The sequence below is a fragment of the Schistocerca gregaria genome, chromosome 1, assembly GCF_023897955.1.
Source record: "Schistocerca gregaria isolate iqSchGreg1 chromosome 1, iqSchGreg1.2, whole genome shotgun sequence".
Classification (NCBI taxonomy): domain Eukaryota; kingdom Metazoa; phylum Arthropoda; class Insecta; order Orthoptera; family Acrididae; genus Schistocerca; species Schistocerca gregaria.
In genome coordinates this window covers 269,580,373-269,652,461 of record NC_064920.1, presented here as the reverse complement: position 1 = coordinate 269,652,461, position 72,089 = coordinate 269,580,373, and positions in this window count along the sequence as shown.

Sequence of the window (72,089 nt, the reverse complement as noted above, 5' to 3'; positions counted from 1 at the left end):
TAATAATAACAATATAATATAATATGACTAAATCAAACCTGGTAAAATATGCGTAATAATGATCATAATACCATATGATTAAATAAATAATTATTATGTTTTAGGTACGGAATTTTCCCTGTGAGGTGGCTACCGAAACGTAATCCAAGAAACATGGAAGCTATGAAGAGAGAGAGAGAGAGAGAGAGAGAGAGAGAGAGAGAGAGAGAGAGAGAGAGAGAATAATACTAGACATTGAAGACATGTATACATAATTATCAGTACATGTACGAATGCCGTCTGTGGGCGGGTAGCTAGTAATACAGTCAGAATGTGGAGGGAATTATCTCAACATAGTGCCAGTTATTATCAGACAACTAGCAAATATTTTTCTTTTCCGGCAGAAGGACTGTTTTCAAAAGATGGTGAAGCGATTTCTACTCAAAGAAGATTATGAGCAGAACACGCAAAAAAGTTTTTAGGTTTGGAAATGACCATTTTTTATATTACCAATATTTAGAATGATTTCGGTTATCAAAATGTTTCCATTTTTCTGTGTGCAACAGTACAATATTTTTTAAGACTTTTTGATAATACTTCTCTATTTATACGCAAAATAATTTGTAGTTAAAAGTTGTTACTGTTGTGGTCTTCAATCCAAAGGCCGGTTAATGCAGCTCTCTATGTCTCTCTATTCTACGTAAGACTCTTCTGCTCCAAATAACTACTGCAACCTATATACTTTTAAATCTGCTTACTGTATTCATCTCTTGGTCTCCATCTAAAATTTTTACATTCCCCTCCCCATTCTCTGCAGACACACCCACACACACACAGAAACTTCTCCCTACTACTAAACTAGTGATCCCTTTATATCTTAGAATGTGTCTTATCATCGGATCTCTTCTTTCAGTCAAGTTCTGCCACCAATTTATTGTCTCTCCAGTTCTATGCATTACCTCTTCATGACTTACGTGATCCACGTATCTAAAATTCAGCATTATTCTGTAGCAGCACACTTCTCAAGCTTCTAATCTCTTGTCCATATTATTTATCGTCCAAGTTTCGCTTAATTGTATGGTTAAACTACAGACAAATCCCTTCGGAGAAGACTTCCTAACACCTAAATCAATATTATTCTTCAGGAAAGATCTTCTTCCTTTGTTAGTCTACATTTTAGCCGCTGCCTACATTACATTTCATCAGTTATGTTTCCGTTCAAATAGGAAATTCATCTACTAGTTTAAATGTCTCGTTCCGTAATTGTCTCAGCATCATTTTAATGAGGCTACATTCCATTAGCCTTGGCTTGTATTTGTTGATGTTTATCTCATCTCCTCCTTTCAAGAGACTCTCTATATCGTTCACCTGCTCTTTCAAACCATGCTGTCTCTGACAGAATTACTATGTTTCCTCCCTGAACTTTAGTTCCTACTCCTCTTTTCTTTTGTTTCCTTTGCTGCCTGCTCAATGTGCAAAGTGAATAACATTGGGGGTAGGCTACAACATTGTCTAACTCCCTCCTCAATCACTGCTTACCTTTCAAGCCCCTCGTCTCTCATTACTGCCGTTTAGTTTCTAGACAATTTGAAAATAGCCTTCCCCTCTTGTATTTTGCCCTTGCTACATTAAAAATTTGAAAGAGAGCATTTCATTTAACTTTGTCAACAGCTTTATCTACAACTACTAAAAACGTATGATTCTCTTTCGTCAACTTACCTAATAAGTCTTAGGTTCAATATTTGCTCTTATGTTCCTATGTTTTCTCCGAAATCCGAACTAATTTTCCCCAAGACTGGCTTCTAGCAGTTGTTTTGTAAGGAATTGGCATTAGTATTTTGCAACCACTCCTTATTAAACTCATAGTTCTGCAATTTTCACACCTGTCAAAACCTGCTCTCTTTGAAATGGGAATTTTTGCAGCCTTCTTCATGTCTGCGGGTATTTCGCTTGTCTCATACATCTTACACACCGTAAGGGCTCATTTTATCACGGCTGGTTCTCCCAAGGGTATTAATAGTTCTGACGGAAGATCGTCTATTCCAGGGGCCTTGTTTCGATTTCGGTCTTTCAGTGCTCTGTCAAATTCTTCTCATACTGTAATATCTGCCTTATCATTTACGTCCTCTTCCATTTCTATAACATTGCCTTCAGGTTCATCTCTCATCTATCCACCGACTATATACCCCTTCCAGCTTTCCCCTCTGTGCTTAGTACTGGTTTTGCAACTGAGCTCTTATTATCTTTTCTCGAAAAATCTCTTTAATTTTACGTTAGGCGTTATCCATATCTCCATAGTGAAATATACTTCTCAATCCTTACATTTGTCCTACAACCTTTCCTGCTTAGCCATTTTGCAATTTCTGTCACTTTTTCAGACGTTTTTGTTTTCTTTTGTCTACTTTTTTGTTGTATTTTTATATTTTCTCCTTTACTCCGTTAAATTCAATATCTCTTATAATATCAAAGAATTTCTACTAGGTCAATATCTGGGTCTTTCCACTTTTATAGGTCCCATCTACTTAATTTCTTACTTTTTTGCAATTTCTTCAGTTTTAATCTGTATCTCATACTCAAAAAGTTATGGACGGAGTCCACATCTGTTTATGGAAATGCCTATCAGTTTAAAATCTAGTTCCAAAATCACTGTCTTACCATTATGTGATGAATCTGAAATCTTCCGGTGTCTCGAGTTCTCTTCCACGTATACAACCTCCTTCCACGATTGTTAAAGCAAGTGTTAGCGATGGTTAAGGTATCGTCTGTGCAAAATTCTTAGAGATGGCTTCCTCTTTCATTCTTTTCCCCAGTCCATATTCAACTACAATTTTTCCTTCTCTTCCTCTTTCTAATATCGAGTTCCTGTCCTCCATCACAATTAAATTTTTGTCTCCCTTTACGATCTAAATAATCACTAACTGCGACATAGTCGCGAATACAAACAGTAATCCAGGTACTGTCAAATGTTTTTTATTTCAGTCTTTGATCACAACTTGAAGTCCTCCGACGATGAGCCGTTTCAGTCAGTAATGACGTTTAAATTGACTATGAGGACGATTTAACGTATTTTACACCATATTTTAGTTCTACGTGACGATGATTTACTGAGTGTATTTATATGTTTGGACGATGCCATTACGGCCTTATCACATTAAGATATGGTGTAGAACAGATATGAACATTGCCATTACTAACCGAAACCGGTCATCGCCGAAGGATTTTACATAGTGATCAAAGACTGGAACAAAAACATTTATCTAAATAATTTCTTCAATATTTTCATCTGCGGAACTAGTTGGCATATAAATTCATACTACGGTGGTAGGTTTGACTTCTTGCCTATAGTGGCTGCGATAATTCGTTCACTATGCTGTTCATAGTAGCTTACCGGATTCCTACTTTCTGATTCATTTTTAAACGCTCTCCTGCATTAATCCTACGTTGCCGCTGTATTTATAACTCTGTATCCACCTGACTAGAAGCTTTGTTCTTCCTGCCACCGAACTTCACTAAGTCGCGCTCGATCGAACTTCTCCATGTCCATTTCCATTTTAAAATTTTCGAGCCCACTATAGTTTCTTCCGATGACTACATCCTCCTGAGTAGCCCTCGCCAGGAGATAAAAACGTAAGCGGGGGTGGGGGAAAGGGGAAGGCTTTTCAAAGAGGTGACCATTATCATCCAGTCACACTGTAGCGCTGCAAACCCACCTTAAAAATTGCTACTGTAGTTTCCCCTCGCTTTTAACCATTCACAGTAACATCACAGCACAGCAAAGCTGTTTTGGTTAGTGTTACATGGCCAGCCAGGTTATTCAGTCATCCTGACTGGAGCCTCTGCGACTACTGAAAATGGAAATGCCATCTTCAGGAAATACAGGGGACAGGCAAAATAATGTGAACAGTGGAAGAAATGGGATGGCTGTGTTTGACGGTCAGCAACGCAGGTAGAATACATGTTGTTCTGGACTGTGTGTCTTCAGTACGGACTAGACATCAGTGCAAGTTGTTTACGAGTAGTGCACACTTCGTATTTGCATTCAGAGGACGAGGTCGACATACAATGAAAACCGTAACCGAGTTACAAAGATTGCAGACTGTCGGGGCCCGATTTGTTCGAGAATCGGTAACCAAGACAGCCAGCTTACTGAAAGTATCAAGATCAACTGTTTCAACAGATGACAGCCTACACAAAACGTGGAATGACATCATCGTGGGCTCAAATCAGAACCAAATGACAGAGATCGTCGTATGCTAACACGAATTGTATCAAACCAACACAAAACTACAAGGGCTAAAATGAGTGCAGAACTCAGTAGCCATCTTCGAGACCCCTATCTATCGACGCAGTCCGCCGAGAACTCCATAAAACGAATATTCATGGACGAGCTGCTATAAAGAAACCATTGATGACACCAACCAGCGCAAAGCGAAAAACATGGCGTCAGGCGCATAAATCCCAAATGGCCGATCAGTGGAAACACGTCTTATGGCCAGACCAGTCAGCGTTTTCGTTGTTCACAACATCGGGCCGTGTTACGCCTGGAGAACGCCAAAAGAAGCATACAATCCTGATTGATTTATTCCAACGGCTCTCAAAGGCTGTTTTACAGCCAACGATTATGTGAACATTTTAGGCGATCAGGTGTACCCCATGATTCATATGTTGTTCCCCAAAAATGATGCCATGCTTCAGGATGATAATGCACCAATTCAAACAGTCAGGATAGTACATTCGTGCTATGAGGAACATGCGACTGAAATGCAGGGTCTTCCCTGGCCAGCACAGTCCACGAACTTGAACATTATCGAACCCTGGGAGGCGGTATTTGAGAGCAGACTCCGCAGAGGTTCTGATCAAAGAGTGGCATGACATTCCACTGGAGACTATACAATCATTATATGCCAGTAGTCCAAGAACAATCGCAACTTTATTACAGGCAATTTGGGGTCCAAGCCCATTATTAATACACCCTACCCAAGTAAGTACAGCTGTCCACATTATTTTGCCTATGCGGTTTAGATGTTTGTCTGGCCTTTCAACAGACAGCCCCCCGTCCCATACCCCCTCCTCCTCCCATTGTGGTTGGACTTACAGTATGGATATCGGCGTTGCACAGGCACGTAATCCAGCCCAACGACGGTAAGGTTCATGGTTCATTGGGGCTGGGGGAGTGGCAGACAATATATGGTTTACTCTACAAAATACGGTTTACGTAATTTTTCATTAAATCACAAGTTCCACTCCTAGCAGTTTTAGCTAAGACGTGGAATCAGAGGCGTACTACTAGATTTCTTACAAGTAGGTTCCAGCAGTACACAGGTATTAAGCAGATGTTTTATGATTTCAAAGGGGAATCCCGGGAAGTAAGAAGGCACTATTGCGGGAAATTAGAGAACCAGCATTTCGTCTGAGTGCAGAACGATTCTTCTGCCACCCTCTCTATCGCCACGCCCTTGGCTGGAGAATGTCTCGCCACGCCCTCGGTACAGGACATTCAAGCCGCCACTGCCATCGCTGCCACGGTGCACCTATATCCACACCAGCCGGTATCATCCGGTCATGTATCATCAGTATCGTCAGCCACATTACGTTTGAAATTGTCTGAGCAATACTTCAACAAATATTAGTGAAACATTCAAGGCAAACAAGTAAAAGTATTTACTGCCCATGAAAAAATTCTTGCTTTTAAGAAAATGATAGAATTTTGGATAATTTGAATGCTCTCCAATGAGCTTGATTGCATCGAAACAATAAAAGTTTTTTGGAAATTGAAGAGGTTGAAACTGGAGCACTTATTCAGGAGCTGAAATTTTTGAACGAAGCTTTTAATTAGTTTTCTTCCGAAAGAATCGCCGATGAAATATGAAAATGAATTTTAGACTAAAAACCCATTTATTGTCAATGTGCGACCTTTCAGCATGTCAGCAGATAAATATAACATTTTAATTGAACTGACATCCTATTTATTTTTGGAAGAGACATTGATATTACAGCTTTTAACAGTATTATGGTCACTTTAAAAGCAAAATATTTTCAACTGTCTCAAAACGTCTTCTTAGTATTTCAACGTTTCGCAACTTCTCACTTGTGACAAGCAGGGTTCTCAGCTTACGTGTTAATAAAAAATAAATAGTTAACCTCTCATTAGGGTTCATGGAATTACTACTGGGAAAATTGCAAGTTCCGACGTACGTGGAGCACAAATTTTTACTCCGTGCAACAAAGTTAAAGTACTCCATTTACAGTTTTGATTCTGAGCGTCGGTGTGTCTGAAATGTTTTCTTCAGTCGCCTATAAACCACGTAATTTCAGCTCTGCGTCGCGGCACGTATCTCCATCGCAGAGGCGTGTAAAGAAGGGCTGAAATATGGCTAAGATGGGCTGTGTCGATCTTCTCATTGTGCAAAATGTCCAACGAGGTGATGGGTAGAGTTGTGGTGAAAATCAGTCCCAATACGACGTCATTAACCCACCTTACAAGTCACATTCATTCCTGAGGTGTGGCCTCTTTTTAATCATGTGTCGGCAGCATGTTGTCTGAAGCATCGAGAAGGCCGCAGGATGCCACACCTTTGCATAACTAGAGGGGAAGATTAAAGACACGTTTGAGCCAAATTTCAAACATATTTATCGCAATGGGAGGCAATTACGGGGTTTCGAAAAGTGAACCTTTAATTCTGTTGCGCAATGTAGATGCATGTGTCTAATTATAAAACGCATGACAAACAGAATCAGCTCTAGATATCTGAATGAAATGGAACCACTGTTTAAGGCTGAATGACACATCCACATAAAATAATTTCTTTTTTGGAGAACTGGGCATAACACATAGTTCAGGTGTATCCGAGAAATTGTGTTCTCTGAGCATCTCCGCCAAACTATTAGTAGTCAGACACATAGAAATAAGTGAAAATGCACGAAACATTTGACTTGAAGCTCTAGAAAACGTCGTATCGAAGGGGATATGCTTTTTCGGAAGCCCAAACGCGAGTGTTGGTAAAAAATGAGATAATGAAAGTTTTATCATTTCACACCATACATTGCCCTGAAAAGGTCACTCATTATTTTGCAATCTATCGAGAAGGTCGCTCAAAGAATACATATTACGTCATTTCAGGTCTACAAACACCTTAGTTTTGTAACTATTTAACTTCAGATGTTCTCTAACAACTGTTCTCTGGTTAGGATTGTCCAGAAACTCAGAGGTAATTTGAATCGTGTCGTTTACTGCGTTTGTCGTGGGTGACCTACTTCATTCCACTCGACGTAACGCTCTGCCAGATTTTTTAAAACTATTTCAGCAGACGATTCAACGACTGCCCTGTGTGCAGATCTTAATTACATTTTGGGCAACATCGGCGACGTTGCGAGTTCGTTAGCCATAAACGGAACGCACAATATTGCCTCCTCTTGGATGGTCGCCATTTTACTGAATTCTCGCAATGCATGACAGCTTTTAAGGATGCCTCGCTTAATAGAATCAGGAAATGTTTTTTCATTTTGAATTTGCTGTGTACACAGAATTATTATTCAGTGCATAATTCGTGGGCACTGTGTAATACGTTAACTGTTTTTATACCGGGTGCGAAATCTCTCCACGCGATTACGTATGCAACGTAACGAGTACGAAGTTATGTAGCAGTTTAATAAACAGTGTACACGCCAAACAAATTTTCTCCGTGAAAAAGGGGTAAAGGAAACACTCATTCTGTGGTTCTTTAATAAAGACTCACTAATTTCAACGGCTCAGCATAAATTGTGATGAAGCATCCATTTTGTAATGTGGTAATTTCTTGTCGTCATCGCTGGCGGCTTTCAATTCTACTGTAAGAAATAAACAACGGCATAACCGCCCAGCCATGAAATTCTAGACTGGTCGTTGAATTTTAATACTGCTATAAATGTTCTTGCAGTATATTTTTTTGTCCCCTGAAAACATTCAGCAGCCTCAAAACGATATTCCGGCAAATTGTCATTATGATTTAATCATCATTTTCGACGTTAAAACGTCAAGTTGTTAAGCCATCGGACTTGATCCCGAACTCAAGAAAATATTATAATTGATGTTATTCCACTTTTAATTAGACAAGTACTAATTAATTTTGGTACAAATGGGTAGTTCCAAATGGAGACGTTCTAGGATCAGAAATGTTAAGCAACATTAAAAAATGTACCTTGTTTGTTTTACTAAATAAGCAAAGACTGGTAATTTTAAATCATAATTACTGACGTCAACTGGACTTCAACAACAATTTTTCTTGCAAGACTATGACAGTTTAAATTTATATTTACGCTAGTTCATCCTACACAAACAAATGTAAATTAATGTACAATATTGAGCCGTGCCAAGGCTCAGCATATTTGATCTACCCACGAGATTATTTCACTGTATTCACCGCAGTGACAGGGGGCGTGATCGCTGAGAAACACATTTGGGATGACGGCTCGGTCGATATTTGGTGACAGGTCGGAAGCGACGGGGAGTCAACTTGTGCCTGCCGATTAAGGTTGGTTGGTTGGTTGGTTTGTGGAAGGAGATCAGACAGCGTGGTCATCTGTCTCATCGGATTAGGGAAGGATGGGGAAGGAATTCGGCCGTGCCCTTTCAGAGGAACCATCCCGTCATTTGCCTGGAGTGATTTAAGGAAATCACGCAAAACCTAAATCAGGATGGTCCTCCCGAGACGATTAAGGACTGCGATGAGTGTGGCTGTTTGCGAGCATGTTGGAAGGACGCAATGCTCGCTTGCTTAGTGTGGTTCTCCATGACCAGCTGTTGTTTGTTGAGCCTCGCACTCGAGTGTAACAGGAAACTGCATTGGTGTGGTTCTCGTCACCTGGATAAGGCCGAAATGTTCATATACTGTTATTATATTTCATGATCATTACCTTATTATGGGGTTGGTACTTGCAGCCAACATTTTGTGATTTCAAATACTTCATTAATATCATCATGTGCCAGGTGTCTACTGTGCATAATTCTTAATTTGATTCATAGTGTATGGCACGGTATCTACTATCATCGATCATTTTATGAAAGTTCTGTCCAAATTATTATTACATTAGACTTTGTTAAGATTGGAGCGTTTAAATTGCAAATTTCCTAATACTAATAATATATTGCTTGGGATAAACCCATCTATTTCTTGATATTGTCATATTTGTGCATTAAGTTGTGTTTCTTCTCGAGACTGACTGAATTGATTTTGGAAAAGGGGGGTGGGGTGGGGGGTTGGGGTATTTAAATGAAAATTTGCTAGATAACACAACCGTCATATAATTGAAAACTTGAAAGTTTTTACTCATTTCACAAGACGTTAATGTTATTTCTGTCTTGTAGCTTACTTAACTGATAAAAAATAATTTAAAAATATTGTGTATTTGTGACGAAAGGTGGACTGACGTCACATTACAGTGACATTTGTGTAGGATTTACGTAAGCTTAAGCGAAATCAGGAGGGAAAAAACTGCTTATCATTGCCACATTTTTTTTATTTAGCAGGTTGTAGGGAATTTGTTGCACTCTTGCCAAATTAGATTTTTTTTAGGTTTGATTTATACGTAGAACAAATCACAAGTTCAATATTTTTCTGGTGTAATTGTTAATATTTGTACATGTTGGACTATTGTACGATATAATATACCTTTTACTAACAGTACCTTTATGTGATGTTTCAGAGTGGGGCTGCATGTTCTTCTACAGAAAGTTTAAAAAATAAATGTGCCTACACCTTCCCCATCCTGGCTCTGCTACCGTGTGTACTTCTCAAATATATTACATCAACTTTAAGATTTTCACAGCTTTGTCAGTTTTAAAATATCTTTTGTTAAACTTTTCAGTAAATGCTAAGAAAACAATTTTAAACATTTGATTGCTTGTGATTCAGCAACCGAACCCTATTTAATCACAGGAAGTGTATACAGCTACTTGATTTCACAAAAATTTTCTCAATTGACCACGGTTTCGATTGCATTGGGGCAATCTTGGCCAGAATATAAACTTACTTTGAATAGCTAAAACTGTATTGACGTGGACTGAAATAACATACACTTAATAGGATTACTTCTGTAAATTTTGTACAAACAGAATGTGCTTAAACGTAATCATAGCATGGTTTAAAATGTCTGAGCAAAAGTGCTTTAGTCAAACAGAAATGTCATAGGAATAAAAATAAAATGTAAAAATATAAGATGACTGTAACCAGATAAAATACTCCATGGTTTATAATGACAACTACAAGGTCGCTTAGGACCAAGAGCGGCATAACACAGCCTCTATGATCATACTAAATGGCTATCACGTCGAGGCAGCCACGAGGTGGACACGAAAACAGATTCGCGCCATCTAGCAAGAAGTAATCGAAATACAGACAACTTGAGAGCAAATGACGCATTACAAGGACGATTTTGACCCTTATTGGTAACAAACAGGAGCTGGAGTGTTAAAGTTACAACATAGCGTAAATCTTTCGTGTAAAATAAAATACACTTCAGGTAATATACAGAGAAAACATAACATAAGACTGGAAAGAAGAACGATTTTAGGAGGCCACGTTGAGGAGAGTAACGCCAATCAGACATTTTTGATTAGATACTCTATACTTTGAAAAACGTTTTTGTTGCGTAATTGCAACTACTCGTTAAGAATGAGACAGTCCTTCAGAGATAAGTATTTAAAAATTTCTAGTTCTTATAAGTTGTTAAGCCTAAAGCCTATTTCTCTGAGTGCAAGATGTGGACGTCTTTTAAGTCTTTAGGATGATGCCCTATGGTTAATAAATGAAAGATGGAAGTTCAGTTATGTACATTGGTGCCTTTTTTCCCTAGAAGGTGTTCCTTGAATCTTATCGAAATAGCGCGACCTGTTTGTCCTATCTTATAGGCGGGACAAATGTCGTATATAATTTTATAAACACCAGAATTTCACAAAGGGGAAAGCATACGTTTCAAGATATGTATGCCGTTACTTGTTAAAGAATTATTGGTTTAAAGGCTACTCTAGTGTCATAATTATTTTGAAGCAGACGCTGCATTTTATAAGCAACTGGACCCAGAAATGGTGCAGAGAAAAATTTTTCTTTTCGTTAGGTTCATTATTAGAAATGCTTTGATTGGTGATTCTCTTGTTGGTTTTACTACTAACAACATAATCTACCATGGTAGAGCCATAGCCCTTATTGTATGCTATAATCACATTGATTTTACCAGAATGAGATTTTCACTCTGCAGCGGAGTGTGCGCTGATATGAAACTTCCTGGCAGATTAAAACTGTGTGCCCGACCGATACTCGAACTCGGGACCTTTGCCTTTCGCGGGCAAGTGCACTACCAACTTTTTTTTTTATTAATCTCATTTTGTTCGTGTTTGTTCATTGCTTCTGCTCGTGGCGGATGTCGCAAGACGCCCGTTTAAGTTCGTCGTTGATCAATTAACTCAGTTTTTTTATTACAGACGGCAGCTAACCCTCTGACCGAACACGCTGAGTTTACCTTGCCGGCAACCAACTGAGCTACCGAAGCACGACTCACGCCCGGTACTCACAGCTTTACTTCTGCCAGTACCTCGTCTCCTACCTTCCAAACTTTACAGAAGCTCTCCTGCGAACCTTGCAGAACTAGCACTCCTGAAAGAAAGGATATTGCGGAGTCATGGCTTAGCCTCAGCCTGGGGGATGCTTCTGTAAAGTTTGGAAGGTAGGAGACGAGGTACTGGCAGAAGTAAAGCTGTGAGTACCGGGCCTGAGCCGTGCTTCGTTAGCTCAGTTGGTCAACAGTTCGGCGCTAGCGGCCGTGCGGAGCGGAGGTACGATACTTCCGCCTGTGCGGCGTGTGCGAGTGTTTGTTTACTTGTGGACTAAGTCTGCGCGCGGGCTAATAACAACGATCATGGCGAACAAGTACAGGAAAACTACATTACGATTCAATTTCTGCAAAGACTACGAAAGACCAAAGGCTTTAGCAGTGGAACGATTCATACGAGAGGACGTCAAGATATTGTCGGAATTCACCTGTCCATCGTTAGTCCCACGGTGTATGTTAAGATGGTAAATGACGCGGCGTGTGAGAGAATTCTACAGGCGACAAAAGCAGGTGACGGGAATGTCGGGACGGTAACTGTAGAACATGCTGGTCTGTGTGTACGCACAATACGTGTTTTTGAGCTGCCATTTGAGCTCCCGGCTGAAGAAGTTATTCAGGCTTTTAAGCCATACGGCACGGTACATGGTCACGCAGCAGAACACTGGACACAATTCGCCACGTACCCCGTGTTGAACGGAGTGAGGCAGATCACTATTGATCTTCAGAAGCATGTACCGTCCTATCTGACAATTGGTGGTTGTAGGGCGGTGGTGATTTACGATGGTCAACCACGTACATGTTCTGGCTGTGGCCAGGAGGGACACCTCAGGTCGAACTGTATGCAACGGCGGATTACGGAACTGCCTTCAGATGTGCTGGAGCCGTCGCCAGCGATGACAGTACTACCGATTACCTATGCCAAAGCCCTCACTGCGTCCACTGATGACCGAAAGGACGCAACCCCGGTGGAAGTTCCCGATGGCACTCTCCGAAACCTTGTAGCAGACGTCGGGATGACAGAGGATGCTGCTCCATCGAGCACACACTCTACGGCGACAACATCAGATGAGGCCGAACTCCTACCAAGCACACCGATAGTACACGAAGCAGTTCCAGCCACTACGGATACTGTTCCGTCTGGAACGCACTCTGTGACGACAACATCTGTTTCGACCGAACTCCCGCCAAGTCCAACGATGGGACTCGAAACACTTCCAGTTCCTACGGATGCTTTTCTGTTGGGCAGCCGTGATTCCCTACAATCTGAGGACACGGAAGGAAGATCACGCAAACAACGTTCCCCGAAAAGGAGGAAACGGCGTCGTCGCACGACATCTCCTAGGGATGACTCCCCTTGCCCCGACGACGATGTGCCTGTAGACCAAGACGACACAACAGCCTGTACGAAACAGGATGAGGCAATGAAAACTGTTAGATCAGACCCGCAGCGGTCTGTCACATTGACGGTAGCGGGACGTGATGATGCTGAAGAGGAACCACAACCAGTTGGCTCTCCAGACGCAGATGCTGTGGCTATGGACACGAATATATCACTGCCTGCAAAGATGTGGTATGCCGATATTGAAGAGGCGCCGGACGTCATACAGAGGCAGCCGGCAGTCACGAAGACGGCCTAGTAATTGCTGAAGGTGAAAAGAGAGGGGCGAGAGAACATCTTCTAACTCAGCCCCCAGCGCCGACGCAGGGAGATATTGTTGCGCCTCGACAGAGTGGGATTCAACGCCATGCGAACCGTATTGCGACATTAAATATAAATGACGTGCGTTCACCTACCAAAGTACACCTACTGAAGGAAACGATTTGGGCATCTGATGTGGATATTGCTTTGCTGCAGGAAGTCCACATAGCTGCACTCCCACACATCGCAGGCTACCAATCCTATTCGTCACATGGAGATCACAATGGGAGTGGGGTGGCAGTTTACGTGCGAGATGGCTTCCCCGTGGAAAACGTGTGTTACCTTCTGTCGACCAGGGGAATGGTTTTCACAACGTTTGGGACACGCATCATCAATCTTTATGCACCGTCGGTAAACAATCTGCGGCGGGAAAGGGCGCAATTTTATGCAGAAGATATTGCACCACTTTTCCATGGACGTTATGAATGTGTAATAATTGGTGGAGATTTCAGCTGTGTTCTCAGCCAGAAAGACCAATGGCCGCAAGCAAACATCAGCGAGGAGTTGCGAATCATTGTCAGCGACCTTGTACTTAGTGACACGTGGGAATTACGACATGGAGATGCACCGGGATACACCTATGTGACAAGTCATTCGGCGAGCAGATTAGATCGCATTTGTATCTCACGGGCTCATGCAAATGGTGTCCAGGACGCGGAACGCTGGCCATTGGCATTTTCCGATCACAGCGCTTACATCTGTACGGTGCTTCTTCCCCGTAGAGAGGTGTGGAGCAGCAAGGCCCCGTGGAAATTAAACATTCAACATCTACATGATCCTGAATGTCGTCAACGGATCCTTGAGACATGGACGATGTGCGAGCGGAAGGTTGGAAGGTATGCGACGAAGCTTGATTGGTGGCTGACTTGTGCTAAACCGGCACTTCGCCGTACGTTCATCTCATATAGCAGGGAGATGGCAGAATGGCGCCGCCGTACGACCGACTTTTATTTTGCAGCGCTGCGCGACCTGGACGATGGTCCGCCGGGACCGGACGTCTGGATCGAACGCAAAAGGATAAAAGCTAAACTAGTGGCTTTAGCTCGAAAACATCTTCAGGGAACCATGGTGCGCGCCAGATGTCACGATACGATAATGCACGAGATTCCTCCCATGCACCACGTCGCGAATGAACGAAAGCACCAACGACGCGTTTTGGTACGGGAGTTAATTACCCGCGAAGACCGAAGAGTGACGCGTCAAGCGGACATTGTCTCTGCATTCGTCGACCATTACCAACACATCTATCGGGAGGAAGCAGCCCGTGTTGATGACCTCGAACGTATAGCCACATACGTCTCCCGTACACTAACGGTGGAAGCCGCTGGAACCTTACTGGAAGCTATTAGCTGTGAGGAAGTACATGATGCGATCGCAAAGGGTGCGTTGAATCGCTCCCCAGGCATTGATGGACTTCCTGCTGAGTTTTATCGAGAATTTCGCAACGAAATGGCACCGCGATGGACGGAAATGTACAACGAGTTGTTAAATTCCGATGCGCCTATTCCACCGTCATTTATGGAAGGCCTCTTGGTGCCAGTACATAAACCGAAGCCAGGAATTATTGTCACACATTATCGCCCCATCACCCTGCTTAATGCAGACTATAAGATCTTTGCACGGATGCTAGCGTCCCGATGTCGTATGTTAATTGGTAGCGTTCTCTCTCCAGAACAGACGACACCGGGTGGATCGGTGGATGTGCAAACAGCTACTGGCGAATGCCGTGATGTGATAGCGCTGGCGGAGGAGTGCCGGCTTAAAGCGGCGATGGTGGCGGTTGATTTTGACAGTGCTTTTGATAAGGTGCGCCACAACTATCTGTACGCTGTACTGGAACAAATGGGATTTCCAGACTGTTTTACTGGTCTCATTAGAAGGATTTATGGGAGCGCACAATCCTTGGTACACGTTAATGGGCGTATAGCAGCGCCCATTCAAATTCGACGTTCCATTCGCCGGGCTGCCCTCTTTCGATGCTGCTGTTCGCGATAGCGTTGGAACCATTAATTGGGAGGCTAACAAATTCTCTTTCTGGGGTGGAACTGCGGGGCTACACCTTCAAATGTCGTGCCTACTCGGACGACCTCCTGCTGCTCGTTCGTTCTGAGGAAGATGTGAAGACGGTCCTTGAACTGTTGTTGGACCACAGTGTGAAGGCGGGTAGTGCAGTGAACATGAAGAAATCGGCAGCAATGCCGGTTGGAAGGGGCCTTACGCCGGAAGAAATCAGTCCGTTTCCTTATGTGCAACGATTCCGCTATCTCGGCATAGACTTTACCTCATCTGTGAAACATACTGCGGCAGTTAACTACCAACGTATTTTACAGACAACACGTACCATGGTCCGCCAACATCTCCTACGGAACCTTGATCCTTTGCAGCGAGTCGAATATCTGAACACTTATGTGGTTTCTCGAATGGTGCATATTTCGCAGATCCTGCCCCTACCACTCACGCTCGGGCATCGACTTCAATCAGCACTAGGCTATTTTGTAATGATTGGGTCGCCCCTCAAGGTGCGATACGCAACGCTCACGCTCCCTACGGACAAGGGGGGACTCGGACTTACGAATGTTCGCTGCCGAGCGACGGCGCTCCTTCAAGCCACGATGTACAAGCAATGGCGTAGCGGGCGTGATTCCCTTACATCGCGCCTACTGGATCTCCTAGTTCCAGCGTCCCTCACTCCTCCGGTGGCGGTGGGAAACATTACGCCACATTTTGCGCATGTATCAACATTTATCGTGAAACTTCCGCGCACGAGACCACCATGCCTGAAGGATTTTTATGTTTGGCTGCTTCGACGGATAAGTCGTAATGTCATTGAACTGAAACACCCCACGTTGCATTGGCCGAAGATTTGGAGACATGTGCACCAAAAATTCTTTCCTACCTTCGTTCGGGCACTGTGGTTCTCTGTCACCTGTGGCAAGTTCAACACCAACCAACGACTCCATGCAATTGTACTAGTGGACACTCCACTGTGCCCGAAATGTCGCCAAGTGGATGACGACCATCACCGCTTAACTTGTATCGCGGTGGAAGACGTATGGTTCCTAGGACGACAGATGGTAGCTTGCTACCTCCCTGTGACCCCGCAACATATTACACCTGCTTCCTTCTTACATCCGGAGAGTGACTACTTTCCGGCGACTAAATAACAGTCGATCATCTGGGTCAAAGGTTGGACGATCGCGTACCTCTATGGGTATGCTGCCAAGTCGCGACTCGACTTTTGGTATTTCTTACAGCAAGCCCACTATGAGGTTCATAGATGGTCACACTATCGGAAAACCTTTGCCAACTATCTTCAGGCAGTCTTCCTCGACCCCCCACGCAGTTGGGATGTGCCGGGTGCAGTCGGTGTGCACACTTGACAGCTGATAATGAACCTCACGCTTCTCTCAACGCTCCATATGTAATGCACATACTATACCATGAAATAATCTACATGATCTACATGTTCCTTTTAACAGGGTGATTGTGGAAAATAAATAAATATAATAAATAAAAACAACATCCCTGTATCCCTGTTCCTTTACATTTGCGATTTGTTTTACAATGATTTTTGTTTTGTTTTTGTTTTTGCAGAGGATGCATTTCATATAGTGTTTGTAAACAGCCAAAAAAAAAAAAAAAATAGTTCGTAGAGCACTTGCCCGCGAAAGGCAAAGGTCCCGAGTTCGATTCTCGGTCGGGCATACAGCTTTAATCTGCCAGGAAGTTTCAGATTGCTTTTAGATTTGAGATTTTCATTAGAAACGGAGATGGAGGTGGCTCTATGGATAGCTGAATGAAAAAAGTCTTTCTTATGAGAACTGAGGTGTACTGAAGTGAAAGGTACAATTTGATCATATCTGATTTCCTCATAGAAGATATTGAAGCTAATTTTGTCGTCTACCATCGGAAGAGTGAGATCTAGAAAGTTTAGCTGCCGGAACTCATTTTCAGGTTCACAAGTGAAAGAAAAAAAAATTGTTCAAATGGCTCTGAGCACTATGGGACTTAACTTCTGGGGTCATCAGTCCCCTAGGACTTAGAACTATTTAAACCTAAGTAACCTAAGGACATCTCACAGATCCATGCCCACAGCAGGATTCGAACCTGCTACCGTAGCGGTCGCGCGGTTCCAGACTGTAGCGCCTAGAACCGCTCGGCCACCCTGGCCGGCCAAGTGAAAGAAAGATTTTCGTGAAACTCGTTAAAGTTTTGAAAATCCAATCAATTTCGTCGTTAGGCCCTTTGTAAATGATCAAGTTGTCATCGACATAATCTAACGTGTGAAAGAATGTCTACAACTAATGGTGAGAAATTATGAAAAAATTTACTTCTTAGGAATTAAGTTTTTGATATAGCTCTCTACTAAACTCAAAAGAATTATATTTCGCTGCAAGACGAAGTAAATATATAAAGTCTATGATATCCTCACCAGATAACCGGTTTTTGGTGATTTGCTCACCAGATAATATTTTTTTGAATAAACAAAAATTTTTTTCTGCTGTGTCAGAGGCTGCAAGTACTGGCACGTTTGTGTAGAGATTTTTAATGTCAAAGGAAAGTAATTCCGTATCTCCGTCATAGTGGACGTCTTTAAGTTTACTAAATCTTGACTAATGGAAATATGGAAAACGAACAATTCTTTTCAATATATCTTGCAGAAATTTGGCTTTGTCATTTAAGTAGAGACACGGCTAGACAAGTTAATTGCCAAGCCAACAGACCAATTTAAATATTAAAAACAAACACAACACCTCAGTTACTTGGTGCAATTTAAAGCAAGAAATTTAAATTGCCAAAAAATACTGCGTAATACTAAAAGCAGTTAGGAAAACTCTGTTGACAAATTTTAATATCAATAAACCGCACCTCAACTGACTGGTGGACTACAATCTACAAATTTACGCAGGTCTTTCTCTCGTGTTATTACACGGTTACTGGAAGTAAATCTGTGTCTAGTAACCAGTATGTCGAAGTTTACACAGGTTTGCTTTAGTGCGAAGTTGCAGAGCAAGATAGGTGATTACGAAATGTAAAAATTTCGCTGCGTCCTCCGTCGTGTGAACTGGAATACCATTCTTATGCACGTCAGTCGCACTGCAAGACCCAATTAAAGGTGAGCGCGTAGCACACACTAAGACCAACAACTTGGTCCACAAGCTGTCTCAGGAACGGTGCCTTCAGTGGGAAGTGAACATCATTTGCTTTGCCGAAAGTATGATCCGCTCGAGGAACTGAGCCAAGCTAACATTTCCTTTGTACACTAGCCGCGACAGAGTTTCTTTAATATCCGAGTTAGACACGAAATTATCGACTCTGAGCAAAGCTGGAGCAAGGTTGACTGCGCCACTCTTTCTGTTGCCTACAAGTGCTACTGATGACTGAAACTGAAGTCGCACAGAGTGTTCCTGCATTAACCGTCTGAGTCTCAGACCCTTTAATCGGCTCTATACCAAAGGCCCGCTATCGATCCTATCGACTATGCTGCAAATGATGAGCTCAGCTTTCATCTCGCAAGCAAAACTGGCAGTCTTTACTGTGCGGTACTGCCCACTTGTCTCATATACGGTGCGTTAAAGGAGGCTGCGTTCCCGGAATGCTATACAACAATTCAAGCAAATGACATTAGTAGTTTTATTTCAATAAAGCAGGTTGACAATACTTAACTTGAATGTACAAAGGTGTCATAAGCGATGGACGGTATGCAACATAAATCCGAGTCCTTGCTATGCACAGAGTTCAAACGAGCAATGGATATGGATCACTACAATCTGATATCGTAGCACTCTCTTCTAGCCAGTGCTAATAATCCAATAATGTCCAGCCGAGGCTGGCAGGAGCGGCGCTTATATTCACTTCTTGAAGAGGTCGCTCCTATCGTGGCGCAGTCCTTGTCAGGGCGCAATTGGCTGACGTCAGCTCACCGCCTTCTCGGTCTTGCGTTCTTCCTCTTCGTTCCGCCGCTGGTGGTTGTGCCAGAGCATTCTCCTCCCCTCCCCCTGCAGGGCACGTCAAGCTTCCGGCCGCACCCCACCATCCGGCCTGCTCTTTGGCGGGAACCTCAACCAGAAACGATCAGAATGGTACGTGTCCACTTCCGGCTGCCATGGACCAGGTGAAGAAGGCGGCGACTGCTACTGCGGTGTGGGCGGGTCCAGCTCCATCGATAGGACAATAGGAGGCGGAGGATGCGAAGGCTCCATCTGCATGGAGAAATCCCACGGTGTCGTGATGACTGCCTCTAGCGGCTGCTGTGGCCGTGCTGTCCTCTGGATCCGCGAATCTGTAGGGCAGAGAGACTGAAAGATCGTCGTGTACATGACAGACGCGAAGTTCATTTTGATGGCGGCGCTGCAAGCAACCTGGACGAGAAAGAAGATACATGCAAGCGCCAAGTCGACGGACGATCTCACCTCGTGCTTACGTCTGCTGCCGCTAAAAACCTGTAAAAGACAATATCAAGCGGCGCGAAGCCATATTTGTTCACCTCTTTCGGTGCCGGATGCTGAGGAGGGTGGAGCAGTTGGAGCAGTGTCCGATGGCGGCGGCCGTGAAGCGGTTCCGCAGGCGGTGGTCCATCTCGCGGGTGCGAACGATATGAGGCGAGAAACAGTTGCAATACTACGAGTTAGATACTGTATGCCATTGCATTCACAGAATGTCTCTAACTCATTTGACGTGAACTGACGTCCTTTGTCTGTCACTATTACTTCAGGAAAACCTTCGAGGCTAAAAATCTATGACAAAACATGACTTGTGGTACGTGACGTTGTCGAGTTCATGGGCACAGCAAAAGGAATCTTGCTATATCAATCAACCACAATCGACCAACGAGTTTTCCATAAAGGTCCCTCGGCGTCATTCCGCACGCGTTGCCATGGCGATTGCGACTTAGGCCAAGCAGAGAATTTCTGTGGCTGAACGGTCTGATTTTCCGCACATGCTTGACACTGTGACGTCATCTGTTCTATTTGTACGACCATACCCTGCCAAGTACAGTGTCGGGGCGCTAACTGTTTCGTGAAAAACAAATCCCCAGTGTGCTTCGTGAGGCAACTGCATCACTTTTTTCTGCAAAGCTTTAGGGATCAACACACGTAACTGTCCACTATCATTCTGAGTAAGAATTACACCTTCATGTACAGCGAGACTATGGCGATGTGCAACTGTCGGCACACTACAGAGTACTTTATGCTATTCGATGAGTGAGGCCAAGATGTGCTAATATAATTGAGCAAAATGTTCAAATCTGGATCAGCTTCCGCGGCCGGTGCAATTTCCCTATTGTTCAGCGGAGAAGACTGAAGTAATTCAGAATACTGAGCATTTATGTGACGAGAAGATGCATCAGAAGAGTCAAAGTCTGTGCCAGGACCAATCAGAAGACATGAAAGTGCGTCCGCATTTTCATGTTGACCTGTTGGACGATACAGAATCTCGTACTGGCATTGAAACAACAAAAGCCATCTTTGCAATATTTGGGCAGTTCGTACAGGAACTGGTTTCGTCGGATGAAACAAGGACTGCAAAGGCTTGTGTTCCGTTATTAAGTAGAATTTTCTACCATACAACTAATGGTGAAATTTGGTGACACCGTACGCAATAGCCAATGCCTCTTTTTCAGTTTGGGAGGAGTTACATTGAGCTTTGGACAACACTTTAGATGCGAAAGCGATAGGCCTCTCTTTATCAATAATTCTGTGCGAAAGCATTGCACCGATTCCGTAAGAAGAAGCTTCAACTTGCAAATACAACTGGTTTGTCAGGATCAAAGTGAACTAAGTATTGATCACTGAGCTTTTTGGAAAGCTTCTTGGCACTCATTTTTCCAAACAAAGGGGACATTCTTTCGACGCAAGTGATGCAATGGAGCTGAGATATGTGCTGCATTCTGTATGAACCGAATATAATAGGTCATTTTCCCCAAAACAAACTGCAACTCCGTGATATTGCGAGGAACTGGAAAATCTCGTATGGCTAACAAATGCGTCCGAAGATGATGTACACCCCGACTGCTTATGACATTGCCAAGATACTGCAACTCAGGTTTAATAAATCACACTAGTTCAGTCTACACTTCAGTCCTGCGTCAGATAACACACGAAACAAAGATAGCAAATTTTCAATATGTTCTTCAGGTGTATGACCGGCTACTACAATATCATCCAAATAGTTTGAATAGTTTGGCACTTTGCAGTCAGCTGTTCCATATACCGTTGGAAAATGTAAGCACTGCCAAAAGGTAAACGCAAATATTTAAAGAAGCCCAAAAGAGCATTTACTGCACACACTTTCTGAGATTCTTCATCGAGTGGTATTTGAAGATATGCGTGGCACAAATCAGTTTTTGAAAAACAGTGTGTAGCGCCTAACTTGTCCATGAGATCCTCTGGGCGTGGCAATGGATAAGTATTAATCACAGATTGTGGGCTGACTATACACTAACGTCAACACATAGGCGAACGTGTCTTGGAAGTTTGGGGAGCAATACCAGTAGACTTGACTATTGGCTATTTGATATGGGTGCTATAAATCTGTTATCTTGCATTTCTTTAAGTTCAGCAGCTACTTTGTACTGTGTTGCTATGGGACTAATTCTGGCCCGGCAAAATTTCGACTGGGAATTGTGACGATCCTGCACGCTTGCTAGTTGCAGTCTTGGAATACGCTGCATTAATGACATGGGCCTTGTGATGAGAGTTTCGTGAATGTGCCGAATTCTTACGTTTGTTCCACTGCAAACTACGGATTGCACATGTACTTTCCTACCACAAGCATAACACTGAGCTTGTCAGGAGGGGCAGTCTTGGCGTTTTTGCCATGAATAGCACCTAGGGCACGACTTAATTCCATTCTCCTGTGTAGCCGCTGGTTTAGCAAACTGCTTACGTGTCACGGAAGGTTGTTTACTCTGCAGGGCTAGGGCACGCCAACGGTACAGGATGGGGCGATCACAAGCAAGTGACTCAACCTGGAAAACAGCTGGCTTCTCAAATGTATGAACCGGCAAGGCACTGGAATCGTACTGATCTAGTATTTGCACTATCTGCTGAAATGATGGATCTGACTGTTTCAAAATCTGTTCTCTGAGTTTGATATCAGTTACATTGCACAACATCGCATTCACACAGTATAACATCTGAGTATAAAGCACGGCAACCCACAGCTGAATTTCCATTTCCTTGTCATACGCCGCAAATCTGTTACCCACTCGCGATAAGTTTGTTCTCACATTTTTTTTTGCAATGAAAGAATTGGTATCTAGCTGTCTTGTTCACTAAGCTGTCGAAAAGGAGGTATAGCAGATGTAGTAGGCGGTGCTTTCTCCGTCAGGCGCGCCGCGTTGGCGAGTAGCTCTGCACCGTGTTGAACAGTGCTGAGATCTGCTGCGTCTGGAACCAAACATCTGCATCTAACGCTTGCAGCAGCGGCGCCTGAACAGGGGCACGGGACAGGTGGAGCAGGCATATTGGTAGACACAAATGTAACAAGGCAAGTAATCAACAGACGGATAAAAGCAACACCCACCTGAAAACACTGATTAGCAAAAACTACAAGAAACTGTTAAAGCAATAAGCGCTCGTGCAAAGTAGAGACAAGAAAAAATTAATGCACCAGCATGATATAAACGAAAAATTCGTGGCCATCGACACATAGTTTGTTTGGAAGTCCTCTTGACAATTGTGGTGTCTTGCTCACTCCTCTCGTGCCTTAAATTCGGAATGCTACACAACAGTTCAAGCAAAGAACATTAGTAGTTTTATATAATCAATAAAGCAGTTTGACAATACCTAACTTGAATGTACAAAGATATCAGAAGCGATGGGAGACATGCAACATAAATACTAGTAATGATTATAAAGACTCCGCCTCGATTGCAAATTGAAACCGGATGACCTAGGTTTCGGCGCGGATAACCACGCCTTCTTCGGAACACACTAAAACTACAAACTGCCTAAAGAGGCAAGGTTCAACATTAATGCAGAACGCCCACACCTCTTAAGGCAATTTGTAGTTTTAGTGTGTTCAGAAGAAGGCGCCGAAACCTAGGTCAGAATCCGGTTTCATTTTGCAATCGAGGCGGATTATTTATAATCAGTAAATTATTCACGATTGCTGACACGCTGCAATGTTAAAAGTTCTCATAAATCCGAGTCCTTGCTATGCACAGTATTCAAACAAGCAATGGATATGGATCACTACAATGTGATATCGTAGCACTCCCTGCTAGGCTGTGCTAATACTCCACTAATTTCCGGCTGTGGCTGGCAGGAGTGGCGCTTATATTCACATCTTGCAGAGGTCGCTCCTGTCGTGGCACGATCCTAGTCAGAAACCTACTGGCTGTCATCATCTCACTGCATCTCCGCCTTCTCTGGTCTTGCGTTCTTCCTCTTCGTTCTGCCGCTTGTGGTTACGCCAGGACATTTACCACTTCCGTTATCCACTGGAAAATAGAATCTCATCTGATCGAAAATGACGCACATCATTTGTACCGAAGTGAGCGACCATCTGCAGTTGGCTGCAGCCTGTTCTCTTTGTGGCATCCGGAAGGACCCTTTCCATGTCTGGAATGACTCCACACGTTATGCACAAGGAGTGCACATTGGCTTTCTTCCGCTCCCTGGCAGCCATGTCCCTAAGGGGCCCCATAACATGCCTAACTCTGTAGCCCCCAACTACCAATAATCTCACCCTCAGTGAATGCCCAGATCTTGCATGTTGAGAGGTTCCCTCTGAAACAGGACAAGTAACTGCACCTGGCTGAGGGACAGTTTGATACATTGACATCACCTGGTTCATCAGACTAACCGGGGAGGCATTACATGCGGCCCCTGGCATGCCCTTCGGCGCCATCCATGGCCCGAGTCAAACTCGCCCTCGACCACAGATCTGGGGTCATCCTCACTTGCAGATTTTAACAGAAAGTATACTGCATTTACATAGTTCCCACGGCAGAGGTGTAGATTGGCAGTAGGAGGTGTTGCGGTATGACTACCAGGTCACAGCTTGGAGCAGGATTTGCTCAGTTGACTGTTGACGTGTGGGAGATGTGTAGAAATTTTACAAAATAGTATCAGGTAGTCCAGAATGAGATTTCCACTCTGCAGTGGAATGTGCGTTGATATGAAACTTCCTGGCAGATTAAAACTGTGTGCCGACCTTTGCCTTTCGCGGGCAAGTGCTCTACCATCTGAGCCACCGAAGCACGACTCACGCCCGCTCCTCACAGCCGTACTTCTGCCAGTATCTCGTCTCCTACCTTCCAAACTTTACAGTAGGTCTCCTACGAACCTTGCAGAACTAGCACTCCTGAAAGAAAGGATACTGCGGAGACATGGCTTAGCCACAGCCTGGGGGATTTTTCCAGAATGAGATCTTCACTCTGCAGCGGAGTGTGCGCTGATATGAAATTTCCTGGCAGGAGAGCTTCCGTAAAGTTTGGAAGGTAGCAGACGAGATACTGGAAGAAGTAAAGCTGTGAGGGCCGGGCGTGAGTCGTGTTTCAGTAGCTCAGATGGTAGAGCACTTGTCCACGAAAGGCAAAGATCCCGAGTTCGAGTCTCGGTCGGTCACGCAGTTTTAATCTGCCGGGACGTTTTAGTATCAGGTAGTGATTGTGGGTGGAGCTGGGAATAGTCTAGATGGGAACAGGGTATATAAAGTAGGTGGTGACCTGGAAAAAACAGCTTTGCAAATTAGTGGCACAAATTGGCATTTCGTACAACTGTTTGAGCGTCATAATCGGCCTGACGTTAATACAGCTGATATCTACATCTACAAGGCTGCTCTGACAGTCACACTTCAGTGCCTGGCAGACGGTTCGTCGAAACACCTTCACACTAATTCTCTATTACTTGAAATAACTAAGTCTTTGGTGCAAATTGTTTTAATAGATTTGTTGACAATGACGCGTTTCGCCCTTGTGGGGCATCTTCAGATTAACCTAGAGGTTCAAAATAACATTGTGGTGCGTAGGTACATGAAAAACAGGGGGTTGGGTACTATGAGGCAAAGTTCTGGGCTGTGTAACAGTCCCTACAAGTAACAAGAACTGTGAACTTCCGTAAGAAGTAATGGAAGTAATACGATGAGCCAACTTCCGTCCTTTAATATCAGCATTTCGGAGTCAACTTCCATTATTTAATATCATCATTTTGCATTAAGACAAAAATTACAAGGAAACATCCTCCCATAGTCACAAGCTAAAGAAAAGTGTAAGGGACATAATACAGAGCCAACCGCGTTCCGGCGTACACAGCATGGAGTGTTGCCTACAGCTGACGAAATGTAAGTAGAATGTGGTCGAGAACATACTCGTTACATACGCCAGACAACGCAGCCGGCCACACACGGAGCCATTAAGAGAAGGTTATACAACCGTAGTAACAGTTTTTTTTTTTTTTTTTTTTTTTTTTTTTTTTTTTTTTTTTTTTTTTTGTCATCAGTCTACTGACTGGTTTGATGCGGCCCGCCAACGAATTCCTTTCCTGTGCTAACCTCTTCATCTCAGAGTAGCGCTTGCAACCTACGTCCTTAATTATTTGGTTGACGTATTCCAATCTCTGTCTTCCTTTACAGTTTTTGCCCTCTACAGCTCCCTCTAGTACCATGGAAGTCATTCCCTTATGTCTTAGCAGATGTCCTATCATCCTGTCCCTTCTCCTCATCAGTGTTTTCCACATATTCCTTTCCTCTCCGATTCTGTGTAGAACCTCCTCATTCCTTACCTTATCAGTCCAAATAATTTTCAACATTCGTCTATAGCACCACATCTCAAATGCTTCGATTCTCTTCTGTTCCGGTTTTCCCACAGTCCATGTTTCACTACCATACAATGCTGTACTCCAGACGTACATCCTCAGAAATTTCTTCCTCAAATTAAGGCCGGTATTTGATATTAGCTCCGCCCGTCATTGGTTATTTTACTGCCTAGGTAGCAGAATTCCTTAACTTCATCGTTTCGTGACCATCAACCCTGATGTTAAGTTTCTCGCTGTTCTCATTTCTACTACTTCTCATTACCTTCGTCTTTCTCCGATTTACTCTCAAACCATACTGTGTACTCATTAGATTGTTCATTCCGTTCAGCAGATCATTTAATTCTTCTTCACTTTCACTCAGGATAGCAATGTCATCAGCGAATCGAATCATTGATATCCTTTCACCTTGTATTTTAATTCCACTCCTGAACATTTCTTTTATTTCCATCATTGCTTCTTCGATGTACAGATTGAAGAGTAGGGGCGAAAGGCTACAGCCTTGCCTTACTCCCTTCTTAATACGAGCACATCGTTCTAGATCGTCCACTCTTATTATTCCCTCTTGGTTGTTGTACATATTGTATATGACCCGTCTCTCCCTATAGCTTACCCCTACTTTTTTCAGAATCTTGAACAGCTTGCACCATTTTATATTGTCGAACGCTTTTTCCAGGTCGACAAATCCTATGAACGTGTCTTGATTTTTCTTTAGCCTTGCTTCCATTATTAGCCGTACCGTCAGAATTGCCTCTCTCGTGCCTCTACTTTTCCTAAAGCCAAACTGATCGTCACCTAGCGCATTCTTAATTTTCTTTTCCTTTCTTCTGTATATTGTTCTCGTAAGCAGCTTCGATGCATGAGCTGTTAAGCTGACTGTGCGATAATTCTCGCACTTGTCAGCTCTTGCCGTCTTCGGAATTGTGTGGATGATGGTTTTCCGAAAGTCAGATGGTATGTTGCCAGAATCATATATTCTACACACCAACGTGAATAGTCGATTTGTTGCCACTTCCCCTAATGATTTTAGAAATTCTGATGGAATGTTATCTATCCCTTCTGCCTTATTTGACCGTAAGTCCTCCAAAGTTCTTTTCAATTCCGATTCTAATACTGGATCACCTATCTCTTCTAAATCGACTCCTGTTTCTTCTTCTATCACATCAGACAAATATTCACCCCATAGAAGCTTTCAATGTATTCTTTCCACCTATCTGCTCTCTCCTCTGCATTTAACAGTGGAATTCCCGTTGCACTCTTAATGTTACCACCGTTCCTTTTAATGTCACCAAAGATTGTTTTGACTTTCCTATATGCTGAGTCTGTCCTTCCGACAATCATATCTTTTTCGATGTCTTCACAGTTTTCCTGCAGCCATTTCGTCTTAGTTTCCCTGCTCTTCCTATTTACTTCATTCCTCAGCGACTTGTAGTTCTGTATTCCTGATTTTCCCGGAGCATGTTTGTTCTTCCTCCTTTCATCAATCAACTGAAGTATTTCTTCTGTTACCCATGGTTCCTTCGCAGCTACGCTCTTTGTACCTATGTTTTCCTTCCCAACTTCTCTGATGGCATTTTTAGAGATGTCCATTCCTCTTCAACTGTACTGCCTACTGCGCTATTCCTTATTGCTGTATCTATAGCGTTAGATAACTTCAAACGTATCTCGTCATTCCTTAGAACTTCCGTATTCCACTTCTTTGCGTATTGATTCTTCCTGCCTAATGTCTTGAACTTCAACCTACTCTTCATCACTACTATATTGTGATCTGTGTCTATATCTGCACCTGGGTACGCTTTACAATCCAGTATCTGATTTCGGAATCTCTGTCTGACCATGATGTAATCTAATTGAAATCCTCCCGTATCTCCCGGCCTTTTCCAAGTATACCTCCTCCTCTTGTGATTCTTGAACAGGGTATTCGCGATTACTAGCTGAAACGTGTTACAGAACTCAATTAGTCTTTCTCCTCTTTCATTCCTTGTCCAAAGCCCATATTCTCCTGTAACCTTTTCTTCCACTCCTTCCCCTACAACTACTTTCCAGTCGCCCATGACTATTAGATTTTCGTTCCCCTTTACACACTGCTTTACCCTTTCAGTATCCTCATACACTTTCTCTATCTGCTCATCTTCAGCTTGTGACGTCGGCATGTATACCTGAACTATCGTTGTCGGTGTTGGTCTGCTGTCGATTCTGATTAGAACAACCCGGTCACTGAACTGCTCACAGTAACAGACCCTCTGCCCTACCTATCTATTCATAACGAATCCTACACCTGTTATACCATTTTCTGCTGCTGTTGGTATTACCCGACACTCATCTGACCAGAAATCCTTGTCTTCCTTCCAATTCACTTCACTTACCCCTACTATATCTAGATTGAGCCTTTGCATTTCCCTTTTCAGATTTTCTAGTTTTCCTACCACGTTCAAGCTTCTGACATTCCACGCCCCGACTCATAGAACATTATCCTTTCGTTGATTATTCAATCTTTTTCTCATGGTAACCTCCCCCTGGCAGTCCCCTCCCGGAGATACAAATGGGGGACACTTCTTCAACTACAGGCCACATGTCCTGCGGATACACGTTACGTGTCTTTAATGCAGTGGTTTCCATTGCCTTCTGCATCCTCATGTCGGTGATCATTGCTGATTCTTCCGCCTTTAGGGGCAATTTCCCACCCCCAGGACAAGAGAGTGCCCTCTATCCGCTCTCTTTGACAAGGCCGTTGGCAGAGTGAGGCTGACTTCTTATGCCGTATTTATCAAAATTTAGGCAGTGGCTGGGATCGAACACGATTTGATCATGAATCAAAGACGCTAGCCCTAGACCACGGGTACCTAATACAGGAAATCCGTTGGACAGTTTAAATACGTAGGAGGTAAACAGTAAGTTAGATAAATAGTAAAATTATTAATATCAAATTAATGCAGGTATTGTGATATGTAAAGTACAAATCATTAGCTGTGTAGGCGTTAAATAATCTCTGTGAAGTAGGAAACTGTTAACAGCTGACAGAAAATAAAACTTAAAATAAGTAAAACATCACAACTCAGAACATAAAAAACCGGTTCCAATATAGAACAACAAATATAACATGATATTCGCGCTAAAGAACTATTGATGAGCTAGTGTAGGGAGTATCGAAATATCATAATAAAACTTGCTTCTACTAACCAATTTTTCAGTAACCTCGCTTTTTCTGCCGCTGAGTGCTCAGGAATTTCCCATTTCTCTAAAAGATTTAGCTTTTCCGTTTGCAGCTGGAAGGAGTAGACGTAAATTCTTCAACTTTGGGGGCCGGCGGCAAACGCTCTTTAATCTGTCCTTTCTTGTTAAGAAAATTTTCACTAAAACTTGTACGAAATTTCCTACCAGTATTGCCTACATGTAAAGGTTCACATACTTGTCTTTGGTACAAAGTTCTTTATGAGAGTACCGATGCTGGGCTTTATTTGTCAACGGAAAGGCGGTGTCCTCACCATATTTTCGAAATAGCTTTGCCAGTTCATACGATAGTGTGCCTACAGAAGAAAGCTTAAGATATTTAGTATTATCGGATAACGGACATCGTGGAAATTTAGATTCATCAGGAGTGGGTTGTTGCTAATAAAGATGATTTATAAATGAGAGTTGAACTCGTTGGTGATTGCATTATATCTGTTGTAATATCCTACGTTAAATTAAATCAAGACAAAAACACGAAAATCACAGCCATTCTTGCTTCTCTTTGCAAAGATGTAGCACAAGTGGAGGAAAAGAATGACATCAGTGCATTATGGATAGAAACTTACCTTAGCAGAAAGATGTGCTTGCGATGTACTTTGGTGTTATTTCTTTTGTGCAGTACATGAATTCCGATTTAATAGTCTATACTATCGCCTTAGATGCGTGGATCGCGCTGTTTAGACGCAAAAATCCATAGTAGCTAGTCGCTTGCGGAGAAAGCTTCATCTCACCACGAAAACAAGGCAGCGAAAGGAGAGGGTTGGCAGGCTTTTCCCTCCTACGCAATCTTCAATGTGAGCCATAAATCTGCGTGAGAGCTTATCTGTGCACTCCGGTGTTCATTTGCCGAGTCATTTACCAGGACGAATCACTACGCGCTCTCCTGGGAAATGACTGCAGAAATTCCTAAGGGAAAAAGAGTGATGGGGGAAAGAGGTACACAATAACATCGAACCGTACTGCAGACACTACGAGATATACTTTGTAATATCCACGAGATATTAGATTTTTTATCTGTAGGACATTTTGTTGACATGTGAATACGTCTTGCATCAAAACAACATTTCGATAACATACATTCGGAAGCAGTCTTACAGATTTTCTGCATTGTATAATTTTTGTGTCCATATTAAGAAGTACCGATGTAAACACGTTCGCGGAAGCACAAAAATGTTTCTTTCTGACTTTCCTCCCAATAACCACACTTAGAGTGAACAATCGTAGCGTTTGGAGGTAAAACGTGCAGTATCCCCGAACTGCTCGTGCTCCTTGACTGAAAACGACCTTCAAACTGCGTCGTAAAGTAGCAGTGCCACTCAGACACAAAGGTTGTAAAACTCTCTGTGGAATTTCTATGCAGATTAAAACTTAGAGGGCGCCAGCATTCACTGGCGGAACAGAATAAAACGGTCCAGGAAAATTTTTACTGTAACGCTGAGGCGGAGTTGACGCTTGTTAATGAACTTCACGGAAGACGCTGGAAATGGCCACCGATGATGATAAAGCAGCACTGTGCTCAGTTTTTCATACTTTGCTGGAGGTTTTGTCAAAACATTTCCAGTGTTAAAATCCTACACATATTTCTCACCAATTGTGTTGCGTAGAACACCTGACAACGAACAAGCACTACTTTATCGTGGACACTATTTTGTGTTGTATTCAACTAGTAACTAATACGTCTGCTCTCACACACTCAGACGTAATGTCACAGCTGAATATTCTGGACAGAGTACGTGGGAGACTCGCATTCATAGACACACGACAGCAACCAATTAACGCATCCAAATCACTTTTTCCTGTTTCTCTTGTGAGCAGCAAATCTCCTGCTCCTTAACTAGGGCCAGTTTGAGTTAATGAACATGTTATGGACCACTTTTATTTTGCCTCAAGTGTATTGATGACGCTCAAATACTGCTCTCACTAATCCATCGAAACAAAAAATAGATTAAAATCAAAACCAAAATTGAAACCATCAAAGTGACATGTGCCTCTTGTACGTTCACTTTGACTCTCACATTTATCTACTCAATCGTGCAGAAAGTAAAACTCTGTCCACATAATACTGTTGTAACTCTGAATCACTTGGGCTGGCCGCATAGCCAGTCAAGGGAATATCGTATATTTTTATTATCCTTTCTAAATTTTGTCCATTAAAACTTTTAATATATAAGAAATTATCAGCCTCGGCTGCGGTAATGAAACCAACCTTGACCTAGATTTCAGCCCAAGGAATTGAGCCTTTTTCAGAAGATAAACCTGATTCTATACTACGTCTACGAGATCATGGTCTAGAAATAAAACTAGAACATCCTGAATAGGCGCGGTCACTTTTTAAAAATGCCGTGCATTGGTACTGAGTCACCACCAAGACATTAACATGCCGTTTCCCATGTCAAGGATCTAAAAAATTTTCCTATGTATCTTTTCGTGTCAAGCACCTTTTACCATATCTTATGTAATTAACAATAGCCTTTAATATAAGAGTATATAATTCTCTTTTGTAGCACGTTGTGAAACTGACGTCTGTCGGTCGATAGAGTGTAAGGGCTATGAAAGGACATTATACGTCCGTTCACGCAAATACCATATTTTTTACACGTAAACATAATTTGAACTATGCTGCTCAATTGCTATTACGTGGTGATGAAGTGGCGTTGTTCGATCACTCATGCATTATTTTTAGTAATAAGATAAAAATTAATCTTGATAATATTCTTCATTCAGTACGTGTCAGCAATAAGAAGTATATCTACATCAAGTGATAAAAACACCTACTCGACCATGCGTTTACATATTACAGTTTCGCTGTTTTACGTCAGATTTCATTAGTAACGATGGTTGCGTTATGCAGCATTCGTTGTGAACGGACTAATATATTCTAATAGTGTAAGTGGGGTAGTGTGCTCCAACTTATATAAATCCAAGCATAGTTTGTTACATTTTAGTCAAAACCTGGTGCAGAGGCTTTATGTTTCAGAGTTTCAACCATTCGACAAGTTATTTGTTTTAAGATATAACTGCGTTGGTCTTTTTTATTTGGCTTTATGTTTCAGAGTTTCAACCATTCGACAAGTTATTTGTTTTAAGATATAACTGCGTTGGTCTTTTTTATTTGATAATCATGGTCTCAGTTAGACATGCGCAATGTTCCCCACCATGCTGATATACAGCGCGTCATCTAGGTCTACTTAGTTTCACGTGAGCTCCCGAGGCCCACTGCACGGCGTCCATGGAGACGAGGCACTCGCCAGAGCTTAAGACTTGGTGCTGACTTAGTACCTATGTACCCCATTTTTAAAGTGTGACTACACCTATTCAGGCTGTTTTAGTTTTATTTCTGGACCATGTCCTCGAAGACATATTACAGAATCAAGTTTATTTTCCGAAGAAGGCGCAATTAATTGGGCTGAAATCTAGGTAAAGGTTGGTTTCATTACCGGAATCGAGGCTAATAGTTTCTTATATATTAGATTATCATGATTGCTGACTGGGGTGCTATGTTGAAAGTACTAACATTTAAAATGTTTCTACAACATTCGAGTGCATTTTATTGTGGCCTACAAGCCGAGCAGGATAATCACTTTAGCCTGGGTTGTTTGCTCCCACAGAATACGCTGTCCCAAAAGCCCCAACGCGCCACATTTTCAACAGCCAATAAGGAGCATAAGAGAGAAATCACGTTTTGGCTCCAGGACAAAGCTGAAGTGACGGTCCATAATAGGGCACTCTTTGGTTACAATCTCCAGCTAGAAATGATGTGCTCCATCTTCTCACTTTGTCCTGATTAATCTTGACTTCGTTTTGACTTCAAAAACTCTCTGCATATCCTGACTGGCTAATGGTCTGGCAGTCTGGTTCTTGGGCACACAAATGCGTTCTGTTTCAAAGAATATGCACTGTCCAGTCACATTAATGTGACCACCTACCAGAAGGCTGAATAACCACCTTTTTCAGCGCGGGCTGTTGCGTGTAGTGTAGGAAGAGAGTCACTGAGGTACGGCAGTGCAGTGCCATGACGTCTCCAGTATCGTGGCAAGTTGCGGAAGGTTTCTAAGTTGAGGATCCCTGACGAGTACAAACCACTCAAGGTGGGTCCACAGCTTCTCGGTTGGGTTTAAATACAGCAACTTTGAGGACAGGGCAGTACGGTAAACTAATCCTGGTGCTCTTTGAACCACGCACTTAGACTGAGAAGTGTGCGACAGTTGTGTTGTCTTGCTGCTGGCAGCCACCTTATCGAGGAAAACCAAATAGCATGTAGAAGTGGATCTGGTCTCCAAGGATAGACGCACACTTTGTTGAACCATCGTGCCTATCAGAACGACGAGAGCACCCAAGGAATGCAACGAAAACATTCCTCAGGCTATAATGATCCTTCCCTATGATTGTTGCATAGTCTTTGCTTTCGGACGTTTCACACCATACACACCAACGGTCACTTGTCCAATATATAATAAAACGTGATTCAGCTGGAAAGGCCTCCCGTTGCCACTCAGTGGATACCTAGTCGTGGTACTGGCTTGCAAATTCTAGCCTTCGTCACTGACGAACAGCAGTCAGCATGGGCCCATGAACCAGGAGTCTGCTGCAGAGGCCCAACTGCAACAATGTCCGCTGAACGGTCGTTGAGGACACACTGTTAGCAGCCACTTGGTTCATCTGTGTAATCAGCAACTGAGCAGTTGCACGTCTATTCGCACGTACACTTCTTCGCAACCTCGTTCATGCCTCTCTATCTATGACCACTGATTGCCCTCGCAAAGTTTGGTCAACTCTTAATCGCGTCAGAACCAACTGTGGGAGATGCGCCGACTCCTTACACAGATGGGGTAAACTTCCTTCGGCCGCTTGCGACTGTGGCGCAGAGAGACAGACGGTCAAACACATCGTGCAGGAAGGCCCACTAAGGGCATATGAGGGTGACCCACAGGATTTCCTAATGGCGATCCAAGAGGCAATCGACTATATATTATCTAAGCTGGACGTTTCTGTGTGATTGCTCTTTTGTGAGTGTAAATTTACAATTGGTGGTATCCTTACATACAAACTGTTATTTATTGGTCTGTCTACACATATGTGATTTTTTTAATCGTGTTGTTTCTGTAATTTTTACTGTGATGTTATGAGCCATACGCTAAATAAATATGGCCATGGTATACGACCGTTGCCTCGGTGCCGGTTTACTTTAACCAGGGCGGCAGGTGACTGTTTATAAATTTAGGCGTGTCGGGAATGCTATCACCCGTGGCCGGAAAGACAGTGATAGGGCCTTTTTTAGACGCTTCCTCATTACGACAAGGACTACATTGTTTCCTGCGTCGCCATGACACGATTTCTGTATCATCCGCAGCTAGTGCTGCCGCCGGCCGCCTGTGAGGGGTTATTGCGCGTAGGCGTGGAACACAGGCGATGGTGATACTAATGTGACTGGACCGTGTATGTGCTACCAGCTGGAATATGGAAGATACTTCCGACGTGGAAAGTAGTGATGAACTTCAGGCTTTGGTGGATCAGATTAAGAGAATGGCCCTGCTGGAGCAGCTGTAGGCAGTGCAAACGCCGGCATCTGACCCAAAATTAGACTTAAGCAATGAAGCTATGCATGATCTTGTATTGCACTCCAGAGTGCTAAGAGATTTCTTACGGACAATTTAACACCTCCGTTCTTGGGGAACACACGTGAAGATATCAGTAAAGTTTTCGGAAACTGTCCATGTTGTTGGTCAACTGCATTCTTCCCTGACAGTATATTGCACGTATAAATTTACCTAGAAACAGAAGATTCTGGGTAAACAGCAGAGTCACTGTGCAATGCCTGATACTACAACTGCATGTTTGTGACTTTTCACAGAAACGAGTTGTTCACCGTTTATCAGCAGACTAGGGAAGATTTTCAGAGTTTTTTGATCATATATGCTCAGTTTGTGCCACACCCACGTTGTGAGGTTAGCCTTACAGAGGAATGACGTGCTTCTAGAACAAAGCAAAAGAGCTATGGATAACTTTATCAAGGGAATAAACCCGCAAATGGGCAGAGAAATAGAATCTTTACAAAAAACTGTGCACCTAGCACTGCTGAGAGAGGAGACTAATCAGCTTATCTCGTCTTCTTCTCATGGAAATGCCTCCCACACCGTGTTAATTGTTGAGACAAATTGTAGACATATTAACTACCTACAGTGTCAATAAAACGAATTAAAATGATACGTGTAGTTATTATCGTAAAGTGACTTTCCATATTAAAATTGATGGACTCTGATATTCACAAAGTATACAGACATGTTTCCGTATTTGGTACAGTTACAGTTAGTAACGAAACGTGCTCTCTCTGCAAATCTCCTATACTTGAGTCCAATGGCTGCAAAATTAATAACCTGAAAGCAGTAGGCGATGTTTACCACACACAGTCTGCTGTTCCCACCGCAGAGATATCAGCCAGTTGAGTCTGCAGTCATATGTGGGATAAGCGGAGGCCGTGGAATATTTCGAAGACACGGATTTATTGTGAAAGGGAATAGGAGCCAGCGTAGTCGCCGATCAGAACTAGTATTATAATCTGTTAACGGCTTTAGTATTCGTGAGTTACTTCAGGTGGCCATGCGGTTGTGAAACGCAATATTAAAGGCAAACCAGTCAAATTTTTAGTAGACATGGGCATTCACGTGCTCCAATTACTATTACCCCCCCCCCCCCCCCCGGCCGTAAGTAGGCATTATAGCAGCCTCCCTGTTGCATTAGTGGTTTGGGTACAAAAACAATTAACCCATTGGTGACATATCGTGTTGAGTAATAGATCCGGCAAAGAAAACATCATTGTGATATGGAAGTCCTTAGGAAAAGAGGACAGGACTTTTTTTGTTGTTCTTTGGAATGATTTCCTGTGCTACTCTCAAGAGTTGACTTTTAGTTGCAAACTCTCCAACTCAGCGCCTCTATGCACCAACTTGATGGCAACGGCACTCAAAAGTGATTAGTAGCTCGACGGAAAATGACTGTTCGTCTACTCTATTCCACACCGCATACCTTAGTGTTGAAGACATTCTCTGGGAAGTCATAAACTAGGCCTAGCCACGTCAGAATGCTAGACCATCAGCCATTCAAGGGAGTCACAGAAGGTTGTAAATTCTACAGTCTGAACGAAGTCCAGGTAAGTCAAGAGAGAGGAGATGGACACTACACTCCTGGAAATGGAAAAAAGAACACATTGACACCGGTGTGTCAGACCCACTATACTTGCTCCGGACACTGCGAGAGGGCTGTACAAGCATTGATCACACGCACGGCACAGCGGACACACCAGGAACCGCGGTGTTGCCCATCGAATGGCGCTATCTGCGCAGCATTTGTGAACCGCCGCCGTCAGTGTCAGCCAGTTTGCCGTGGCATACGGAGCTCCATCGCAATCTTTGGTAGCCTGCCGCGACAGCGTGGACGTGAACCGTATGTGCAGTTGACGGACTTTGAGCGAGGGCGTATAATGGGCATGCGGGAGGCCGGGTGGACGTACCGCCGAATTGCTCAACACGTGGGGCGTGAGGTCTCCACAGTACATCGATGTTGTCGCCAGTGGTCGGCGGAAGGTGCACGTGCCCGTCGACCTGGGACCGGACCGCAGCGACGCACGGATGCACGCCAAGACCGTAGGATCCTACGCAGTGCCGTAGGGGACCGCACCGCCACTTCCCAGCAAATTAGGGGCACTGTTGCTCCTGGGGCATCGGCGAGGACCATTCGCAACCGTCTCCATGAAGCTGGGCTACGGTCCCGCACACCGTTAGGCCGTCTTCCGCTCACGCCCCAACATCGTGCTGCCCGCCTCCAGTGGTGTCGCGAAAGGCGTGAATGGGGGGCGAATGGAGACGTGTCGTCTTCAGCGATGAGAGTCGCTTCTGCCTTGGTGCCAATGATGGTCGTATGCGTGTTTGGCGCCGTGCAGGTGAGCGCCACAATCAGGACTGCATACGACCGAGGCACACAGGGCCAACACCCGGCATCATGGTGTGGGGAGCGATCTCCTACACTGGCCGTACACCTCTGGTGATCGTCGAGGGGACACTGAATAGTGCACGGTACATCCAAACCGTCATGGAACCCATCGTTCTACCATTCCTAGACCGGAAAGGGAACTTGCTGTTCCAACAGGACAATGCACGTCCGCATGTATCCCGTGCCACCCAACGTGCTCTAGAAGGTGTAAGTCAACTACCCTGGCCAGCAAGATCTCCGGATCTGTCCCCCATTGAGCATGTTTGGGACTGGATGAAGCGTCGTCTCACGCGGTCTGCACGTCCAGCACGAACGCTGGTCCAACTGAGGCGCCAGGTGGAAATGGCATGTCAAGCCGTTCCACAGGACTACATCCAGCATCTCTACGATCGTCTCCATGGGAGAATAGCAGCCTGCATTGCTGCGAAAGGTGGATATACACTGTACTAGTGCCGACATTGTGCATGCTCTGTTGCCTGTGTCTATGTGCCTGTGGTTCTGTCAGTGTGATCATGTGATGTATCTGACCCCAGGAATGTGTCAATAAAGTTTCCCCTTCCTGGGACAATGAATTCACGGTGTTCTTATTTCAATTTGCAGGAGTGTATTTACATTGTGTGTACACAGACGAGCAGACTCATTTGTCTGCTCAGTAGTTGACCCTGTTCGTGTCTTCGGGATACACCTTTCAGATACGTCTATTGCGTGCCAGAGTTCTATTCTTTTTAGAAGACACTGTAGCAGATTATGTGAGAGTTTTTTGCTCTGATTCCCTGTGTGCCCTTTTGGCCTTTCATTACACTAAGCAAGTCCGCCCCGGTAGCTGAGTTGTCAGCGCGACAGACTGTCAGTCCAAACGGCCCGGGTGTTGTGTTGTCCTAATCATCATCATTTCATCCCCCATCGACGCGCAAGTCGCCGAAGTGGCGTCAAATCGAAAGACTTGCACCACGGGAGGCCCTCGTCACACGACGTTTCATTACACTAAGCAGAAAATAGAGGAAACCCTTCTTGTGCTGGGCATCGAGGCACACGGGAATGAGAAGAAACGAACGAAAAGAGCCGAGAAAGACTGCACAGGTATAAATATGTTTTGCCTACAGGTTGTTATCTCGAGTTGGCACAAGTAGTATTAGTAGGAAGAATGGCCGGAGGCGAGCAACAGAAAAGCACCTATCTCACTGTTGTCTTCCTCCTTTCGACCACAGAGGGCGTTGTCTCAGATTACAGACTACTTCAGTCCACGTGTGGCGACATAGATACATGTGCGTTTGTGAATTGTAAATTTTTTCAACGAATTCAATGTTAAAACAAATTCCAGGCTTGCAGCTGGTCGTAGTTGAATTCACTGCACGATGTTTCGACTGAACACGTGCCAATCATATTCAGGGGAGCCATCGAAGTCAATCTTCGATGGTTTCACGAGAAGATGACCGGCAGGAGTCCAGTCAAAATGTCGTGCAATGAATTAAACGATAACCGGCTGCAAGCTCGAAATTTGCTTGAACAACATTCATACACATCCAGCAATCATAGGCCCAGCAGACCACAAGAAGCTTCCACGAACCGCCTCCATTCCTTTCTGTTCTGCGCTCGGTTCCTCCAGATGTCTTCAATACCCAGCGCTGCCAGATATTTTGCCAGTTCGCCCATCCAGTGCCTCCTTGGTGGTCCTACGGGGCGCCTGGTGTTCGGTTTCCCCTCAAATATGCTTTTTTCGCCTGTCCTTCTTCTAGCATACATGCTACAAGGCCAGTGCACTGAATTCTTTTTGTCTTCAACTTCAGTAGAATTAATGGTTGTTGCATCGAGAGGTACATTTCTTCAATATTCCTCAACCTCTATTCTCCTGTTTCGAATACAAATCCCTATTTTTCCACATTACTATTCTTTCAGATTTTTTTTCCTTTTCTCTTTTAGTCATGCTCCAGGTTTTGAACTGAGCGTCTCCCTGAAGGAATACATGCATTTTATTTCCTCTGCTATCCCCTCGTTGATGTCCATCCATATGCTGTAGTCACTGTTAAATCAAGATCCCAAGTATTTGGACATTTGAACTTCCTTCCCTGGCTTCCTGCCCTTTTCTTCTTCCTAATTACGTGAACTCCGTTTTGCCATGCTTCACCTTTAGCTTAATGTTCTGTGCCTAGTTATCCATTTTCTCATACATTTCTTTCAACTTATTGTTTGATTCAATTAGTAGTACTATATCGCGTGGGTATGCGAGACAACTGAAATTACAATCCTTCTGTACTCTGGCCCACTTCTGTTCCTACATTCCATAATCACTTTCTGTAAGATGACACTATTCTGAGACCTGTCTGAATTTCGAACTTGAATTTCCGTACTAGTAGAAACATTTTCACTACCTTCTCAGGAATTCTGAAGTGCCGCAGTTTATTTTATAGGCTATGCCTGTGGATACTGTCATATGCAGATTGAATATCTACGAACAGGCAGTAAATATATTCTTCGCATTGTCAGTGTTTTTCGAACAAATGGTTCAAATGGCTCTAAGCACTACGGGACTTAATTTCTGAGGTCATCAGTCCCCTAGAACGTAGAACTACTTAAAGTTAACTAACCTAAGGACATCACACACATCCATGCCCGAGACAGGATTGGAACCTGCGAGCGTAGCGGTCGCGCGGTTCCAGACTGTAGCGCCTAGAACCGCTTGGCTATTCCAGCCGGCTGTTTTTCTAACAATGGTCTTAGAGTGAAGATGTGATCTGTTGTCGATTGGTTTGGTCGAATGCAGCTTGGTATTTCCGTATGTTGTTCTCTATGAATGGTTGTAATTTTCGGACGATACAGATAGACAGTATATTAAGCAATCTGATACTACCGTAGTTACCGCATACCATTTTGCTTTTCTTCTTGTACATCGAGCAGCTTATGGCCAATTCCCATTCTTCTGACAATGTCTCATTCCTCCATATCAACAGGATCCGTTTATATAATTCTAAGTGCAAGCTCTCACCTCCCCCTATGATTAATTCTCCCGTTATTCTGTCCTCCCCAGTGGCTCTCTTGTTTCTGGGTCTTTTGTTTGTAGTCCTCACATCTTCTTCAGTACTTTCCATTCTTACTTATCTTTCCTTCTTCCATGGTGTCTGCAGATAGCATATCATCTGGTTGTCGGCGACTCAATAGTCCTGAAAAATATCCCCTCCATCTTGCTTCAATTCCTTCCTTGTGATTTATCAGGTTGCAGATCTTATCTAGAACGAATGTGTTGGACTCTAAAATCCACGTTTCAGTTGTTCGTCGCAGTGAATACACTCTGTATGTAATACTAAAACTTAACGAAGATAATGAGGCAGATGTTGACTAGGAAGATATATTATAGAGCTATTCATTTTGCAATCAGAATGAATTTTCGCTGTGCTATGCAATGTGACTTGATTTAAAACTTTCTGGCAGATTGAAGCTGTTCACTAGACCCGGCGCACAATTGAAGTCTGTGAGAAAGTACATTTACGTAATTATAAAAAGGGATCACTGTTTTTCAGAAAGTTACCACAGACACAGAACGCCGTGAAGCAATTTTCGTGAACGTCACAGACTACTTCCCCGCACGTTTTGTCACAGTAGAGACTCAACATATCGTAGAATTGTAATAGTTGTTACAGCTGTGCCCTCGTGTTTCAGAGTAACACTGCTCATGTTAACAACGACAGATCTACTTAAGACACCCCGTGGTTTCCTTATCACTACAATCAAATGCAGTGACGGTCCCAGCAAAAAAGCTATACCAAATTAATTGCAAGTTTTTTCTCAAATTAAGCTAGTCTTTTATTCATAACTACCTTGATGTCGACAGAAGCTATATCGTGATACTATTTCTAACATTAATGTAAACTTTCAAGTAATAGCCAGGATCATTTTTCATATTCGTTCCTCATGACAAATAAGAAATTACATTCGTTTACTATGGAGTGGAAATTTACATTCGTGTACTATGGAGTGGGTTCAGTTGGTCATCATGATTTTCTTTGGGCTTATGTCCCACTTCAACTCGAGCTCGGCCTTGGTACTATGGATCTGGCGATGTTAGTGTCAGAGTGTGGCTGGATGTCCTTCCCGTCGCCACCCCAGACCTCCTGGGACGGAATGAATGTACTCCAGCTGCCTGCGTCTAGTGTAAGCTATGAAACTGTGCGAATGTTTCCAAATGTCTGCGAGTCGTGCAACTGAGGTGGGACTTGGGGATCAGTCCAGTATTCACCTAGTGGGATATGGAAAACCGCCTGAAAACCAGCCGTCAGACCGGCATTCGACGTTAGTCCGCCGGGAGGACTGGATCTAAGGCCGGCGCGCCTACTCGAGTCCACGAAGCAGAGCATTGGCGCTCTCGGCTAACCTGGTGGGTTGGCTGGGTTCGCTTGTTAATGCAACGTTCTATTTTCCTCAGCCAGTTTCGGTTAAATCGGAATTTTTGTGGGACATTGTGGAATATTTTCACTTGAAATGGTGTCTCCAACGTACTTTAACGGAGGTGTTTTCGAAGCCGAGAGCTGTCAATGAGTTTATTTTGGTGGAAACTCAGAGCATCGCAGATATTAATAGTTGCTTTTCACGGAGACCTGGCAGTGAACAAAAGCACGGCGAGTCGTTGGGCAAGACGGCTGTCATCATCGCAGCATGGTCGTGCAAACCTCTCCGCCGATCTCCCGCGTGGTGGGCGGCTGCAGACAACTGTGACTTCGCAATGTTGGAACGTGAGGACACTCTCATTCGGTGTGATCGGCGGATGACAATACAACATACCACTACTTGTCTGGACATATCCTTCGGCAGGCTGACACATTCGTAAACCAGTTAGGGTGCCTACTGGGTTCCTCACTGTCTAATAGGAAACCATAAAGAGAGACAAAAGACAATCTGTGAGGAACTGATTGCACGTTATGAGGCTGATCACGTAAATTTTTTGTCGAACATCGTCACACGTGATGATACATTGGGGCCTTCTTGGAATCTTGAAGGAGTTGTTCTGTTTGTTGTCCTGCCTCACGAGCAACGATCAACCTAAAGTGCAATGTGCTACCCACAGGAAATTGAAGAAACGGCTTCAGCGTGCTCGTCACAACAAGAATTGAAACGAACTTCTCCTTCTCCATGACAAGGCCTCACCCAACTTTACGCACCCGAGACGAGCTCCCAAAACTTGACTGGATTGTTATTCCTTATCCACCCTACAGCCCGGATCTTGAATGGATTGTCCTTCCTCGTTGACCCTATAGACCGTATCTCGCAACTTCTTATATCCATCTGTTTGGCACAATGAAGGATGTCGTCAGCGGGGAGCAATACATGGACAGTAGGAAGGTTATCGATGCAGGAAGACAAAGACTCCATCAGCGACCAGTGGAGTGGTACCATGTCAGCATACAGGACCTCCCTATAACTAAGCATAAAGCCATCAATTCGACCTAAACTATGTTGGGAAATAGGCTCCGTCGTCAACTGAGTTGGGAGTAATAAGGTGTATTGGAATCCTGAATAAAACCAACCTGCTTTCAGATAAAGAAATGTGTCGCATTATTTATTGAACGTTCCTCGTATTTTGAAACTGACAAGAAGTAAATGAGCTTGATGTTTGTGGTCAGAGAAGGATACATTTTGAACGCCTAGTGCTGTTTCACAGGTCAAAAAAAATCAGGTGAAGAAGGGTAGTCGATAGCCGTGCATGTGACATCGTCCACTTCATCAGGATAATATTAATTGTTAAAGGGTATCTGGCTGATTAATAAATACGTGGCATGTTTCAGTACCGACAACTATACGTTGAGCAAAGGACACCTTTACTCGGCCGTTACGTTTGCCCTGTAAACAGCTACGACGTCGATGTCCAAACGCGATATAATTATGTTATCCTATTAAATACTTCTTAAATTTATTGTAAGTCACAACTGGTTTCAATAAAATTACGACATAATACAGTAAAATGATATTATCTTAGAACGTGTCTCACTCATAAAAATACATTTGATTTACAGAAGTCGTAGCCTAAACTTAATCTAACCCTTTCCCTACTTGTGAATTCTATATAGCGAAGTATTGTTTTGGTGTGGGAGACGCGTGAGATGGGGGAAAGGGGATGAATTATTTTAAAACTATAAAAATACGACTGCCTGGCAAGACAGGCAGAACACCAGCATGCATAAATCACAAAGGATACCAATATAAATAGCTCCTATTGATGGTGAATGAAAATTTCTGGAACATATCGTGCATGGGAAAGTAATTGGTGCAATGTTTTATGATTAAAATCATTGTTAGGCATTTTAATTTTATTCTAATATAACCTCGCTTTAACGATAATTACTGGTAGTGTAATTATATATATTTTTTATATATCTTGTATCAGAGGAATTAAATTAATTTTATCAGTTTGTTTCACGTTCTGGTACAAATTATCACTATTAGAAATGTTACACAATTTCATTCGGCCAGTTGAGATAAAAGAGGTACGTATTTAACACTCGAAAACGGAAGAGATATTCGGCGCATTCTCTTTTAGTTTAAACGTCTTAGTGTGAGAACAGGAATTTTGCCATAGAAAACACAGCCGAGATTATTAAAAGCTCTACGGTCGAATGCAAATGAAAGGATTAGAATATACAGAAACAGAAATGCAGTAGTAATGCCCGCAGAGAATAGCCAAGAGGGACTTCGTTGTATAATGTTTTCCTAATGAGAAACATGAGAACACTGTCCAAGCGCGCAGAGACGGAATACCTTGACCTGCTTGCATTAAGTTCTTTCGTCACTACATCCAGCAGGATCAATGTGTAAGGCCGTCTGCGAAAGTTTCCTATTCGCTGTAGTTCCTACTCCTCTGCCTGCGTTCTTGAGAGTCTTGTCCTTCCCCCTTGAATAGGCAGACCACGATTGTGTGACTCTTAAAGGGAAGATGCTGAGAAATTTTACCGCTTTCATAAGTTACAAAAACACATAAAGTTGAACGAATCAAAACCGACCAATTAAATGCACTTGACAAAGATCTTTGCTACTAAATATATGTGTAATACAGCTAAAGCTGGATTCTTTGTGCGGTTCAGTAAAGGTCTCTATGTATCAATGTTCAATGGGGCAGTGTAATTTTCTTACATGTCATCATAGTTTGAATGGTCATTGAAGTGTAGGCGGAGCGCACATTCTGACTTTGCAACAAGTTAGCATGGAATGTTTCTCGGCAAATTAGCAGCCTAATCGGAAAACTGAGTACCCTCCTCTCAATCGTCGCCAGTGGTCAACACTAGCTAATGTCCACTAGCCACAAATTATGGATCGTAGGCATCCAGAGGAAAAATCAACACAATTTCCTGCTACCGTTCTGAACGCAGGCAGTACGCAACTACTTCTTTGTGTCCCTTACGGACGTCGTAATCCCCAGTACACTGAAGAAGGCTGGTCAAGACACACTTGGAATGATACTACGATCAGTGGTGTCAGGTTCGCTTCATCGACGAGTGCACCACTATCTGTATCCTGAAATTTCATGATCTTAAAAAGTATGTTTTGGCCACATGGTGTTTGTCACAGAAGATTGTGGAGTCGGTCAGTTACCGATGGATGTCTCAGGCAAACATTTTCACTGATTCCGCAAAGCGGTTTTAGGTGGCACGTAAGAGTGATGGATGCCTCTCGTTGGCAAAAGGGATGATTTAGAAGGGTCTTGCAGTATAGGCATTGGAATCTAAATAAGCTCACCGGAGAAAAACTTAGTAATTCCCGTGTGCACGCCCTTATGAAACCTCAAGCGGGGTAGGACGTCAAACGGGCCGACTTGGAGTAGGAGAGGCACCACAGGACATTTTAATTTCCACTGTCTATACTTTTACAAGTAAATTCATAAAACTTTGTCAGCATGACCACGAAGGATTCAGGATTCACTCTCGCAGCAGCGGAAGTTCAAAAACATAACAAAATAATTTTTTACATGTGTAATTTCATCTTTTTTTCACTTACTATTGGCTGCATTTGTTGTCCTAGGTACACTTTTCTTCAAAAGTAAGAGAGACTGTTCGATGGATTTTGCACACCATACAAACCCCACTTACAGGTGTCTGAAACTGTAAAAAATGAATGAGCTGTTACGTTTTAAACTCTAGAAAAAAATCAAACTTTGTAGTTAATTATCTCAATTTTTACCACAGTTTTTAAGAGATTTGGAAAATTCTAGAGTTTCATACACCTGTAAGTATGGTTTATATTCTGAGCAAAATTCATCAAAGAATCTCTCTTACTTGTGAAGAAAAATGAACCTATAGCATCAAATGTAGCCAACAGTAAGTGAAAAAATGATGAAATTTCATATCTAAAGAAATTTATTTTGTTATGTTTTTGCAGTTCCACTGCTATGAGAGTGAATCCTGAATCCTTCCTGGTCATGCTGACAAACATTTATAAATTTATTTGTAAAAGAATAGACAGAAGAAAATAAAATGGCCTGTCGTGCCCCTCCTGCTACAAGTTGGCCCGTTTGACGTCCTATCCCCCTTAAGCTTTTACGGATGGTGCAGCGAGAGAGTTACGTGATCAAGCACTCGCTCACTGCCTCTATGTGAGCATAAGATAGTAGCGATCAGTGAGACATTTGTGTTTCAATCGTATATTGTACACATGGGTATATCTAAGGACGTGACAATGTGGCGAAAAGGGGCAATCGTGTTCTGTCCTGCCCTTGCCATACGGTGTGTGAAGTTCATGGATTTCCTGTGTTTCACGGCGGACTGTTCGACCTGTGTACAGGCAGTAGTGTAATACGCGTGGCCACTAAATATGACGTCGGAATTTTGGGTAGAGAAAGATTCTGACAGAGGGGAACCGCAAACGCGTTTCGCGGCTTGTGAATTAAAATCGCCAACAAACACTACAGGAAACGCTGCTGTTAGTGAACGGAGGTCCAGCCCAGTCTTTCAATGAGAGAACATTTCGACAGGAGCTGCATGCAATGAACATTTGGAGTCAGTCATATCTCAAAGATGTCAACTCACATAGGAACATAAAGATGACAACAGCAAAGTTCAATGTGCTGGAAGAAATGGTTCAAATGGTTCTGAGCACTATGGGACTTAACTTCTGAGGTTCTCAGTCCCTTAGAACTACTTAAACCTAACTAACCTAAAGACATCACACAAATTCATGCCCGAGGCAAGATGCGAAACTGCGACCGTAGCGGCGGCGCGGTTCCAGACTGTAGCGCCTAGAACCGCTCGGCCATCACGGCCGGCACACTGTATTATATCTCATTTTACCTGACCCTCGTAGTAAATCTGGATGCGACGTATCTGCACTACGTTCTGGAGTCATTTCCTAAGCGAATCCATGTTTCATTAAGTCCAGAGGTGGAATTATACGGTATTAAATGATGGTTACAATGACTTCTCTAGGGGTGACTGATCCTTGGTCCAGTAAGCTTATTTCGGTGCTAAATTTGTTTCACAATAGACATTGCATCCATCCCGTCAACACTTTTCTCCATGAAACTGAAATCAACCAAATTGGATGGGCTGTGATGTTGACACGAGAGTGACTGAGCATGCTTGGGACCAGTTGAAAGTAGCAGCGCTGTCATCACAAGGTTTATTTTTGCACACTGCCTTTTAAATTGGGCAGGTAAGCCCCCCCCCCCCCCCCTCCCCCATGATCCAAGGACCTTGTCGTTGGTGGGGAGACTTGCGTGCCTCAACGATACAGATAGCCGTACCATAGGTGCAACCACAACGGAGGGGTATCTGTTGAGAGGCCAGACAAACGTATGGTTCCTGAAGAGGGTAGCAGCCTTTTCAGTAGTTGCAGGGGCAACAATCTGGATAATTGACTGATCTGGCCTTGTAACACTAACCAAAACGGCCTTGCTGTGCTGGTACTGCGAACGGCTGAAAGCAAGGGGAACTACAGTCGTAATTTTCCCCGAGGGCATGCAGCTTTACTGTATGGTTAAATGATGATGGCGTCCTCTTGGGTAAAATATTCCGGAGGTAAAATAGTCCCCCATTCGGATCTCCGGGCGGGGACTACTCAAGAGGAATTCGTTGAGAAAGAAAACTAGCGTTCTACGGATCGGAGCGTGGAATTTCAGATCCCTCAATCGGGCAGGTAGGTTAGATAATTTAAAAAGGGAAATGGATAGGTTAGTGGAATGTCAGATCCCTCAATCGGGCAGGTAGGTTAGATAATTTAAAAAGGGAAATGGATAGGGTAAAGTTAGATATAGTGGGAATTAGTGAAGTTCGGTGGCAGGAGGAACAAGACTTTTGGTCAGGTGAATACAGGGTTATAAATACAAAATCAAATAGGGGTAATGCTCTAGTAGGTTTAATAATGAATAAGAAAATAGGAGTACGGGTAAGCTACTACAAACAGCATAGTGAACGGATTATTGTGGCCAAGATAGACACGAAGCCCACGCCTACTACAAGTTTATATGCCAACTAGCTCTGCAGATGACGAAGAAATTGAAGAAATGTATGATGAAACAGAAGAAATTATTCAGGTAGTGAAGGGAGACGAAAATGTAAGAGTCATGGGTGACTGGAATTCAGTAGTAGGAAAAGGGAGAGAAGGATACATAGTAGGTGAATATGGAATGGGGGTAAGAAATGAAAGAGAAAGCCGTCTGGTAGAATTTTGCGCAGAACGTAACTTAATCATAACTAACAATGTGAGGATGTAGAGGCTTATCTCACTAGGGGTAAGACAGATACTGCCTACAGGAAAATTAGAGAGACCTTTGGAGAAAAGAGAGCCAGTTGTATGAATATCATGAGCTCAAATGGAAACCCAGATCTAAGCAAAGAAGGGAAAGCAGAAAGGTGGAAGGAGTATATAGAGGGTCTATACAAGGGCGATGTACTTGAGACCAATATTATGGAAATGGAAGAGGATGTAGATGAAGATGAAATGGGAGATACGATACTGCGTGAAGAGTTTGACAGAGAACTGAAAGACCTGAGTCGAAACAAGGCCCCGGGAGTAGACAACATTCCATTAGAACTATTGACGGCCTTGGGAGAGCCAGTCCTGACAAAACTCTACCATCTGGTGAAAAAGATGTATGAGACAGGCAAAATACCCTCAGACTTCAAGAAGAGTATAATAATTCCAATCTCAAAGAAAGCAGGTGTTGACAGATGTGAAAATTACCGAACTATCAGTTTGATAAGTCACAGCTACAAAATACTAACGCGAATTCTTTACAGAGGAATGGAAAAACTTGTAGAAGCCGATCTCGGGGAAGATCAGTTTGGATTGCGTAGAAATGTTGGAACACGTGAGGCAATACTGACCCTACGACTTATCTTAGAAGAAAGATTAAGGAAAGGCAAACCTACGTTTCTAGCATTTGTAGACTTAGAGAAAGCCTTTGACAATATTGACTGGAATACTCTCTTTCAAATTATAAAGGTGGCAAGGGTAAAATACAGAGAGCGAAAGGCTATTTACAATTTGTACAGAAACCAGATGGCAGTTATAAGAGTCGCGGGGCATGAAAGGGAAGCAGTGGTTGGGAAGGGAGTGAGACAGGGTTGTAGCCTCTCCCCGATGTTATTCAATCTGTATATTGAGCAAACAGTAAAGGAAACAAAATAAAAATTCGGAGTAGGCATTAAAATCCAGGGAGAAGAAATAAAAACTTTGAGGTTCGCCGATGACATTGTAATTCTGTCAGTGATGGCAAAGGACTTGGAAGAGCAGTTGAACGGAATGGACAGTGTCTTGAAAGAAGGATTTAAGATGAACATCAACAAAAGCAAAACAAGGATAATGGAGTGTAGTTAAATTAAGTCGGGTGCTGCTGAGGGAATTACATTAGGAAATGAGACACTTAAAGTAGTAAAGGAGTTTTGCTATTTGGGGAGAAAAATAACTGATGATGGTCGAAGTAGAGAGGATATAAAATGTAGACTGGCAATGGCAAGGAAAGCGTTTCTGAAGAAGAGAAGTTTGTTAACATCGAGTATAGATTTAAGTGTCAGGAAGTCATTTCTGACAGTATCTGTATGGAGTGTAGCTATGTATGGAAGTGAAACATGGACGATAACTAGTTTGGACAAGAAGAGAATACAAGCTTTCGAAATGTGGTGCTACAGAAGAATTTTGAAGATCAGGTGGGTAGATCACATAACTAATGAGGAGGTATTGAATAGGATTGGGGAGAAGTTTGTGGCACAACTTGACTAGAAGAAGGGATCGGTTGGTAGGACATGTTTTGAGGCATCAAGGGATTACAAATTTAGCATTGGAGGTCAGCGTGGAGGGTGAAAATCGTACAGGAGACCAAGAGATGAATACACTAAGCAGATTCAGAAGGATGTTGGCTGCAGTTGGTACTGGGAGATGAAGGAGCTTGCACAGGATAGAGTAGCATGGAGAGCTGCATCAAACCAGTTTCATGACTGAAGACCACAACAACAACAACATGAGTAGCAGAAGATCGACCACCGTGTGGACAGCACATCAAGGAAGAAACTCCGTTGGGTTGAACAACACACTGATAAAGTTTACTCAGCAGCAGATTTCGATTCCAAATATGTGAAAATATCATCAGATATTTATTCAGTTATTGTTTAGCTTTTATTTCACAGTATAGCTACTTTCTTGTTTTATAGGACTTAGTTCTTATAATTCTCCTACCCCACTTGAATATACACTACGCACTTTCTCTGATATGTAGATGATGCAAAATTTTCTTTTGAGCATTTTATTTGCTCTTGTCGACTACAACTTGTATATATCTACCACTTTTAGTAACTGTTGAGGTGCGTAATTTGTTGTTCTGTTATGACTTTTATGAAGGCATTTAGTGCTGTTGTAGGTACACAGATGATATGTTTACTGTATAGACTGGGTTAACCAGCTCTCCGATTTATTTGTTGATTTTCACGAGAAAATTAGCTTGTCTTTTGAGTTACAAATAAAAAATCCGAAGCTAAATTGTTTGGATCTAAATTTTGCCATAGCAGATACTGAAAGAACTTTTGATACCTTCTGGAAGACTACGAAAACTTATCAGATTGTGCCTTCAGATTCAACATATACTTACTCGGATAAGACGCTTTCTTTCATTCGATTACATCACACGACTGTCACCAGTTAAACTAGAGAAAGAAAATAATTTAATTAAAGCAACGGCATTTAATAACGGTTATGAAGCTCATTAATAGCGCTAACGTGCTGTCTCTGGATTCGCTCCGGTCCCAGATCGAATCCGCCTAGCAGATTAACGGCGAGGGCCGGCCTGCCGGCCAGCCTGGTTGTGGTTTTTAGGCGGTTTTCCACAACCCACTAGGTGAATACCGGTCTGGTCCCCACGTTCCGCTTCAGTTACACGGCTCGCAGACATCTGAAGACATTCGCACTCTTCTATGGCTTACACTAGATGCAGACAATTAGGGTACACTAATTCATTCCCAGGGGGCACGGGATGATGACAGGAAGGGCAACTGGCCACCCCTTAAGTTAACATGCCACGTCTGATCTAATCATTGCAGACCCTGCATAACTGCGGGACAAGGCTCAAGAGAGAGAGGTGAACCCTCATTAACGGACAAAATTTTTGAAACGAAAAACCAGTAAAAAGTCACTACTCTTGCCAAGGTTCTGAACGAGGGTACTGATAAAGGAAAATATATTTCACTAACTTACTTAGATAATGTTTCATGTAGGATTTACCGTCTGTTAGTTAAAAAAGCTGCATGGTTGTTTTTCCACTAATAAAAGATTAGAATAAGAAAAAAAATTGTAATTAAAAAACGTCAAATGACGTTTTTGGTAGCTCAGGACTTTATAAAATTACTTACGACAATTGCTCGGTGTTTTATATCAGACAAACCGGTAGGGCTTTTAACATAATATGTAAGGAACACTTGATAAGGAAGAGAGTTTCTAATGCTCATAATTCTACTTTCGCTGAGTTTTTTAATATCGTGATTCAGTTCTCGTTGTAAACGAATAACTACAGCTACGACACAGAATCTTCTTTAGCGCATTTAAGCCAATGCTCGCTACTTTATGATGCACTGGTTCTTGTGTCTGTTCACTTACATTTCGCAAGCGTTGTTTCCCCCTTTGCTTCATGGACTCTATGCTTGCTTACTGTTTGTATGGCGGAGGGCATTGCGTATCACATTCTGTTTTGTAAAGATTGTGTGGAGCACATTCCGTCTCTTTTTTGCTTGTTGTAAAATCTTGACTACAAAAAAATCCTTCAACACTATGTCCCTCTTTTTTTATAAAAATTATTTTACTCCTTTGTATCTTTTATAAATCCTGTTTTTATACCGCATACAATTTTTTGTTCAAAACACGTAACATGTATCATACTGCTGTATTACCGGTTGTTATGTATTTCACAAATCTGAGACTTTATCTCGCTGCTAGCACCCAGTAAGTTGCGCACGCTACGTCATATTTACCTGGCATCGAACTAGTTGACACAAGTTCAGTCTAATGTCTGCTCTTAACAAGCTGTACCTGTTGTATCAATTTTTACTGCTCCCTAGAGGGTTTTATTTCATATTTTACGCAGTCTGACTTGATCTCCTTAGCTCATAATGTGTATTTACAATTTTGACCTAATGTAATTTATATAAGTATACGTTTTATTCCAAGTACTCCTTCACAGTGTGGTCAAGTTTTAAGTGTATCAGATGTTTATTTGACAATATGTTTGAACATTATAGGTGACTTCCTTCTGAAGATTTATACATTAAACTTTTTCAAACCCATTGGCTGTAAACTTTATATATTAAAAATTATTTACGTGTGCTACAGTCACAGACGTTTAAAACTATGAGTTTTCTGAAGGTATTTGTCTGTAGTGTAGACTTGTCTGGAAGTCAAACGTGGACGATAATCAGTACAGACTAGAAGAGAAGAGAAGCTTTTGAAATGCGGTTCTACAAAAGAAAGCTGAAGCTTAGATGAGTACACCATGTAACCAGTCAGGATGTACTTAACAAAACTAGGGATAAAAGAAATTTGTGGCACAACCTGACTAGAAGAAAGGATCGGTTGACAAGACACATTCTGAGACGCAAGGGTTCACCCATTTAGTACTGGAGGGACGTTTACGGCGTAATAACTATAGAGGGAGATCAAGAGACAAATTCAGTAAGCAGTTGCCAAACGATGTAGGTTGGAGCAGTTATTTTGAGATAAAGAAACTCGCACAGGATACAGTAGCGTGAAGTGCATGAAATCGCTATTCGGACAGAAGAGACAAAAACAACATGGGAAATTATTTATGATCAATGAAATTTTGTGATCGTTCTTGCATATTTACTGATCCATGCCTCGGATTTATCGGTAGTATAACCAGCGTAACGTTGTTAAAGGAAAACCAGGTGGGGGCGGGGGAAGAGGGTAAATCCCTCTGCTTTCAATAGACGAAAACACGCCAAAGTTGAGAGCGCGCTAAACCAGTACAGTCAGTCGAGGAGTGGCCACCGGACCGTGCAGTCAGTCGAATGCTGCCGGTCAGTCAGTTGAAATGGCTCTACGCACTATGAGACTTATTTGAGGTCATCAATCCTCTAAACTAGTTAAACCTAACTAACCTAAGGACAGCACACATATCCATGCCCGAGGCAGGATTCGAACTTTCGATGGTAGCAGCCACGTGGTTCCGGACTGAAGCGCCTAGAACTGCTAGGCCACAGCGGCCGGCTTGTCAGTCAGTGAAAATTGTATTGTGAGCTGCTGGTCCGTAAAGCAGGACAGTAGTATGGTATCGTCATGTGTTACGTGTCAATGAAGACACCGAAGCTCCATGGTGAGTTACATGATGTAGCACTCACAAGTGTGATGCACTTGATTTTTTAAATTGTTTGAAAACTTTTATTGCGTTTGCAGTGTTCTTAATAGCCTTCTTAATTACTTACTTTGTCCCATTTCTGTTATCTTGTGTAAAAATGTAATGATTGATATGCAAATAATGGGAAGCCAAAGAGTACTTGTTAATATGATCCAGCGAATTTCAGTTAAGACTTGTGGTATGTTCTTATCGCTCCTGCTCTAATGATTGAGCCGACGAGTATCTTGTTATATTAATTCTGAACTGACCTTGTCAAAAGCTGAGAAATTCCACGTTCTCCTGAAGTTTCCCTTAACTTAGCTCTCGCTATCCGGTCGATGCCCTTCTCATAGTTCACAAAAGCTACATGTGTTGGGAGATTGTATTCTCTGTGTTTTTCCGTTACCTGGTTTATAGAGAAAACAATGAATATATAATGTGCCCGGCCTAAAAGCATTTTGTTCTTCTATCAGAAACTCCCCAGTTAAAGAATTTTATGTTGTGGAAACTCTCTTGGCGTATATGAGAATCTTAAACTCGCATTTTAGTAGACTGTAGTTATTACAGTAAATATGGTCTCCTGCCTTATGCACAGGTAACGATATTGATTTCTACCAACTTTCTCAAACACGATCATCCTTCCAGCTCAGATTTTAAATATTTATAAGCATAATATAATGATTTTCATGACCGTTCGGATTTATTTTGTCTTTTATCTGGAACTATTGCATCTTCCATGTCTTCCAAAGAGATTGGATCTACACTCATATGTGACGGAACTGTTAACAGCACTTTCTTCTTTTCCTGTCCATAGATTTCGGAAACAGTCTCGCCATGTTCCATCGGATGTATCATTTCGCTGGAGCGGACTTTCTCTTGGTTACTGATTGCTTTTATTGGTTTGTAAGCTCTTAATCTTTTATTTCTTTGTAGGCTCTTACCTTTTTTCTATCTATATCGTATGCTGTTTCCAAGGAATGCTCCCATCTATGTCTTTTTTCATTCGTTTCTCTTTTAACTAATGCTACTTGTCTTTTATGTTCAGTGTGATCTTATACACATCTCTTACCGAGATATTTTAAGTAAGCGTCTTTCTTTCGTCTCATCATGTTTGCTAACTCTTTGTTCCGGGCAGGGAGTCTTTTTCTATTCTTAAATTTCCTCCTCTTTCCCTTAGCCCTTTCAGCTAATTTTATTAATTTATCAGAAATTTATCTCCATTATTCATTTATGTGTTGGTTCACTGTTAAAATTCTGCGTTCATGTAAATGTCTCGCTCTGGAGTCTTACGGAAGATGTATTTTGAAGTCTTCTTCTCCCGATGTATAAGTTTTAAACTACACTGCATTTTTATTTTAAATTCCACCTGATAGCTCTTCGAATATGTTTCGTGCAATATCACCATAAATCGTTCGAGTATATACGTATCGTACCCTCGTTGCACTCCATTATTTTGTACAAAAGGTGTGGTTTTCTAATTTTCGAGCATGTTGTCAATGATTGACCTCGTTTCTCTCGCATAACAAATCAATTTATGTAAATTTTTATCTCAGAAAAGTTCTTTGTTGACCTCAGATTGTTAAATGATGCGAAGTGCGTTAATTCTTCACTATACAGATTTTTATAAATGTCTCCATTAGTCCCAACTATCCCTTTCGAAAGTGTATTTCCTAACGTTCCGTTAAACTGTTCAGTGATTATGGTATGCTCATGACTACAGGGAAATATAAAACTCGAGTATATTTTCTAAGTTTTAGATACATGACCCTTACATATGATTTATGGTCCCATTGTATAATGGCAAAACAGTGTAATCTAACCATATTCTCAAAGAAAACAAATGCTATGGCTTTTTGTGCAAAAGAAAATTACAGAGCTAAAATCATAAAAGCGAATAACATATCGGAATAAGATCATAAATTCAACTTCCTGGGCAATGATATCTTGAAAAGAAACTGCAAAAGTTCTTGAACATGTCCGTACGACTAAGGGAATGTATCTCAATAAATCCAGAGAAGAGATGGTACTTAAATTTCTTATACTATCATCCTATCTAAACTGATCTATTAGATTTGAAGCATGACATTTAGCGGAGCAACAATTACAGAGAAATGAAGTTGCAAATATGACACTTCTAAGACCTTTGGCAGGATACAAATTAGAAAATCACAAGAGAAATAAGAGTGGAGCACCATGTCTTAGAAATAGCAGAATAGATTCAACAATACACAAAGAAATGGAATGACCATCTGCTACGTATGGATCAAAGCCAGATACCAAGGCAAAGCTATGAGTACAGATACTGTGGCAGAAGAAGAATAGGGAGACCACGAAGAAGTTGATGCGATCAGCTTCAGATTGCTTTTTTTCGGAACAGGTAAACAGATCAAACGGAAAATTTACATGGTGATGACATGAGGCCTTGTGATGTTACTAAACTAGTTTTTGCAGGTTTTTCATGGAATAAGTTTTCATTTTGATTGCGCGAATGGAGGACTAAGTGTAACTTTTATGGTTACGGGAAATTATTTCATTTAACAGATTCGATTGAGGAAGGAAATGACAGATGTAAGAGAATGACCAAATAGGGCTGAAGATTCCTCTTAATTGCCCCAATGAAATAAACGGGTTGTTTACCACGAGTATAATCGCAATAAATTCACACATTCGTATTACTTTATGATGTTATACCTTCGGAAATACTATTCAATGATTATGAATGTGAGATAGAAATGCTATTTATTTGTTTCGTCATTACAACTTAAGACCGAATTTCCTTTTTGAAACGTTAAGGCAACAGGCCGAAGGTTATAAACTTTTGCAAATCTCGTGGATGCGATGGATACAGTTCCTAATTATATAAAACGCTTTGACGAGTATAGACATCATCGGTTTGTAATATTCTTGGCCAGTTTCTCCTTTCTTTTATGTCAATTTTCCTGCAGACGGGGAGGTCTTTGTTTCTATTATTATTGGAAGCAATGGTTCTGAAACTCATCGAGCACTACTCCACAAATTTAATGAGACAACTAACTTTCAAATTATGTGTCAGCGCCAAATAACGTAGCATGGAATTTGGACCATACATAGAAAGAACGAGTACAGTACAGTATAGACTGAAAGGAATACGTAAAGTGACGAACAGAAACGACACTTTTTTTTCAAAGGAAATAATTACACTGAAGTCACCACGATCTGTCATGATGCCCTGGACATTACAAATGTCGTAATATGGTTTTTAATAGGTTACGCTATGACCGCAGACGGCATCGCATGCTCTGCAACGTGCTCCATTGCTAGCCACGAGGTTGGTAAGAAGTTGTTATGGCAGTGCGTGTCTTTTGTCCAGCAACGCGGTTGACAACTGCTGAATGATCATTGGTGTTCCCCTGGTTGCATGCACCACGTACTCGACGGGCTTTAAGACGGTGGGACAGGCAGGCCGTTCCTTTCGCCGAACATCCTCTCATTCAAAGAGCATCTCCACTCACGCAGTTCCATGTTGCCCAGTATTGTCATCCTTGAAAAAAAATCCGGGCCGAATGCACCCCTGACAAGGCGCCCATGTGAAAGAGATAAAGAGTCAAAATAACGCTGACAGGTGAGTGTGCCGTGTTCAAAGATGCCAATGCAACACTATATCTCCCCACACTGACCAGCTCTAGCCGCATTAAGGAACATCCAACACTATGTGTCTCCTTGAGTTACCTTCTGTACTGCACTGTTCTATGCGTGGTCCATATTTGATTGCAACATGCTAAAGTTACTTACTTCTTCAAGTATTGGGCAGTAGCATTCTATCAATTTCAGGCTCATCGTTTCAAATAATAATATAAACAAAATAATACTCACCGACAGGAAAAACTGACACAAAAGAAAATTGTAATCTGATGATCTCAATGGTCGTCAAAGAAGTGGAAGTGGATTTCCAACTGGATTAACACAGAAAACGGTTTTCATCCACTGACTTTAAAAGGAACTAAACGCGAACTCAAATGTGGCCAAAGCATGACAGATATGTGTTCGAATTTCTAAGAGACCAAAATGCTGACGTCATCGCTCCCTAGACTTACAGACTGCTTAAACTAACTTACGCTAAGAACAACACACGCACCCGTGCCCGAGCGAGGACTCGAACCTCCGGCGGAAGAGGCCCGCAATCCGTGACATAGCGCCTCAAACCACACCGCCACTCCGCGCGCCTCTTTACAGATACACATAAATCAAACGGAGCCAAAATTAGTGTTAGTGTACGAACGAATATGCGTGATGCGTTCAAGAAGTGTTTTTTGTTTTGGTCATTAGTCTTCTGACTGGTTTGATGCGGCTCGTCACGAATTCCTGTCCTGTGCACTTGCAATCTACGTCCTCACTTATTTGCTTGACGTATTCCAATCTCAGTCTTCCTCTACAGTTTTGCCCTGTACAGCTTCCTCTAGTAACATGGAAGTCATTCCCTCACGTCTTAACAGATCTCCTATCATCCTGTCCCCTCCCTTATCAGTGTTTCCCGCATATTCGTTTCCTCTACGATTCTGAGCAGAACCACCTCACTCCTTACGTTATCAGTCCAAATAAGTTTCAAAATTCGTCTGTAGCACCACATCCCAAATGCTTTGATTCTCTTCTGTTCTAGTTTTCCCCCAGTCCATGTTTCAGTACAATACAATGCTGTACTCCACACGTGCATTCTCAGAAATTTCTTCCTCAAATTAAGGCCATTATTTGATATTAGTAGACTTCTCTTGGCCAGGAATGCCCTTTTTGCTGTTGCTAGTATGCTTTTAATGTTCTCCTCGCTGCGTGCTTCATTGTTATTTTATTGCCTAGGTAGCAGATTCTTAACTTCATCTACTTCGTGACCATCATGTCGCATCTTAAGTTTCTCGTTGTTCTCATTTCTGCTACTTCTCATTTCCTTCGTATTTCTTCGTTTTACTCTCAATCCATACTATGTACACGTTAGACTGTTCATTCTGTTCAGCAGATAATGTAATTCTTCTTCACTTTCACTCAGGGTAGCAATGTCATCAGCGAGTCGTTTCATTGATTCCTTTCACCTTGAATTTTAATTCCGCTCCTGAACCTTTCTTATATTTCCGTTATTGCTTTCTGTATTTACAGATTGAACAGTAAGGGAAAAACATCCTTGTCAATTACTAGTTCTTGGTTGTCCACTCTTATTATTCCCTCTTGGCTCTTGTACATATTGTAAATGACCCGTCTCTCCCTATTTCTTACCCTGCTCTTCTCAGACTTTCGAACATCTTGCACCATTTTACATTGGAGAACGCTTTTTGCAGATCGACAGATCCTATGAACGTTCTTGATGTTTCTTCAGTCTTGCTTCCATTATTAACCGCAACGGCAGAATTGTCTCTCTCTTGCCATTACCTTCCAAAAGCGAAACTGATCGTCATCTAGTGCATTCTCAATTTTCTTTTCCTTTCTTCTTTCTTGTAAGCAACTTGGATGCGTGAGCTGTTAAGCTGATTGTGCGGTAATCTTAGCACTTGGAAGCTCTTGCCGTCTTCGGAATTGTGTGGGTGATGCTTTTGGGAAAGTCAGATGGTATGTCGACAGACTCATACGTTCTACACACCAACGTGAATAGTCGGATTGTTGCCACTTTCCCGAATGAGTTTAGAAATTCTGATGGAATTATATCTATCCCTTCTGCCTTATTTGATCTTGAGTCCTCCAAAGCTCTTTTAAATTCTAATTCTAAAACAAGATCCCCTATTTCTTCTAACTCGAGTCCTGTTCCTTCTCCTATCACATCAGACAAATTTTCCGCCTCAAGAGGCTTTCAATGCATTCATTCCACCTATCCGCACTCTGCATTCAACAGTGGAATTCCCATTGCACTCTCAGTGTTGTCACCCTTGCTTTTCATGTCACCGAAGGTCGTCTTGACTTTGCTGTATACTGATTCTGTCCTACCGACAATGACTTCCTTTTCGATGTCTTCACATTTTCCCTGCAGCCTTAGCTTTATTTCATTCCTCAGCGAATACGAAAGTAAAACTCTACATACTCTAAGTAGTTGTGATCTTACGTTAAATCAGTAGATGGATTGGAGGGATATGTCCAGACACACTGCGACCCTAAAGGCACTGAAACAGAATGACAAAGACCGAAATCCTAAACGTGTTTTTTCCAAAACTGTTTCACCTAGGTAGATGACACTGTAGTTTCTCCTTTAAATGGTCGCTCGAACGAAAGAATGGCAGATATCGAACTAAGTGTCGAAAGGATAGAAAAGTAACTGAAATCACTCAGGAGAGGTGTGTTGGCGAAACCTGTCGCCAGCACACCGGTCGGCAAAGATGAAGCGCGAAGATCGATAAGTAGGCGCTGGATCTACGGCGTCTTTTACGAGAGAGGGCAAAGATACACTCGCAAGCAACACTCGTCTCGACAGCAGGTATTTAGGCCGCCTCCGCTGACCGGAGGGCTTCACTAACTCACTCATCGAGTTTGGCTTCTATCGGTACATTCGCAGAGCTCGCGCAGATCACATCACAGGCTGCAACAGTACCTAGCGACCAAATTAGTGACTATAGCGGGACTTATACTTCTCCAGCAGTGAGACTATAGTTTGTAATAGCAAGATTACCGATATTGTTTGTAAGAGGACAGTTATTGACTTGCTTGTACCAAAACACATGGAATATTTTCCAGTACAATAAATGTTCATGTAAATAAATAATTCTATTAATCTACGGGCGCATTTGTGTTGTAGAAAGAGAATACCGGCCACCCACAACATCATCTCCTTTGCTTTCTTGCGGTAAAAGACGCTACAAGAGGAAAGGCCTGTGGACCTGAAGGAATAGCAGTTCGGTTCTACATATAACATTCGAAAGAACTTGCCCCTCTGCCAGCAGCAGTGTTCTGTAGGTCTTTGGACTAGCCAACTGTTCTGATTGTGCAAAAAAGCACAGGTCTTCACGTTTTCAAGAAGTGTCGTCGAGCAGACGCACAAAACTATAGACAACTCTGACGTTAGTCTGTTGCAGAGCTTTGGAACACATTTTATGCTCACTCATTATGATATTTTTCGCGACCGAAAATCTCCTTTGTAAGAACCAAAATGAGTTCCGAAAACAAGGATTGTGTGAAACCCAGATCGCTTCGTTCGTCCACGAGACACACAGTAGTAAATACAGGCGTCCATGTAAATACTGTATTCCTTGACTTCCGAAAGGCATACAGTTCCGCAAGGACGCCTAATGAACAACATGCAAGGTTAAGGAAGAGTAGATCAACTGTGAGAGTGGTTTGAAAAGGTTGGCTGGGAAAATAGTTCAAATGGCACTATGGGACTTAACATCTGAGGTCATCAGTCTCCTAGAACTTAGAACTACTTAAACCCAACTAACCTAAGGACATCACACACATCCATGCCCGAGGCAGGATTCGAACCTGCGACCGTAGCGGTCCCTCGGTTCCAGACTGAAGCGCCTAGAACCGCTCGGCCACACCGGCCAGCTTGAAAAGGTTTTAGTAAACGGAATACAGTAGGTCATTCTAACGAAGTCGTCAGACCTAAAAGTGACTCGTTAGGACACCAGGAGAGTGTTACTATTACTTCTCACAAAATATGTAAATGACCCAGTTACATTAGGCTTTTCACAGGTCATGCTGCTGTGTACAGACAGGTGGCGACGCTAGAAGAGTGTAGCGAAATACAGGAAGACTTACTGAGGATTGACGCATAGTACAGGGGGTAGTAACTGACCGATAAGGTAGACAAAAAGTTATTGCGAGTACATAGAAAGATCCTGTATTTTACGATGGCAAAATTGCAGTAGGATCACTGGAAGCAGCTCTTTCTTTAAGTATCGAGGAGTATGTGCACGCAACACACTGAAATAACTGCGAGTAAGGCAGTTTCCAGACTATGACTCAATGGAAAAATCGTCAGAAAGTGTGATCTACATAACAAAAGAAGCTTAGAAGACACTTGTCCGACCAATATTTGAATATGGCTGGCCAAACCGGATACGACAGAGAGAGGAAATAGAGAAGATCCAAAGAAGAACATCACGTTTCGTAACAGGTTTGCTAAGTAAGGGTGAAAGCGTCACGGTGATGCTCAGGCAACTCAGTGGCAGAGGCTGCAAGAGAGGCGTTCTGCATCACAACACTGTCTACCGCTTAAATTCTTGGAGCGTACATTCGCACGAGCGTTAACCAATGCATTGCTTCTTCCATCAAAATAAAATAAGAGTGTTTCGAACCCATACGAAAGCTTAGCAGCAATCGTTCTTCTCCAGAACAATACGTGACTAGAACAGGATAAGAGGGAACCGACGCTGATACAAAAAGTACACTCTGCCACACACACCGAAAGATTTTTTTTCGAAGTATAAATTTAGATTTCAATGTAAACCTCGTACAGAAGTGTGTAGCAATCAATCTATTAGTTTCAAAATTAAGTAACAGTCAGCCTTTCCCATCAACGTGTATGAATGCCAATAACTTTCTTAGTTGTGCTATCACCATTAGCAACTAATATTTTTGAACTCGATGCCTTTATCTGCTTCGGTTGTCAAATGAAAGATCCAGATAACATAATAATAATAGCATTTATTAAATTTTACACTTTTCATCGGGTATAAAATGATTTATTTAAATATAATATGACTTGTGCACAAAACGATGGGGGCGGAGGGAGAGGGGGGCGGGGGCACATATAATTAAATCATAATCCCACTCATAGGTTTGTTGTAGGTTAGGTCTCTGACTTTGTTAAGAAGGGCGGATTTAAAACACATTTCGACGTTTACAAGCTTAAGGGCCTGTAACATCAACCTAGTCAAGAACTCACGCCCATGAATGTAATTAAAGAGGCTAATCGTAAAAATTAGATTTGTGGCAACTATAAGTTATCTATCAACAGCAGTCTTGCGATTGCGTGTAGATGAACTGCTGACAACGTTATCGGGAACCCAGTTAAATTCTAATATTCATTTAACGGATGTTTAAATTCCCTTACAGTTCTATGAAAAATCGAAGCGTATTATGCTAAGCAATAGGCCTTTTAGATGATACAAGTGTAATAAATTACACTTTCGCTATTGTGAATATTCTTGCAGTCTTTTAATAATATTAAACACGGGTAGAAGCATAAGCTGCGAATAATTTAGATGTTACAGTCACTAGCCGGGAGCAACGCCTCAACAACTTAAAATAATTCGATAGACATAGAACTTATTAGGGTCGTTTAAGTTTTTTCCATCGTAACTGAGCAATCAAGAGTTCAACTACGCACGTAACAGAGATGGTCTCAAACCCACATTAGTTCAAGTTGAAAAAAAAATGAAAATTAATTTCTCTTTCTTTAATCACAGTAGGTAATTAACTGTAAGGGCCAGCTGTAGAGGATTAGAACAATTTCGAGAACACACACATATTTAACAGATGGCGTCGTGATGTCGAAAGTGAACAGGAGTGCGCATGTTATGATGACACAACGTACATCAAGTGACGAGTTATTGCATCATTCGCAGTCCTAATGCAACTGCGTATTTAGTGTTCATGGCACTCCACCAAAACATTTACTGCGAAATAATACAAAAATATGGATCCTTTAAGCCTTCTATCGTCTTGTAGGGCATAAAAACCCAAGAGATAAAAGAGGTTTCGTGCATTAAACGCCTACAAACCCTGTCGTCCTCCAACAGTTTCCAATGCTGGTTGGATACAGTTTAACAAAACTTACGATGTCTGCTTCCTCTGCACGAAATTTTGTTGTAGATGCCTCGTGATGCAACTGTTGAAAAGGACGCATTTTTCATAATTATAAATAAATTTTCAGTTAGTTATAGAAAGAAAAAGCATTTACTACCATAACATAAGCTAAGAAATCAACGTCTCTCCTTCTTTGAGTCTCTCTCTCTCGCGCGCACACGCACGCACGCACACAGTACTACAACTATGTGAAAAACAGCCCGTATCAGCGTTATGCGGACTACACGGAAGCGGCACTGCAGGTAAAACGTAAGACTGTGCTAAAGAAAATATTATTTTAATCCTTCTGCTTGTAAGAGAGGGGTGGGCAACAATTGGTTTAGGTTGTGGACTGACGCAGAGAACAGGTAGAAGATAGGTACGTAATCGACACCTCCTCCACGAAAGGATGGTAACCTAACCTCAGAAAGCAACCTTTGAAGTAAAAGTGACCTCTACAGACGTAACACATGGCAAAAAATTTCTTCTAAATTGGAATTTGAGAATACCGTAACAAAACATTGCGGAATGACACAAACAGTCAACAATGCAGCAAATAATGCTGCCACTGCACATTGTTCTCTTCGAACGGAAAGATTGTTAGATTACAAACACATTGATGTTCTCTCGAAGACGTTCTGCTTTGGCTAGGTTGTTACCGAGGAGTCTTCATTTGAGGAGAATAGTAACAAATATCTGGAAAAGGAAGAAATATTAGAGTTTAACGGCCCATAGACATTGAGGTAATTAGAGATAGAGCACTAGATCGGATTGTTTCAAGAGGGGGAAGGGGGGAGAAGGAAATCGGCTGTGCATTTTTCAAAGGAACCACAGAAACGATTTAGGGAAATTAGGAAAATCTGAATCACGATGGTCGGACACTTATTAGAACCGTTGTTCTTCCGAAATCTAGTGCAGTTACCTAACCACTGCGCCACCTTGCTTCATGCGGATATGAGGAAGTCACTTCTGACGTCATCTCTCTGGAGGTATCTATGACCTTTCCCATCCACATTTCCTTCCATTACCAAAGTAACTATTCATTGGTAGCTTAAGATTTTTCGTATCAAACTAAACCTTGTTTAAGTGAAGTTATAAATATCTGGTTTTCCCTTCTAGATCAAGACCTCTTCTTGAGCTGTGTAATGTAACCATCAGCATTATTCTGCAGAATTTTAAATGTCCAGTTCTCTTGTCTTGTGGCATTTATTCTACATGTTGGCCCATATTTTATTAGCTTTGGTCATACAGTTTAGATAGGTTAACGCTGTTATAAGCCAGCTAGGATTTAGGGTCGATAGCCTTCCCCGTCCGATAAAGGGCCAGATGGTCACGGAGCGTGAGGAAGGAGACGTGAGTAGGAGCTGTGTCATTCTGGAACGGAGAATGCGGTGATTCACACTGCTATGCTCCGGGACAAACGCATAACTATTTATTAATATTAACTGTTTAAATGTTTGTATATGATTTCAACTAAGCTGTCGATATTATTCACACTGACTGCTTTTGAACCATGCTTTCAGTAAATCCAAAATCCAGCTCACATTTTAATTAGAATTTCATTTAGGACTGTCAATCATTCGTTGTCCGCCCCGATAGCTGAATAGCAGCGTGATGGATTGCCGTCCTAGGGCCGGGGTTCGATTCTAAGATGAGTCGGGGAATTGTTCCGCTCAGGGACTGGGTGTTGTACTGTCTTCGTCATCATTTCACCTCAGGTCGCCCAATGTGGCGTCGATTGTAATGAGAGCTGCACCAAGGCGACCTGGCCTGACCCGCAAGGGGCCTCCAGGTCAGTGGAGCCAAACGCTCATTTCCAATAATTCGTCGATTAAACCGACCAATCAGAAGCGCTCCTTGCACAGGCAGGTGAGAAACACCGAAGCTCGTTCTGTCTGCAGCGTTGGGCGAGTTTCTGGAGCGACACCACACATCTGCAGTGTACTGAGTATGTCTCCCCGTAAAAGAGGTTCAATGAGTTAAAAGTGCTCCGGAAAAAGTTTGTATGCGAATTCGCAACCGTGTGATTTCGTACTGTCACTACGTTCGTGTGGAAATAATTAAGAAACCTTGAAACTGAGTCGATATATGATGACTAGAATCCACAAACTTACATTAAGGTACTTGGTGTTGAATGAGGTATCTAGAAAATTTTTGTTGGTAACTGTACACCGCCACATGCGACAATTCATCAGGATCAACTTAACGCTGTTAAGAAGTCCAAACTAATAATTGGTCACGGCAGGAAGTCTGCTTATCTCACCATAATTATTTAATGAGTTAGTCACCGATGTAAAAAATAGTATCCTAAGGAAAAGTGTTTCAGTCTGAGCTGTTTAACGCCAAGTTACATTTCATAATGCTACAATGTAAACATATATCTTCTGCAAAGACTTCTTAACGCTCTCATTCAATTACTTCGCCTCATGCTCTCAAATACGGTGTGTTATACCTGCGACCCAATTCTGTACCGCTGCAGAACGGGGTTAATTAGTTTACTGAAGGGGCAGAATCCATACGCTACTATTCATTTCTCAATCTGTGAAAGACGAAAAGGAGTCAGGAACCTAGAATGCCCAGGTAGTGTACCGCAATTTACGAGGGCGTGCTGAAATGCATGACTCCGAATTTTTTTGTATGAAAGTTGTAAATGAAACTTTACTAACAATCTCCATCTTTTTTCTTCAAGTCTTCATTTTTATTTATCAACATAGTCATCCTGGCGACGAACACGCTTCTCCCAACGAGTTACCAATTTGTTGATAATGTCTCAACAGAACATTTGACTTTGTTATTGTGCTACCACCTTACCTCTGCTTGCACCCCTTCACAACTCTCAAAGTGAAGGACTCAGAGGTGTTCTGTAAGTTCTGGAAACAGATGAAAGTCGGGTGGGAAGGTCGGTCGTTGAAGTGTGTAAGAGGTCCATGAATAAGGAATTTATCGCTAGCGCACTCGAGCAGATGTAACTTCGATGGATTGCTCACGCGCTGCCTGCGATATGTGAGCTACAATAGAATCGCAGACCAGAGAGCAGTGCCGGCAGCAGCAGGAGGAGCAGCTCGCTGTCGGACGGTTGGGCCGGTCATGGAGAGCGATGGCGGTCCCGGAGCGATGTAGTGTGAGGTAAAAGCAGCTGCGCGCAAATATAATTTGTAAAAACTGACTTTGTACTATTGTTATATCAAGTCACATGTAAATGTTTTTAAAAGTCTTTTAATAATAATCTTTTTTATAAAGATAACTTTTGACAATCATTCATCTGAAATTAAAGATTTTAATAATTTCTCCTATTCATGGTCATCCCGATTATCGTAAAGAAAAATCAGCTGTTTCCTTTTATACATAACAGATCTAGTGGCCAGCTTTGCACTGAGCTGTGCCAGAAAAAAATTCTTATGCGCTACGAAATGAGCTACCCAAGCATGTCTCACGACGCTTCCTCATAGCTTTATTTCTGACAGTACCTCGTCTCCTACCTTCCAATCTTTACAGAAGCTCTCCTGGGAAACTTGCAGTACTAGTACTCCTGAAAGAAAGGATATTGCGGAGACATGCCTTAGCCACAGCCTGGGGGTGTTTCCAGAATGAAATTTTCACCTGCAGTTGAGTGTTTATTTTGGAAGCATCCGCCAGGCTGTGGCTAAGCCATGTCTCCGCAATATCCTTTCTTTCAGGAGTGCTAGTTCTGCAAGGTTCGCAGGAGAGCTTCTGTGAATTTTGGAAGGTAGGAGACGAGGTACTGCAAGAAGTAAAGCTGTAAGGAAGGTTTGTGAGTCGTGCTTGGGTAGCTCAGTTGGTAGAGACTTGACCGCGAAAGACAAAGGTCCCTAGTTCGAGTCTCGGTCCGGCACTCAGTTTTAACCTGCCAGGAAGTTTCACATCAGCGCACACTCAGCTGCAGAGTGAAAATTTCATTCTCGATAATACATAATATTTGTAATTATGTATCTAGATAGTTCATCCAAGGCTGGAATCGAGAATTTCAACGATTTTTATCTGTAGCCGATATCGATTCTGGGAAGATATCGAAATATTGACATAAATGGCCGTATCTTCTGATTGCATTGATGTAGACGTTTAAACGTCCAACACCGCCAAGAGACTGTGGGTTTAAGTATGTGGCATAAGTTTCAATTTGATACGTCTTATAAGTGATAAGATACGCTGTCTATGTTGCTATTTTCCGTGAAACTGTAGAAGAATTACAGGTCCTGCTGAATGGGATGAGCAGTATAATGAATACATATTATGGATTGAGAGTAAATGTAAGAAAAACGAAAGTAAAGAAAAGTACCAGATATGAGAACAGCGAGAAACTTAACAACAGGTTTGGTGATTACCGAGTAGATAAAGTTAAGACACTTTGCTACCTAAGCGGCAAAATAAGCCATTACAGAAGGAGCAAGGAGAACATACAAAGCAGACTAGCACTGGAAAAAAGACACTCTTGGCCACGAAAAGTATACTACTAATCTGTGAAAGGAATTTCTGAAAATGTACGTTTGGAGTACAGCATTATACGGTAGTGCAACATGAACATGAACTTGAAGAGAATCAAATTGAGACGTGGTGCTACAGGTGAATGTAGAAATGTCGGTGGACTGAAACGGTAAGGAACGAGAAAGTTCTTTGCAAAATCGGCGGGGAAAGGAATACATGGAAAACACTGAGCCGGCCGCTAGTGGACGAGCGGTTTTAGGCGCTTCAGTCTGGAACCGCGCGACCGCTACGGTTGCAGGTTCGGATCCTGCCTCGGGCATGGATGTGTGTGATGTCCTTAGGTTAGTTAGGTTTAAGTAGTTCTAAGTTCTAGGGGACTGATGACCTCAGATGTTAAGTCCCATAGTGCTCAGAGCCATTTGAACCATTTTGAAAACACTGAACCGAAGAAGGAACTGGATGGAACGATATCTTTTAAGACATTAGGGAATAACTTCCTTGGAACTGGAGGGAGCTGTAGAGGATAAAAGCTATAGAGGAAGACAGATATTTGAATGCATCCAGCAAAGAACTGGGGACATAGGTCGGAAATATTGCTCTACGATTAGAAGGTTGGCACAAGAGAGGAATTCATGGCGGTCGCAGAAAAAAAAAGGGACAGACAGTCGGAAAACATGAAAAACGGTTGTTTCGCCTGTCGTGATTACAAATCAACATTTTTTGTTCTTTTACGACTCAACGTCAACTGAAAGTGCGCTACTGGTTTTGATGAGTGAGTTTTCGGGTATCAAAGTATGTAACATACATTTCCTTCAACTGCACTGACGTAAATTTCTTACGACGACAACGGACCATGTGTGCATGTTCATATTTTTGCGTCGCAATGATTGCAATGATTTGCAAATGCTGGAGCGTCAGTCACCTCGGCTCACTCTGAAGTTGGCTGGGTGGTACACCACCACGTAATGTTAGAAGGAGAAGTAAAGTTTATGCGGATGCACGTTGGAAATTTTATGGAACAAGGGACCATATGTCTTAGTATGCGACATAAATTTCGACTTGATACGTTCATCCGTTTCGGAGAAAATAGGGTGCTTAACACTCAGACAGAAAGCCTGGCAGACAGACGGACAACAACGTGATCTATACGGGTTCCGTTTTTATCGATGGACGTAGGAAATCTATAAAAAGCAGTATCTGAAAAATCTACACTACTGGCCATTAAAATTGCTACAGCAAGAAGAATTGCAGATGACAAACGGATATTCATTGGACAAATATATTATACTAGAACTGACACGTGATTACTTTTTCACGCAACTTGGGTGCATAGACCCTGAGAAATCATTACCTAGAACAACCAACTCTGGCTGTAATAACGGCCTTGATACGCCTGGGCATTGAGTCAAACGAGCTTGGATGGCGTGTACAGGTACAGCTGCCCATGCAGATTCAACACGATACCACAGTTCATCAAGAGTAGTGCCTGGCGTACAGTGACGAGCCAGTTGATCGGCCTCCATTGACCAGACGTTTTCAATTGGTGAGAGATCTGGAGAATATGCTGGCAAGGGCAGCAGTCAAACATTTTCTGTATCAAGAAAGGCCCGTACAGGACCTGCAACATGCGGTCGTGCATTATCCTGCTGAAATGTGTGTTTCGCAGGGATCGAATGAAGGGTAAGGCCACAGGTCGTAACACATATGAAATGTAACGTCCACTGTTCAAAGTGCCGTCAGTGGGAACAAGTGGTGCCCGAGCCGTGTAACCAATGGCACCCCATACCATCACGCCGGGTGATACGCCAGTATGGCAATGAACAATACAGGCTTCCAATGTGCGTTCACCGCGATGTCGCCCAACACGGATGCGACCATCATGATGCTGTTAACAGAACGTGGATTCATACGAAAAAATGACGTGTTGCCATTCGTGCACCGAGATTCGTCGTTGAGTACACCATCGCAGGCGCTCCTGTCTGTGATGCAGCGTCAAAGGTAACCGCAGCCATGGTTTCCGAGCTGATAGTCCATGCTGCTGCAAACGCCGCCGAACTGTTCGTGCAGATGGTTGTTGTCTTGCAAACGTCCCCATCTGTTGATTCAGCGATCGAGACGTGGCTGGACGATCCGTTACAGCCATGCGGGTAAGATGCCTGTCATCTCGACTGCTGGTGATACGAGGCCGTTGGGATCGAGCACGGCGTTCCGTATTACCCTACTGAACCCACCAAATCCACATTCTGCTAACAGTCATTGGATCTCGACCAACGCGAGCAGCAATGTCACGATACGATTAACCGCAATCCCGATAGACTACATTCCGACCTTTATCAAAGTCGCAAACGTGATGGTACGCATTTCTCCTCCTTACACGAGGCATCACAACAACGTTTCACCAGGCAACGTCGGTGAACTGTTGTTTGTGTATGGGAAATCGGTCGGAAACTTTCCTCGTGTCAGCACGTTGTAGGCGTCGCCACTGGCGCCAGCCTTGTGTGAATGCTCTGAAAAGCTAATGATTTGCATATCACAGCATCTTCTTCCTGTCGGTGAATTTTCGCCTCTGTAGCACGTCATTTTCGTGGTGTAGCAATTTTAATGGTTATTAGTGTATTTTCGCGGTGCAATGATTATTCCATAAAATTTGCAAGCGCTGGAGCGTCAGACACATCGTCTGACTCTGAAGATGGCTGGACGGTATACATTCGTAATGTTAGAAGGGGAAGTGATGTTTATGCGGATGCACGCTCGAAATTTTATGGAACAGGGAAATATATGTCGTAATATGTGACATAAATTTCAATTTGATACGTTTATCCGTTTCGGAGAAAAAAGAGTGCTTAACGGTCGGACAGATAGCCTAGCAGACTGACGGACTACAAAGTGATCTGATACGGGTTCCGTTTTTATCGATGGAGGTAGGAAATCTACAAAACGGGGTATCTAAAAAATGTCATTTCTAATTCGTGAACCACCAGCTGCTGTAGTACATTATTAATGATAAGTGACGTTCGTACTTGATGAGATAGAAGGAAGTCTGCTATTCCGTGAAGTAATTCAGTTCATCTTCTAGACATCAATGCTCTCTCCCCGGGCTATCGTAAGAAGATTGACAGGAAACGTACCGTATCACAACGTAATGAGACGGAGAGACGATTCATTCCGCAAGCCAAGGAACCTCCGCAGTGCCCTGCGCGAAAATCTGAATATAAAAAAGTCAGGTACCACTACTGAATTAGGCAAGCTATACCACTAACGATCATAATTAGAAATTTGGCAGCTCTCGCTAACGAGCTATTAAGGTGAACATCAGTTCGTACGGCCGCAATCAGTTCTTACGGCCGCGTTTGTCGAGTTTGCGCAGTCAGTTCAGGCGTGCCGCTTTTGATAATAGTAGCGTCGGCCGCGCACCCGGAATGCAGAAATTTTACTGTTAAAGACCGCGTTTTCAATGGCCGTTCTGAACCACCGAGAGGCCTCTAAAACGTAGCCGTGCACGGTAGATCGATATATCGACGCGGAGGGACCTGTTATGGGGGGTAGGGGGGAAGGGGGGGAGGGGGGACGGTGTCGCGTGGCATCTGACGCCACATAAGCGCCGCTATGAGAAATAATCGCGGCGGCTGCAGCGGCGGTGACGCTCGACGCTACACGTGGTGGGAGGCGTGCCGTGCGCTTTACGACCGCCCGCCCGCTCACAGGCAGCTCGGGCGCCCATTTACGGTTAGCGCACTGCCAGCTCCGCTCGGGGCTTTTTCGGCGCTTCGGTTATTTCCGAACGCGAGAGCGGCGACACAGCTGGTGTGGCCGTAAAATTGGAGCCGTTCCTCGCGCTAATATCCCGCCTTTTACACGTGTTCTTTTGCAAATGAAAATTTTTGTCCGCGAGTCGCGGAGGGACTGCTGATATTCTACACGTTCTTTTTTTTTTTTTTTTTTTTTTCAGTACCGGGTTTGCTCGATGTTTCAGGAGACAAAGGCCCACACCGCATTCCTCTTTCTGTGACACCGTTTGCATGCGAGACAAAGAGTTACGTTGCGAAACGCTTTACATAGACAGCATTACTTTTTGACAGCAGGCTGCGCCTCTTTCCCTGCAACATGGCGTGAGGACACAATGATTTTTTTTTATCATGCCAACGTTTGTCAAACCATCTTCGGAATCTAGACCACTCCCCATTTAGAGTTCTGGGATAGACGATGTCATACCTCGTACATTCACATTGCTAAATAGAACCACAACATATTTTAAATTATATAAATGTTATATACACCATTTTACTATTTTGCCAGATGATGCTATACTGTTGGATATAGTTGTAAAAAAAATAACGTATCACATTAGCCAAGAAGTCTTTGAGAGCATCTGCAATGATCCCAGAATGAGATTTTCACTCTGCAGCGGAGTGTGCGCTGATATGAAACTTCTTGGGAGATTAAAACAGTGTGCCGGACCGAGACTCGAACTCGGGACCTTTGCCTTTCGTGGGCAAGTGCTCTACCAACTGAGCTACCCAAGCACGACCCACGCCCTGTCCTCACAGCTATACTTATGCCAGTACCTCGTCTCCTACTCTCCAAACTTTACAGCAATGTTCTCAGGAGACCTTGTGTAAGAGACGAGGTACTGACAGAAGTAAAACTGAGGAGTTGGTGTGAGTCCCGCTTGGGTAGCTCAGTTGGTAGAGCGCTTACCCGCGAAAGACAAACGTCCCGAGTTCGATTCTCGGTCCGTCACACAGTTTTAATCTGCCAGGAACTTTCATCTTCAATGATGCTGTAATGTAATGATTGTAAGTGATTGCATACCGTGTACCGATGTCAAAAATGTGGTGGTTGGGTAATGTGTAAGCGCCAT